The 72,089-nt window shown below is 35.8% G+C and overlaps 2 non-coding genes across 2 annotated transcripts; one reads left to right on the top strand and one right to left on the bottom strand.

Moving 5' to 3' along the window:
* Positions 1-21,065: 21,065 nt before the first annotated feature.
* On the top strand, positions 21,066-21,172 carry LOC141722735 (small nucleolar RNA R71). The gene has a single exon (XR_012575739.1). It is a non-coding gene; the product is annotated as a small nucleolar RNA R71 (small nucleolar RNA).
* An 11,357-nt stretch (positions 21,173-32,529) lies between these two features.
* On the bottom strand, positions 32,530-32,636 carry LOC141722599 (small nucleolar RNA R71). Its single transcript, XR_012575610.1, has one exon. It is a non-coding gene; the product is annotated as a small nucleolar RNA R71 (small nucleolar RNA).
* Between the last annotated feature and the right edge of the window lie 39,453 nt (positions 32,637-72,089).

Below are 72,089 nucleotides of genomic sequence, written 5' to 3' on the forward strand. Positions count from 1 at the left end.
AAAGTCTGAAGGCAAAGGAGGAAAGTATGACAGAGGAGACAACTCAAATATCAAATGCTACAATTGTGGTGAAAGAGGCCACATATCTCCTGACTGCAAGAAAGGAAAAAGTGATAAAGGCAAGGCACTTGTCACAAAGAAGAAAAGCTGGACATATACTTTAGATTCTGAAGATGAGGTGAACTATGCCTTGATGGCAAATGCTGATAGCAGTACTGCACTGCTGAATTGAAGGTACCTCAAACAACCTTTCCTTTTCATACTGATGATATTACTGAGTTGAGATTATACCTTAAAACCATGTTCATTTGTTTTAGAGATCAGACTTTAACATGTGAAAGATTAACATCTGAAAGTCTTGCTCTTAAAAACAGAAATGACTATTTAGAAAAGGAGTTAGTTTTTCTTCATCAAACTAAGAAAGAAAGAGATGAGGATTTGTATGTTAGAGATGAAGTGCTAAAATTGAATGAATATATAAAAACTAATTTAGAAAAGGAAAGAGAGATCATCAGAACTTGGACTAACTCTGGCAGAACAACTCAGAATATACTAAGTAGTGGAAACTGAAAAGAAGGCTTAGGTTATGGAGATGATAAAAGTGAGAAAGAAACTGTGCAAATTGAGCCAATTTGTGTTAAACAGACTGTTAAGCCAAAGGTAAATCCTGTTAATTTGTAGCAAAAACTGTTATATCTGATTCTGAAAAGATAAAAGATTCTAAGACAGAAGTAAAAGAAAAGTCTACTTCTGACAAATTAAAATAGGATAAATCAGCTGAAGTAAATATAGGCTTAATGACAAAGAAACAGCTTAAGCATAAGCTGAAAGAGATTAGAAATGTGAACAAGGTAAAGGAAGCTAGGAAAAATAGGAATGGAAAGGAAGGTGTGAATAAAAGCAATAATTATATGCCTGTTCCTAATGCTCCTAGAAAGAAATGTTACAACTGTGGAAACTCTAACCATCTTGCTTCTTTTTGCAGGAAAAATAAAGATATAAACTTTTTACCTCCTAAATCAGGAGTTAAGAGTCAGTCTGTTAGGTTCAAACCACAAAATCCTTGTTTTCATTGTGGTAATTTATGGCATTCCATTTATACTTGTAAGGAATATCATAGTTTGTAAACTATGATTATTATCAAATAAAATCTTCTTTGAAAAAAGTTAGTGTAATTCCTTCTAGTGTAAATTCTGATGCAAAGTCTGATATAAAGTCTGATAGACAGCATGTTAGCATAAACTCTGAAATTAAATCCACTGCAAATGCTAACAAACTTAAAAAGGCCAAAGGATCCAAGCAAGTCTGGGTCCTTAAAACTAACCAATAGTGGTCTTTGTGATTGCAGGGCAACAAGAAAAATATCCTAGTTCTGGACAGTGGATGTTCAGGACATATGACTGGAGATAGAGCCCTGCTATCAGACTTTGTGGAGAAAGCTGGCCCAGGAGTTTCTTATGGAGATGGCAACATGGGAAAGACTCTGGAATATGGCAATATCAATCTTGGGAATGTCATCATTGAAACATTAGCTCTTGTCTCAGGACTTAAACAAAATCTACTAAGTGTGAGCCAAATCTGTGATAGAGGTTATCATGTGGATTTCTTTGAAGAACACTGTGAAGTTGTAAGTAATTCTACAGGCAAAGTAGTTCTGAAAGGTTACAGGCATGGTAACATATATGAAGCCAGACTTTCAATAAACTCTGATGGCTCTACAATCTGTCTGTTAAGTAGAGCATCAATTGAAGAAAGCTGGAATTGGCACAAGAGACTCTCTCATTTAAATTTCAACAACATAAATGAGCTAGTAAAGAAAGATCTTGTGAGAGGACTTCCAAAATCAGTATTTGCTCCTGATGGCCTTTGTGATTTATGTCAAAATGCAAAACAAAGAAAATCTTCATTCAAGAGAAAAACTGAATCCTCAATTCTTGAGCCTTACCACTTACTGCATGTTGATCTATTTGGTCCAGTCAATGTCATGTCAATTGCAAAGAAGAAATATGCTATGGTTATAGTGGATGAGTTCACAAGATACACTTCTTTGGATGGTTAGCAAGAAATAGAAATCAATTTTCACATCAACTGCAGAAGCAGAATATATTGCTGCAGGAAGCTGTTGTGCATAAATTCTTTGGATGAAGAATCAGTTGCTGGACTATGGGTTAGAATTTTCTAAAATACCCATTAACTGTGATAATCAAAGTGCTTTTGCTATGACAGGTAATCTAGTTCAACACTCAATGACAAAGCACATCAGTATTAGGTACCATTTTATAAGGGAACATGTGATAGAAGGTACAATGAAATTGCATTTTGTTCCAACAGATCAACAACTAGTAGATATCTTCACAAAACCACTATGTGAAGCTACTTTTACAAGACTGGTAAATGAACTTGGAATGGTTTCAGGTTCTTTCTCAAAATCTGCTTAGTTTTTGTTCTCATGTATCAGACTTTATGATCAGTGTTTATAGATTGTCTTATCTCCATGTAATCTGTGCTTAAACTATAATATATTAAATACCGATTGTTATATGATGTAATTCTATATACTCTGATAGTGTTTTGAATGTTCTGTGGCTATTTATTCCAATGAGGATTACTGTGCTAGATGCTGACCTAGTAGTCTTTAACATACTAGAAATCCCATGTTTGAATTATTTGTTTATTTGGAAATTCATTAACACAAGTAAATTCTAATTTTGAGCTTAGTCAAATTTACTTTGTGTATCTTATTACTAAGTCACAAACTAGATTCTTGCTTCTTATCTGTCAAATTCTGATGTCAGTAAATCTTAAGGATGAACTACATGCTTGATAAGCCTCACTTATCTGAAGAAAAGAAAAGAAGAAAATCAAAATCAGGTACTCCTTTGATATCTAGAGTAAATATGTGAAAGGGAAGAACCAAGTGCATTGCTGGTATTAAGTAATATGCATTATAAAAGCAAATAAATTTTTCTTGGTGACTTTTCACATTCTCTGATTACTGGAGAAACACTCTGATAATAGCATAAATTCTGATAGCAGTTGTGACTCACTTACACTGAGAAGCCACTGTAAAAAAATGTCAAAAGATGTATAAAATGAGCACAAACAGTTGAGGTGGACTCTTGCATAAATTTATTCTATAGTAGACTTCAAAATTAAAGAATAATTTTAAGCACTTTCTTAGTTATGCCTTATTTCTAAGATATACTGAAGTTTATCAGACTTTAATCTTTATTTGATCATTTGCAAATGCACACACTCTCACTCCATATGAATGATGAAAATTAATGTGGTGATCAAGTTATTTTTGACAAACAGTTAAGTATTATTTGCATAAATTCTGAGGACAAGTTCTGATGAAAGTTCTGATGATTAAACTCTGAAGAACCTAGTCAGTATTTGTATGAAGAATCACAGAAATAGACATTCACTTTTTGAGTACATAAGCCATATTCCGATGACTGTTAGGTTATGATAATAGTCAAGTTCTGATGTAAATTCTGATGCTTACGTGGCATTATTTAATTACTTGACTTATTTCTGATATTTACATATAACGGTCATATTTATCAGAAAATAATTAGGTGAGATAAAACAGTAATAATCATTTGGTTGTGTGTTTGTTTTGGTAACTGCATGTGCACATTAATTACTGCACATTTAACGTGCCCACTAACAATTTTTTGACTGTCCACACAACTATCTCACTTATTTCTCACAGAAATGGCACCAAAGGACATCATTTTCAATGGAGCCAAGTTTATTCCCAACAACTACATGGCTATTTTTAGCAAGGACGAAGCTCCATCAGATCTTCACTTCGTTCAGGACTTTCTTGCTAACAGTGAGATTGGGTATACATTGACCTAACCAGAAGCACTCTCAGGAACTCAAGTACTGGAGTTTTGGAGGAGTGGTCTTTATGATGATGGTGGTGCAAATGGGTCCCCAAGCATCATATTTACAACAGGGGAAGACGAATACTTGGTTACATTGTCAACTGTTCGACAAGCTTTACATCTTCCAGAAAACTGTGTTTACAGTTCAATAATTGAGGAGCCAGCTCTTCAACAGATGAGAACCTTGGTTATGAAAAATCTTTGTCCAAGCTGGGACAATTGAAGAGGCCCCACATAAGGAGGGAGTGGAGTTTCTTTTTTGACTGCATCACCAAAGCCTTTGCAAACAAGTGCTCCAACTTTGATGCAATTCCAATCCTTAGTCGGCAAATTGGGTATGCTCTTATTACTCAATCTCATTTTAATTATGCTAGTGCTGTGCTAGGATTTATTGGGGATAGGATGTAAGAGGACAAAAATACTGTATATTTTGCTAGATTATGTCAACTTATTTACAGTTTTTGTAATTCTGATAAGCCCCAACTAGCTAGTGAGTTGATCCAACCCTTTAAACTTGCAAAAAGGGCTTTCACTGACTTATTATCTACTGATAATAAGAAGGCTGTACTAAGACCCCTCCAAATTCCTCAATCAGTCAAATAGGTCTTAGTAAACTCTAATCCAAACACCTATACTACCATATATCCTGATGTACAACCATCCCAACCTCCATCAGCACCTACAACCACTACACAAACAGCTCAAACTTCTCAACCACAACCACAACCACAACCAACCATCAGAACATATTTCAAACCAGCACAATCCTCTCACCCACAACTATCTGCTATAACATCAAGACCCAAACCTTCAAGAGCAAAATCAGTTCCTAAATCTCCACCAAGGAGAAGAAGGATCTTACTAAGGGATGAGTCTGATGAAGAAGAGGAGCAAATCCAGGTTCATGCATCAGAACCTATGACAATAGAAGCTGAAGGGTCAACCAATCAGAAAAAGCCTGAAGCTGATGGTTCAGATATTTTGAAGAGGAAAAGAACTATAAGTTCTGATGCTGCTCAGGCAACTCTTTCACTATCCTAGAGATCAAAGAAACAGAGAGCAGGCAGGCATTTGGCACAACCTCATTTTGAGGATACTTAAGAAGCCGAGGAAGGGGATCAGGAATCTCTTATCTCATCAGAACCTGTTGTAATTAAAGCTTTTCCATCCCCACCTCAAGCTAAAGACACTATTCCGAAAACAGTGATTACACCTCCGGTCTCTCCAGTTAAAGGAACAACAGTTGAAGATTCAAGATTGTCCTGAAATTGACCTTCATAGGCTGATAATTCCAACTGTGTTATATCTGGAAGCTCCTACAGTACAAGTGACAACTCCACCAGTTTCTCCATTACATGCTGATATTCCTACCACACCTATTCTGGATGTGGAGAAAGATGAAGTTGTACCGGAATCACCTTCAGTGACACACACTTTAGTATTTTCAGAAGATGATGAGTTTTCTGCAAGTTCTGGAGAGTCAACTCCAGTCAATACTCCAGCTCCCATTCTTGGAAAGGAGGCATTGATTCAAAAGTTTGTTGAAAAAGCAGCTCCTGTTCCTTGGGAAGAAACTCACAGAGGGGTTGAGTGGACCAAGAAGTTGAATGAATCTGATTTCATTCCAAGCTCAAAAGTTCTGACAGAGCATATTTCTAAAGCTGATGAATTGTTAACAAACTTTGATATCAAGACACAACTCAAAGTCACAGCTCTAAGTACTAAACATCTTCAAGGTCTGCACTCCACAACTCATGAAAAAGTTGACAAACTTCTGGAAAAAGCTGATAAGCTGGATATAAAGATCAAGCTAGAAAAAAAGAGGTTTATCAGACCTATACATGAGAAAGTTGAAGTTATTGAGAAGGTTCAAGAACAACAACATGCCCAAATTACTGAGGTCCTGAAGAATCAAGCCTCTCAACAAGCTCAACTGAATGAAACTCAATCTTCAGTAGAACTTCTTCTCTCTCTCCTACTACCAGATGATGCCAAAAAGGGGGAGAAGGTAGTTAAGTTCAAATTCTCACCTACTCAAATGCTGAAGAAGAAAGATGATAAAGGTGATGACCAGGGAAACCCTAACAAGGGCAAGGGTCAAGGTCAAGGGCAAAGCAGCAAAGTTTCTTCAAGGAAACTAAAAATCTAGATGTTAGCAAATCTTCTACACAGAAGAAGACAAGTTCTGAAGCTTCTCAAACTCAAAATCTGATAGCAAGTTCTGATTATCAAAATCTGATATCAAGTTATGATGTTCTGATTCAAGCTGAAAGTCAAGACTCTCAGAAGTTCTTGCAAACTCTGAAGCTAAAGGGAAAACAGACTACTGCTACTAAAAAGATCCTAAAATTCAGACACTTGATGAAGAAATTCCTAGAAGATTATTTCTCAAACATAATCCTGGAATGGATTTAGAGAATTTAAAGGAGGAGGAAGCTAGATTTACAGCTGAGAAAACAAATCTAAGGTCTAAAGCTTCTGATGCAAAGAAACCTCCAAGGCCTAAGGAAAAAGGCATTGTGATCAAGGAGAAGTCAATTTCTGAGGCTTCAAAGCCCAAGTCAAGATCACAAGTTGAAACTGATCCCAAAGATAAAGGGAAAGGAAAGATTGATGAACCAACAAAGCCGCAGGAGATGAAGATTCCTCAAATCCTGATAAAACCTGTATGCAAACTGGTTCAAATTTTTGATGATGCTGCTGCAGTAGATAAAACTGTTCAAACTTTGAAAAGAAGGAAGATAACTGAAGAATCTAAGACAACCTCTGACAAAGCTCAAGTTGTTCAGAATGAAGAACAACAAGCTACAAAAGAAATAACAAATCCTGATCAAGTCATCAAGACATCAACCTCTGACAATGCTCAAGTTGATTTGAATAAATTGACATTTATTGATAAGAGAAAACTCCTATAGAAGAATGTTAATCCATCAGATCCTAAGAAAAGCCAGCTGCTATCTGATTTCATGACTGTTGGATTGAAAGCCAGAGAAGCAAGAGACAGAGCTGGATTAGGTTCTGAAGAAGCTAAAATCAAGACATGAGTTGAAGTGCTTACAAGAGATCCATTTTTATTGACTGATAAACCTCTTGAAGAAGTTACACAGAAACACCTTGACAATGTTATATCTGTTCAAGTGGTATTGGATGCTCATGATAAGCATAATGTCAAAGAAAATCTGATTTTATTTCTTGAAGATGGAAGAACATATCAAATGTCAGAATCAGATGTGCTGAACAAATCTCTGAAAGAACTACAATTCTTTCATTATCTTTTAGAGATAAAGTCTAAGATTACCAGGAGATGGTCAAATTTCATAATGAAGACCATAAGGGATAAAGCAAGAATTTTTGGTTCAAGGGTTACAAAATTCATTCCTAATATAGTTGGAGATGATGAAAGTGAAATTCCAATGAAGAAGGATTCTGCTAAACTTGAAGTGATTCTGAAAGAAAAATGTATGTGCTACAATGAAGACTCTTCTCATCCAAGGGTGATCAGACTTGGTGATGGTTTAGAAAGAAATCACATCTCAGCACTTAGGACTGCAATCTACCAGATTGGAAGTCAAGATGAAGAGAAGAAGCAAGTCAAAGCTACAATAGCTCAAGTCTTGAGGAATAAAGAAGAAAAGCTAATATCAAACTTTGTCAAGAATCACTTTGGATTCAGATTGACTCAGTAAGATTGGTTAAAGCTACGAGGACTGTAAGTTGTAGTTAATTGTCTAATTAAACTCTCATTGCATTTGTACTTAAATGTTTTTGACATCATCAAATCTATTAACTTGTATATTTCTCATAATTTACAAGTTGGGGGAGATTGTTAGTTATATTTGAGATGTCATGTCTAATCTGATTTGTGTTTAGTTTTCATAACTTAATAACAGGACTTATCAGGACTTACTGGAAATCAGAACTTACTGAAGTCAGAATTTAATATCAGAACTTAAGGTGTCATAAGATATATATCAGGACTTAAGTGCGGGAAGACTTCAGATAATGAATGCGGCTGATTTACAGGAGAAGATCTGGACTAAAACAAAAGAAGATATGCATGAAGAGTTAGAGGACTAGAAGACTTGTAGAAGATATCTGATTGATATATTTTAGGAGACATAAATATATTCTATATCAATTAGAAGATATTTTGTAACTGTGTATTACATATACACAGCTTAGGGTTTACACTATATGTGTTATCATTATCAAGAACATTATTCATTATAACCTAGCAGCTCTTAGTGATATTGTTCGTCACTGAGAGAGAACAACAATTCTATTGTAATAGAGTTTCTTTAAATATACTTGATCTTTGTTACATACTTGTGTTGAAATCGATTTGATTATATAAACACTATATTCAACCCCCTTCTATAGTGTTATGTGACCTAACAACTAATATAAATACTTGCATGTTGAATTTACAGATTGTTTTGAGTTTTATTAGTTAATTGGTTGATTTTGGGAATCGACTTTCGGTTCGAGTAATTAAGGAATTGTTTTGTAATTAATCAAATATATTTAAATTGTGATTTACAGGTTTTAAGAATTAAAATTTATTACTTTCATTCGATTTTGAATACGGGTTTTTAGAATAAACCCGAGTCGAGTTATGAGATTTTGTGATATATGAATCGAACTATGTACTAACATTTATTTGCATATGATAAGTGTAATTGTCGTTTAAAGAATTTAAAGTATATTCGGTTTAAAAATGAATGAGGAATGGAGTTCCTGGATTTGAATTTGTGTTATAATTCATTATGTTAAGTTGTTATGTGATACATGTATAAGTCGAGTTGCATGCTATGTTTTATTATATGTTGAATTTGAAATCTTAAGTGATAATGAGTAATTGGCTGATCGATTGATAAAGATATAAATAGGAATGTTGAGATTATAATAATTGATTCGATTGTTATTGATTATTGTTGTTGAGAAAAGGGTTAGCGTATTTACGAATACGTCATACCCGATTTTCGAGAGAAATTATAGATATGTATAAGTAATGTTGACGATAAGCTTTAATGAGATTCGAATATAGATAAATCATGTCGAATTATGTGAATACGTGATTACTTTTTATGTGTAAAGTGAATGAATAGTTGAGGGTATAAAGTGTATAAAGGTGTTTACCTATTATGTGTTATGTGTGATATAAGTAAGTATAGTACGAAAAGAAGATATTACAACTAGGGTAGAAAGATAGACGCGAGAATTGTTAAGGTTTCTAATTAGAGTTCATTTTGTATTATAGATTCAGAAAGCGAAGGCGTTCAAAATAGGAAAGGAAAAGAGGTTTTAGGTGGTAGTAACTCAAACCACGTGAAAAAAGAAAGTTTTGTGAGGCAAGTAACTCTGCCCTGTTATTGTGATTTGATCATAGAGAATCGTTTATGATATGCATTGATAAAGTAAAGGATCTCCTTAATACAGTTATTGAATCTTGTCGATAAACTCTGATATTAGTTCGTTTGTTTCAAGTACACTTACCATGTTCTTATTTCTTGTTATCCTTATGATCATTTGACCCTATGTAACTTGATGAATCTTTCTTACCCGATACCTTATTAACCTAGATCCTTATAATAGTAAACTTGTGCCTTGTTACTGTATCATTCTTTGGAACTACCTTGATAATAGCTTTGATGATACATGTGCTTGATAATTGATCATTTCCATAACTTACGTTTCTTTCATTTCCAATTGCTTATTTCTCTTGAATTCTTGAATTGGATCTAAGAATAATTTTTGACTTGAAAGAGTCCAAATGATTTCAAAGGATGGCAATGTTAAAAAGAATCTGGTTTAAAACTTCTATGTTTTCCAATAAAAAAGGTTTTCAATGAATTCCTAAAGATTGGATAGAGACGTAAGAGGCTAGAGGGGCTAGTCCAGTCACATAAGAGGCTAACGGGGCTAGTCCTGCATTATAGGCTGAAATAATATCACAGGTACCACAATGACCGGATGGAGGTCAGTACGGGCTGATCACCCGTATTAATAACCTTTATTAATAAGCGAAACCCTTTTTAAATGGTACACAATTATTAATTTTAGTTTCACCAATTTTTGGTACCACCAACTTTTGGTTTCACTTATTCATGTATATCTTATAATTCTACTTCTGGATGTATTTTAATTCTATTAAAACTTTTGGTTGCACCTGTATGTATGTCTTATACTTCTACTTATTGTGACGGCCTCAACCCCTGGGTCAGGAGTTGACGTCAACAACAACAATAATAACAATCATAATTCAATCTAAATCATTAATAATACATAACTACAACCCCTTTACCAAGACCTTTTCCAGGTTTAAGTATGATTTAGGTTATAACTAACACGAACCAACTTACGACAATCGTCCTGACGCAACTAACTTAACACAGCAACTCAACAGACCACCCTTGGTCCAACATAACCAGCTCAGAGGAGTCTGACACGAAGGGAACTAGAACTCTGCCCTGACTACCGCGCAAGAATCTCCTAGGCATCTGCAATACATATAAAATATTCTGTAAGGGTGAGCAATTGCTTGCTCAGCAGTACCACTATATGAATAACAAGTAAAACAGTTTAAAGTAAAGTAGTTATAGGAACAAAATTCATAATTCGTTAGAAACATGTAAAACATGTATAAACTGGATATCAAAACTAGCATGCTCTGTAAAACAATAACATCAGTAGTGTTTTGTGTATAAATACCAGAGAATAATTCTAGCATGCCATTCTCATTTCCAAATCCGCTGTATAACTCACTTGCTCAGTTACGAGAATCACAAAACCAAATCAGATACTTACGGATATGTGAAGACAGCTGATCAAGCTATCAACACTGGACGGCTCTCACTATCATCCTATATACCTGTTCCGGAACCCAGAGACTAGCTAAGTCTCTGACCTGCTGGACTAATCGGTTTAATAGTGCACGCAACCGAATTAGACTCTTACGCCACCTCAATAGGCCTACTCTGGCCCCAATGTATCCCATATCTGACCGTTTTATCCCATTTTCAAAACACTTGTACCTATCTCATTTTCAAAATCATTTATTTAACCAGTACACATATAACATCCATTTCGTAAATCATTCCATTCGTGATAGGTACCTTTCGAAGTTACTTCTCCCCAAAATAATTTGAAAACAGTGATTTATAACTACGGAGATACGTAACTTAAAATGTTTCTGTTCCATTATGAAAGTAAAACATTTAGCTATTCATATGCACTGAACCATAAAAGAATGATCAGGGGTACTTGCCTTGTAGAGCGTTACAACTATCTCTGATTGACCTTGAACCGCTTCGGGACACTCGGCTTTATTGCTTTACTATTTGACTATCCTGGATCTGACTTCAACGCTCGGGTCCTTCGCTTGGGAACCTCGCTGCGCTTGTCGACTGATCACTAGGTTATCTTAGTTCGATATCAATTCTTGAGTCCTTCGACTAGAACCTACAGAGTCGAAATACCCTATATTAGGCGTCTAGGTATGCTTGGCATATCCTCGACACCAATTTTACCCAACGATATTCAAACCCGACTTGTAATTATATACATTATTACAATACAATAACACACCCAACAGTCAAGGTTCACGTTCTCGAGAAATCGATTTGGTGTTCGTTTCCAGAAAATACGTATACTTTTCATTTTACGAAATTAGGGTTATTGGGTTTTAACAAACATTCACCAAAACTTACAATCACGTTCCGCACAGAACATATGTATATACTTATTTATACTCGTTCGACTTTCCGACAATTACAGGGTATGCCCCGAATTTTTGAATTTAATTTCCAAAAATTCGGGCAGCACCTCCTCAGTTTATCGGGCTACCCGTCGAACAACTCGACGTTAAATCACAACCAATCAATTCAGTCCAAACCAATCTACATTTCACAATTTCTCAACCACCTATTTAAATCAACTTATTATTATTATTATTATTATTCGTATTTTATTTTTATTTATCTTAAAATATTAGGACTCAGAACTGCGTCATCACAGTCCACTGTCGACTCGTTAAAAGTCATCGTCAATAGCGAAAAAATTTATTGGTGCCCGATAAAATTCGGGTTTCCAAATAAATTCCACCGATAAATTGCAATCATTTCCCACACGAAATATGTGTTATTTCACAAATATTACTCAAATAAATTTCCTGCAGGGAATAAAAATAAAAATAAAACTAAAACTCAGCCAAACAGGCACACGCGCACATCACGCGTGTTAGGGCGAAAACACACGCTAATATTCACGCAAGTATACGCATTCGCAAGTAATATAGAATACTTTCTAGTTCGTTCCCACAGAGACTCAGACTAATTTATTGTCTAATTAAACTCACTCACCAATGTATGATTACTTCTCAATGTTAAGACACTAACGCTTAGAATTGCTGACTAAATATTAACTACAATTAACTACTTAATTAATCACTTAATTAACACTTCAAATTATCAATAATAAAACACTCATGAGATCACAACTTCATTACTACTTCCTTCAATAATCATTGTTATTTCCTTTGGCATGTGACAGTGATGATATTAATCGAATAATACGAAACTGATAAAAGCCAACTTTCATTGTACTAATACCATTCTACCAAACATCCACAATTAAGATAGAAGTTGAATAGTCATCAATTATGTTGAGTTCCTATATGTCTACAGAAATTGACAACACGACGATTTAAGCACAAGTTATTCCTTTTGATTACATAGGGCAAATAAAACTGTTAGAGTTACCCACTAATCATGCACAACGTACATGAACCTATGCTAGCATGGCAAGTTCTAAATCAAAAGATCCACCGTCACTTCACAAGAGATTAACACCCTATCTTATATGTTCGCGACGCACATAAGACGAATACGCACAACCAATACTAGATATCATACAATCATCACACACTAAAGTATTAAACAATTAACTAAAGAATTCCATAGTAAATCCGTTGCAACCCCATGATCACGATTAGCTCATAATAGCACTTATCGTCATCATGGGTTCATATGAAATCATGATAAACAAACACAAGAAAATAATAACTAAACTAATTATATTAAATCAGAGTACGTCACAAGAGTAAATAGGTTCAAAGTAAGAAAACTAGCATCCAACGTTACAACGAAACAAGAATCACAAGAAAATATGCTTCCTCTTCGTTGCTGTGTACTAAAACGGTCTTCTTCCTTATCTCCTTCGCTCCTTGCGTAATACCACGATCCTCTCTCTTGAAAACATCTCCAAATCTACTTATATAGTAGTCCCATAAATTCAGATTACATAGAAGTGGAAGCCAAACAGAAATAGAAGTCCTAAAATAAATTATCTTTTTTTCCGACCCTGCACGGCCACTCAGCATAGCTAAGCGGGCGCTCAGGACCCTTCTGGAAAATTCCTGAGTTTGCTCCATTTCTTCGCCGTAATCTGCCCATTTCTTCCCTCTCTCAATGATGAACACATGCCAAGGCTTATTCTTGATGATTACTCCTCCGAAATGCAACTAATACCCTGAAATGCATAAACACTAGAAAAATGCATCAAATACACAAAATACTTGATTTCAATGCACCAATTTAAGCCATTTTAAGATGTTCTAAGTGGTATAAAATGCCACTTATCACACCCCCAAACTTAAATCGATGCTTGTCCTCAAGCATCACAAACTCAAAAACAAATAAAAACTTGCATGAATGCAATCTATATGAAAATGCAGCGATCCCCCTTACTACGAATGAACCAACCAAATTGCAACATCTCAACAAATGCAATTAGTCGACTAAAGATCAATAAACTCATGCAAACGAACATACAGCCAGAAATGTGGTGTGTGCAGATGCTTAACAGATATGCTTCAGAACTAGATCAATTATTATGACTCGACTATCCTCAAGGCAATCACATGATTATACAAAGAATAAAAATTCTAGGCACAAAGTGACATACAACACTACAAGAATTCTGGAGCTTATTACGGAATCATGCTTTTTATTCACAACACAAATGCTTATTTGACCGTGCAATGAGTGAGGTCCACAAAAGACTTATACAATGGTATCCATGTAACGAGCGTTAGGTTAGCGGATCCCAGACTCTAAAAGTCTTAGGTCACTAGGCACAAAGTCCCCTAAGAACTTAATAACTCGAATACCAAAGAGCCCACTCATGATCAATTATGCATAAACACCACAAAAATTATTATATATATATATATATTTTTTAAATTTCTGAGCAAGTGCGTTTCACTCCATCTTGCTCAACCCTAGACTACTCGCACAACATGCGAGCCGGCTACTAGCAATTTGACGCCTAGCCACAACTAGCAACAAATTCCATTTTTTGCTCCAATTTTTTCTTTTTCATGCCTTTATCACTAAGAACCTATTATCGAATTCTAACCATAATAAATAGATTAACCTCGAAAATAATCAAATCATAACAACAATCTAGCCCTTACGCATTCTCTAAGACTTAGTGAAATTACAAGTGCTTCTAGCATGCATATCAACCTACACGACTTAATATCACTTTAATGCTATCACTACACTCGCATCAATATCACAATTCAGTCGATAAATCATCGCAAAAGGGATCATGGTAAATGCATGAGCTACATGACATGATAAACAAATAAAGCTATATAAAAAAACTATATGCCATAAATTATGCAACTATATAAACTAAACTATCATGAATATGCAGCTATATGACACACACACAGTATTCCTTAACTACCACCCCCAAACTTAAAATCTTCAATGTCCCCAGTGAAAGTAGTAGAAAGGAACACAGAGTATACCTACTCGGAGTCATCATCATCATCACCCTCAGTGGGTGAAGTATCAGGAGGCGGGTATGCAGAGTCCTTACCAAAAACTGGCCACTGGTTATCAGCTCCAAGGCCCCGAAAAGCAGTCCCTAACGCAAGGGTGAGCTCTTGAGCAAACCTGCTCTACGTCTCGTACATGGCATCCATCCACCGTGAAAGCCTCCTATACTGGGTATCAGCCATCCCAGCACCCTCCTGAGCTCTCAAAGAACCAGCCTCATCATGCCCAGGCCTAGCCATAGTAGCACCTCGTGCTGGACGCCCTCCTGGAAGACGATAACCCAGCCCATGCTCCTTGGGCTCACCACCGGTCCACTCCTGCATCCCATTCAGAGTCCCAGAATCAATCGGAGCTGCCGGCAACTGTAACTGCTCATGAGCCGGCCAGTTCACTCCTACTGCTCGGCACAGCTTCGTAACCGTGGATGCATAAGGGATGTTCATATGCTTAGCTCCCCTTAAAAACTTCAGAATTCCTTGGTAGATAAACTCACCAAGGTCCACATAGTACTCCTCATTAAGAATTCCCCACAACAACTATGCTCTCTCAACTATGACCTCGTGTGCATGCGAAGAAGGCAAAATATTAGCACAAATAAATGCATTCCATGCACGGGCATACCTGTTCATAGCGATCGCCAGGAAGTGACGATACTCATTAGTGCCGGTCTTGAAGGTCCAAACTGTGCCCGGCCTACAGAGAGTCGCACAAATCAAATCCCAAGTCAAAATCCTCAGCAGTCTTCTCATTCCAGTTCTCCTCCTCGGGCTTCCTCTCTCGCTGTCCAATCACACGGCGAATCGCCGCAGAGTGATAATCAACCATCAGCCCTCGGACCACAGAAAACCCATTCTTTTCGGCCTTCGCGTTCGCATAGAACTCGCGAACCACGCTCATCGGCACTGCTTCGGGCGACTCACATAAAGCTATCCACCCCTTCTCTGCAATCATTGGTAGCAACTCACCATCCCTCCCCGATGGTAAAAACCCTCTCTCCTTCAGAATCGGCTTCCCCAAAAGCCTAGTGTACTCCTCCTCCGCAGCTCTGTCAGTCAACCGAGGCCTTGCAGCAGTATCCCTTGATAAATCAGTAGTAGGCACTGTGCTGCTGCTATCGATAGTTCGTGCTCTCTTGGGTGCCATTGATTCTCCAATAAAAGTGTTTAAGAACTGAGTTTTGGTGCTTGGGAGAGAGTTTAAGTGTAGGAAGTTTGTGGGAGATATGTAAGATATGTGTATGTATATATAGGGTGTGGAATAGGTTAAATTAGATTAGGGTTGGGGATTAAGGGTTAAAATGATGGGGTAGTGGGAACAAATCGTGGGTTTATGGGCTAAAATTGTTTTTTTTTCTTTTTATGAACTTAAAAATTTTTCTGGCAGTCGACCCCTGAGCGGTCGCTCAGCAAAGCTGAGCGGGCGCTCAGGGGGTCACTGGAAAAAAAAATTTTCAGCCCCGTTTTTCTGATTTTTTTTGTGTTTTTGGATAGGTTATTAACTTCTAAGGGTTCCTGTAACAACAAATCATGGGTTGCCTCCCACGCAGCGCTTCTTTTTCGTCATTAGCTTGACGTTGCGTACCTTTCTCAAGTAGTCAACAAAATGGCACTAACCACTTCTCAGTTTGCCATGTCCCCATAGTAGTGCTTCAAACGCTGACCGTTAACCCTGAATGCTTGGTCCGGATCATTCTCAAAAATTTCCACCGCTCCATGTGGAAACACAGTTTTGACAATAAAAGGTCCAGACCACCTCAATTTCAACTTCCCAGGAAAAAGTCGGAGACGAGAGTTGAATAAGAGAACTTGTTACCCCGACACGAATAACTTAGGATGTAGCTTCCTATCGTGCCACCTCTTCACCTTTTCCTTATACATTTTGTTATTCTCGTACGCTTGAAGTCGAAATTCATCAAGTTCATTAAGCTGAAGCATTCTTTTCTTACCAGCTGCATCTAAATCCAGGTTCAACTTTTTCAATGCCCAGTAGGCCTTATGCTCAAGCTCCGCAGGTAGATGACATCCCTTACCGTACACCAACTGAAACGGGGACATACCAAGTGGAGTTGTGTATGCTGTTCTGTAAGCCCAAACAGCTTCATCGAGCTTTAAAGACCAATCCTTCCTTGACAGACAAACAACCTTTTCTAGAATGCACTTGATCTCTCTGTTAGACACTTCCGCTTGACCATTTGTTTGCGGATGATAGGCAGTAGCCACTCGATGATTCACATTATAACGCTGCATCATAGAAGTGAACTTACAGTTGCAGAAATGCGACCCTTCATCTCTTATGATTACCCGAGGTGTTGCAAACCTGGTGAAAATCTGCTTATGAAGAAAATTTAGCACTGCCTTTGCATCATTTATCGGTAAAGCTTTGACTTCTACCCATTTTGAGACATAATCGACTACCAGCAAGATGTACTGATTATTGCAAGACGAGACAAAAGGCCCCATAAAATCGATTCCCCAAACATCAAAAACCTCGACTTCAAGCATCACATTTAACGGCATCTCATCCTTTCTCGTCAAATTTCCCACTCTTTGGCAACGATCACACCTTAAAACAAACTGATGAGCATCCTTAAACAAAGTAGGCCAGAAAAAACCTGCTTGCAGAATACGAGCTGCCGTCTTCTCACCACCATAGTGTCCACCATAAACCGTGGAGTGGCAATCTCGTAATATCCCCTCCGTCTCACAGAACGGGATACATCTCTTGATGATCTGGTCAGCTCCCTGTCTAAACAAATATGGTTCATCCCACATATACCACTTCACCTCATGCAGAAACTTTTTCTTTTGAGCTGAGGTCAATTTAGGAGGCATTACATTGCTGACGAGATAGTTTACAATATCTGCAAACCATGGTTCTTCCTCCTGAACTGCAAACAACTGCTCATCCGGAAAAGATTCATTGATTAATGTCTTATCTTGTGAAGTAGAATCAGGATTCTCCAACCTAGAGAGATGGTCAGCTACTTGATTCTCAGTACCTTTTCTATCCTTGATCTCTAACTCAAATTCCTGAAGTAAAAGCACCCAACGAATGAGTCTCGGCTTCGAGTCCTTCTTGGAAACCAGATAGCGAATGGCCGCATGATCAGTGAATACTGTTACTTTAGTACCAAGTAGATAAGATCGAAATTTCTCGAAACCAAAGACTATAGCCAAGAGCTCCTTCTCAGTAGTGGTGTAGTTCATTTGGGCCCCATTTAAGGTCTTACTCGCATAGTAGACCACATGGAAGAGATTTTTCTTGCGCTGTCCCAGAACTGCACCTACCGCATAATCACTCGCATCACACATCATCTCAAATGGTTCTTTCCAATCTGGTGCTGTAATAACTGGTGCAGTGATCAAACTCTTCTTGAGAGTCTCGAATGCCGCCAAACATTCATCATCAAATTTGAAAGGCACATCTTTCTCAAGCAAATTGCACAATGACTTAGATATCTTTGAAAAGTCCTTGATGAATCGCCGATAAAAACCCGCATGACCAAGAAAGCTACGGATTCCTTTCACAGAATTAGGTGGTGGAAGATTTTCAATGACTCCCACCTTGGCCTTGTCCACCTCCAGACCCTTGTTAGAGACCTTATGCCCAAGAATAATGCCTTCACGCACCATAAAATGACATTTCTCCCAATTGAGCACCAAATTAGTTTCCACGCACCTTTTTAGTACGGTGCGAAGATTATTCAAACATTCATCATATGAATGTCCAAAGACGGAGAAGTCATCCATGAACACTTCAACATTATTTCCAATCATGTCAGAGAATATAGCCATCATACATCTCTGAAAAGTGGCCGGTGCGCCACATAATCCAAACGAAACTCTGTGAAAAGCAAACGTGCCAAATGGACAAGTGAAGGTAGTCTTTTCCTGATCCTCTGGTGCAATACAAATCTGATTATACCCTGAATAGCCATCTAGAAGACAAAAATACTCATGACCAGCCAACCTGTCAAGCATCTGATCAATAAACGGAAGAGGGAAGTGATCTTTCCTAGTGGCATTGTTCAATTTTCGATAATCCATGCATACTCTCCATCCTGTAACTGTTCGAGTGGGGATGAGCTCATTCTTTTCATTTGCTACCACAGTGATACCTCCTTTCTTAGGTACACATTGTACGGGGCTCACCCACGAACTGTCAGAAATAGGATAAATGATGCTTGCATCCAGCCATTTCAGAAATTTCTTTCTTCACCACCTCCTTCATGATAGGATTCAGTCTGTGCTGCTGTTCAACAGTCGGCTTACTACCTTCCTCTAGCAGAATTTTATGCATACAATATGAAGGACTTATCCCCTTGATGTCTGCTATGGTCCATCCAATAGCCGATTTGAATTCTCTCAAAATCCTTAAGAGCTTGTCTTCCTCACTACCTGAAAGGTCAGATGAAATAATAACAGGTAAAGTAGATGCATCACCTAAAAAAGCATACCTCAAGTGTTCAGGTAATGGCTTGAGCTCCAAGGTAGGTGCTTCCTCTATTGATGGTTTGAGCTTTCCTTCAGAATTCTTGAGGTCAGAAGTACCAAGAGATTCAAACGGCATGTCCAGCTTTCGCTTCCAGGGAGAAGCGTTCAGATATTGTAATTGCTCGTTGCCATCTTCATCATCGCTGTCAAAATCCCCCACTAAGGCCTTTTCCAATGCATCAGACATTAGCATGCGATCGAGTTCCGAAGTAACCGCAGAATCAATCACATCCACTTTTAAGCATTCCTCATCTTCTGTAGGGAATTTCATTGCCTTGAAGACGTTGAAGGTCACATCCTGATCTTGTACCCGCATAGTAAGTTCACCTTTTTGCACATCTATCAAGGTACGGCCAGTAGCCAAGAAAGGTCTTCCCAAGATTATGGGAATCTTCTTATCTTCCTCAAAATCCAGAATAACAAAATCTGCAGGAAAGAAGAGCTTATCCACCTTGACTAGCACATCCTCCACTATGCCCCTTGGGTAAGTAATGGAACGATCAGCCAATTGTAGAGACATGTATGTGGGTTTTGGATCAGGCAAATCCAACTTTTTAAAGATCGACAACGGCATCAAATTAATGCTTGCTCCCAAATCACAAAGGCACTTGTCAAAAGTCAACTTGCCAATGGTGCAAGGAATGGTGAAGCTACCTGGATCTTTCAGTTTTGGCGGTAACTTTTGCTGCAGAACAGCGCTGCATTCTTCCGTGAGAGCAACGGTCTCAAGGTCATCCAGTTTCACCTTCCTTGAAAGAATACTCTTCATAAACTTCGCATAACTAGGCATTTGCTCCAGAGCCTCAGCGAAAGGTATATTGATGTGAAGTTTCTTGAACACCTCCAGAAACTTACCGAACTGTCTATCCAGCTTTTATTGCTGCAATCTCTTAGGAAAAGGTGGTGGAGGATAGAGTTGTTTCTCCCCTGTATTACCCTCAGGCAGAGTGTGTTCAACAGTAGTCTTCCTTGGTTCCGCCGCTTTCTCCTTTTGCTTAGCTTCTTCATCTCTAATTTCAGCTTCTCCTTCTTTTGCCTTTTCAGCATCAGCAACTTTTCCAGACCTTAAGGTAATAGCCTTGACTTGCTCTTTAGCTTCCCTCCTGCCTGGTACTTCCGTGTCACTGGGAAGAGTGCCAGGTTGACGATTGAGCACTGCATTGGCTAATTGACCGATTTGATTTTCCAAGGTCTTGATAGAAACTGCCTGACTCTTGCATAACAGCTTAAGTTCCTCAAAGTCAGCACTAGTAGGTGCAGCTGCACTTCCCTGTTGAGGATATGATTGCCTTTGAGCATACTACTGTGGTTGCTGGAATCCAGGTGGGTTAAACTGTTTACTCACTCCTTGCTGATGTGGTGGCTGAATAGCATTCTGATTATTCCCCCAGCTGAAATTTGGATGATTTCTGTTATTAGGATGATAGGTCGCTGGCACTGGCTGCTGTTGTCGCTGATAATTATTCACATACTGAACAGATTCATTGACAAGAGAACACTGATCCGTAGCATGAGAACCTGCACAAAGCTCACAAACCATAGCTATTTGATTAACTCCATATGTAGCCAAAGAATCAACCTTTATTGACAGCGCTTGAAGCTGTGCTGCAATAGCGGTGGCTGCATCAATTTCCTGAATACCTGCTACCTTACCAGGCATCATCCTCTGAGTTGGGTTTTGATGCTCATTTGCAGCCACAGTCTCGATAAGATTATAAGCCTCAGTATAGCTTTTAGACCATAAAGCGCCTCCAGCTGCTGCATCGAGCATGGGCCGAGATTGGGCCCCCAAACCATTATAGAAACCCGTGATCACCATCCAATCAGGCATTCCATGATGTGGACACTTTCTCAACATTTCCTTGTAGCGTTCCCAAGCTTCGCACATAGATTCTGTAGGTTACTGCACAAACTGAGTAAGAGCACTCCTCATAGCAGCAGTCTTTGCCATTGGATAAAACTTCACCAGAAACTTTTGCGCAAGATCTTGCCACGTAGTGATGGACCCAGCTGGTTCAGAATGTAACCAGTCCTTAGCTTTGTCCCTTAGTGAGAATGGGAAAAGCCTCAGCTTGATAGCCTCATCAGTCACGCCATTATACTTAAAAGTGCTGCAGATCTCAAAAAAATTCCTTATGTGCATGTTGGGGTCTTCAGTCGCCGCTCCTCCAAAAGAAACAGAATTCTGCACCATCTGAATAGTGCCCGGCTTGATTTCAAAGGTGTTAGCTTGAATGGCCGGATGAAGAATGCTTGACTGAATGTCATCAATTTTTGGCCGAGAAAAGTCCATGAGAGCTGGATCAGCTTGAACAATACGATCACCCATGTTTACTGGTTCTTTCCGCTCAGTTCCTGAATCCGAATCTTCAAAATCTAACTTCTCCGGAATATCAAGAACTTCGTCTGTCTCCTCAGCTGTATCTAAAGTCCTCTTGCGAGTACGAGAACGAGTTCGCATAAACGCTCGCTAAAGTATCTGAAACACAACCGGAAACAATAAGTAACTACTACGTCCTAATCACTGAGTCCTAACGACCAATGATGGTAAGTACATAAACTAAACAAATACGCCGAGTCCCCGGCAGCGGCGCCAAAAACTTGTTAGGGCGAAAACACACGCTAATATTCATGCAAGTATACGCGTTCGCAAGTAATATAGAATACTTTCTAGTTCGTTCCCACAGAGACTTAGACTAATTTATTGTCTAATTAAACTCACTCACCAATGTATGATTATTTCTCAATGTTAAGACACTAACACTTAGAATTGTTGACTAAATATTAACTACAATTAACTACTTAATTAATCACTTAATTAACACTTCAAATTATCAATAATAAAACACTCATGAGATCACAACTTCATTACTACTTCCTTCAATAATCATTGTTATTTCCTTTAGCATGTGACAATGATGATATTAATCGAATAACACGAAACTGATAAAAGCCAACTTTCATTGTACTAATACCATTCTACCAAACATCCACAATTAAGATAGAAGTTGAATAGTCATCAATTATGTTGAGTTCCTATATGTCTACAGAAATTGACAACACAACGATTTAAGCACAAGTTATTCCTTTTGATTACATAGGGCAAATAAAACTGTTAGAGTTACCCACTAATCATGCACAACGTACATGAACCTATGCTAGCATGGCAAGTTCTAAATCTTAAGATCCACCGTCACTTCACAAGAGATTAACACCCTATCATATATGTTCGCGACGCACATAAGACGAATACGCACAACCAATACTAGATATCATACAATCATCACACACTAAAGTATTAAACAATTAACTAAAGAATTCCATAGTAAATCCGTTGCAACCCCATGATCACGATTATCTCATAATAGCACTTATCGTCATCATGGGTTCATATGAAATCATGATAAACAAACACAAGAAAATAATAACTAAACTAATTATATTAAATCAGAGTACGTCACAAGAGTAAATAGGTTCAAAGTAAGAAAACTAGCATCCAACGTTACAACGAAACAAGAATCACAAGAAAATATGCTTCATCTTCGTTGCTGTGTACTAAAACGGTCTTCTTCCTTATCTCCTTCGCTCCTTGCGTAATACCACGATCCTCTCTCTTGAAAACATCTCCAAATCTACTTATATAGTAGTCCCATAAACTCAGATTACATAGAAGTGGAAGCCAAACAGAAATAGAATTCCTAAAATAAATTATCTTTTTTTCCGACCCTGCGCGGCCGCTCAGCATAGCTGAGCGGGCGCTCAGCTTCCTGCGCGGCCGCTCAGCATTGCTGAGCGGGCGCTCAGGACCCTTCTGGAAAATTCCTGAGTTTGCTCCATTTCTTCGTCGTAATCTGCCCATTTCTTCCCTCTCTCAATGATGAACACATGCCAAGGCTTATTCTCGATGATTACTCCTCCGAAATGCAACTAATACCCTGAAATGCATAAACACTAGAAAAACGCATCAAATACACAAAATACTTGATTTCAATGCACCAATTTAAGCCATTTTAAGATGTTCTAAGTGGTATAAAATGCCACTTATCAACGCGCTAATCGGAAAAACAGAACATGATCATGAAACAGAAGGCAGCAAACAACCAGCCACCAACAGGAACAGACACAACACAATTACAGGGGTATATACACGCACAATACATCCCCACAGCGCACACACACACTGGTTAAGTCACACACATATTTATACACACTTAACACACACTACACACATATACAGTACACATACATATATGTATATATACAATTAGAGGTTTATATCACTGAAGCCAAGCAAGAATCCGGAAAAAATGGCCGGAAAACAAGCCTTACCGCAGCAACGAGGGAGAAGAAAGGGAAACAAGAACCAAAACCAGAGAAGCAGAGATTCGTGAGAGGGAGAGATTTCGTGAGAGAAAGTTACTGAGAGATCGGAAGAAACTGATCAGAGAGATTCCAGATGAAACGGCAAAGGAAATGAGTAAAAAAAACTGGCAGGAAATGAGGGAAAAAGAAGGATAAGAGATAAGGAGATAAGAACAATAATATTTATCCGATCATTATCCTGATCCGACTCCGCAATTTAACGATTTAATAAACAATGCATGGTTAGACATAACCCAAAAATTGCGAGAATAGCTAAGAATTCTCGAGATAATTGAAAACTAATAAAATATAAATTTTCAAACAAATTTTTAAATTGTTTTTAAAACGTGCTTTGAACCCGAAATTCAATTTTAGCGAACCGAGTCGCACCTAAATTGAATTCAGAAAATTACGGAAACAGTCTTAAAATGTTATAAATATCCTGAAGTTAATAAAAACGTAAATCTCGAAATTTTAAAACAATTTCTGAAACGCCATTTATAGCCGCTTTTATCGATTAAACGAATCAACACGCGGGCGAAATTAATCCCGAAAATTCCTGAAATAGTTTTAAAATTCCCGGAGTATTCCCAACTTAAATAAATATGAGTTCCATAATTTTTAAAGAATTCAGGAATTAAATACAGATTTTATGAATAAATGTAATCAGAAAATCATACAAGGCTTAATAATTGATAAAATACTGATTTCTCAATTTTATAAAGTCCTAAAAATAATTATTGAAATTATAAAGTCATAAAAACAATTTTAGAGATAATCAATATATTTATACAAATAAACTTGTATTAAATTCACTTTTAAAAGTGAAAACAATTCAATACAAGTCCGTAATTAATTACACGAACGACCCTATGCCTCATAAATCACACATAAATAATAATCCAACAACACATAGTGGTCAAAACCAATACACATATTTTATTTAATAATTCCATAATTATGTATTTAAATAATACAGAAATACACGAGTCGTTATATCCTTCCCCCCTTAAAAAGATTCTGTCCTCAGAATCTGATCTAATTAAACAAGTGAGGATATTTGTCAAGCATATCTGACTCTAATTCTAAAGTAAACTCTTCGACTCAAGGATTTATTCAAAGCATACTCAATATGGATATAAACTCATTACTAAGGACTCGCTCTTAACGATATAGGATTTGGATCGATTACTCCGCGCATAACAAATTTGGATGAGAGCCCATTGGCTCCTAATCAACGACTTGGTTCGAATCAGATATGTATCACCTTAATATTAATACGCAGAACACATTATATACATATACTGCAACTGCAGCGGCAACATCAACTAATGGGCAACTTTACTTATATTTATTTATACCTCTAACAGTTCAATACATTTAGGACTCTACTTGTCCCTCCTACTTAAACTTAACCAATCTCTTTCAAGGTAAAACTTTCGCCTATACCCCGATCCTCATTCTATATATTCATATTCTCTCGAGGCAAATCCGTTTTATCTCTTTGTCTATCCCGAGCCGTTTTAACTCTTTTCTGAGTCAACACCACCACACTCTGGATGTACTGAATTAGTTCAGGACTTAACACTATCTCTATTCTCATTTTATCTCAATAGAGTGAGGACCCACGCTTATGTCCATACACCCTTCGTAAAGTAACATTTTCTTACTAACATGATAAATATTAACATAGAAAACTCAATTCACAGTAGGTGATTACTTCAATTTCCTTTGTCAACCCAACATATATACTCTCCACATTTCTTATATTGTCCGAATCATCTTCTCACTTTGACCCTTCATCTTAAGATGATAAGTAGTACTCATTTTCAACCTAGTTCCAACATTCAAACACCTTTTACTCATTCTCATCCGTCTAGGCTAGAAAGTAATTTCATATATTCACTTTATATCACCTTTCGACATTCGAATTCCAATTTTCACTCTTTTCAAAATCCTCAGGAATCTTAATCACGTTCAATTCTTGATTCATAACTTCTTCTTAACACTTCTTGATTCTTCACATTCCTTCTGATTGAAAAGTGATCTCATACACTTACTCTTCATTACTTCCAGGTACTTGAATCTTCAATTCCTAACTTCGTCCATTCTCCCGCTAACTCTTCAACAATCTTAATAATATTCAATTTTATTTTCTACTCAAGACATTTATCCCTGAATGGACCCTTCTTGGTGGGTAGTCACTTAAACAACCATGGCTCATAATCAATTTTGATCAAATTCTCATACTTTTGAAGCTTAGTATTCAATTGCTACTTCTCAACCTTTTGCAGACATTTATTTAAGTGTTCAACTTAGCCTTCCTTAACCCTTAGATGGGCGAGGATGTTATCAATAAATACCTTCATACCATCCAAATACTCCTTATACACCATGTCCTTAATTCCTTATAGTTAGCTGATACTCTTATTACTCCACATATTATCACCAGAACTTGTAACATTCATAACCCACTCTCATCACAATCTTTGATATGTCCTCAGGCTGGATCTTATGTCATTCTTTGAGAAATAACACACTCTTTGAATTAAATCACATAGGTAATTAATTCTTAATATGGGTTGCTTATTCTTATTCGTCATTTTGTTAAACTCCCAATAATCGATACACAACCTCATAATTCCATCCCTCTTCTCCAACAACATCACTGGTGCACCCCAATGGGCTATATCTGGTATGCTCACATTCCTTATTTCAATAACTTCTACAATTATCGAACTAATTATTTCGTTCCACTGGCCTCCAAGACCCCAGGGAATTAATTCATTACTCAAATTCCCCCACAGCTTAAATATTTTCTCCTTCGTATCCTTGCACCTGGGGAATCTACCTCATATTCTTAACTTATTACTCCTTTTCTCATATGATTGGAGGAACTTCTTATATTGCTTCTTCTGGTAATCAATCATTTCCCTGGTTCTTTATCATAGTTTTGGGCAGCTGAACTTTTAATCATATTACAAGTCTTAGTCTTGGCTATACTGGATGTCAAACCTTTCGATGCACTACCTCCCATGCTATTTCGAGAAGCACTTCTACAGTTCTTGGCAACATGCCTCACCTTGCCACAATGGTAATAGATGACTCCTGGGTTTTCCACCTTACATTCTGACGCGTAGTGTCCTTTCTGTCCACACCTGAAACATTTAGCATTTACCTTACACCTTCCATCATGCCTCTTACCACATTGCTTATACTCCAATATAGGCGACTTAACCGACTTGGCTTGATTAGAGCTGGCTGAGGTATTACTAATCATGTTTAAAGAAATTCTTTTCCCTCTAAATTCTTTATTCTTACTTCTTCCAACCTTTTTCTGAGACTTTTGGCTGGATCCTTCTTGACCTAATACTTCTTTCATATCATCAATCTTTCGCTTCTTACCTTATGTTTCTCTAGCGGCTAACTTCTGACCAAATTCAATTACTAAGGCGGCCTGAACTACGGAAGGATATGTCTTGAATTGCAATGCCACCACTCCACTACGAATTTCAGGCTTCAATCCTTGTTGAAACCTCCTTGCCTTCTGAGCTTCAGAGCACACATAATCTAGTATAATCTAGTCAACTCTGCGAACTTAGCCTCATACTCAGCTACACATCTGTCACCTTGCTTCAGTTCTAGAAACTCAATCTCCATTCGATTCCTCACACAGTCAGGAAAATACTTTTCCAAAAATAACTCAGTGAACCTAGCCCATGGAACAGGGCCTTCTCCTTCTAACGCTCGGGTTGACTCCCACCAATAATTCGCTTCATTTTCAAGAAATAACTTGCATATTCATTCTTAAAATTATCACTTACTCGGACAAGGTTGAAAGCTTTCTCTCTCTCTTCTAACCATGCTCCCGCAATCACTAGATTAGGTTCACCTTCAAACTCAGGGGTTTAACATTCTGGAAAGATTTACAATTAACATTTTGGTCCACTCTTTGCTGCTGCTGAACCTTTTGGGTTAACTGCTACTATTGTCCTTACTGCTGGCATAATAAATCCATAATTTCATTTATAATTGGACCCACAACAACACTACTACTATTTTCTTTAGACTGGGTAGCTTTCTTGGGTGGCATCTTCCTGTATCAGAAAAATACTGCCCAATCCAAATACCCATGTCCTTAATATCAGGGTCCATTTATAATAGAAATCTAGATTAACAGCACTAGCAACTATAGCAACGATGACAGTAGCAGAATCAACAACAGTACAGGAAAACTGAGTTATAAAGAAACTAATCACCATAGCATTGCTCCTCAACACAACATCAACTAACTAACTTCTCATCACTACTCAGTTACCATATCACGCTAATTTGATATACTACGAGACTTGGCTGGCTATATCAGCCACCAATTACATAGAACAAACTGATAAATTAAGTCAACTTAAGGAACACTGGACTCTTCTAGGCACCCTAGTCCAAATTTCAATCAACCTTTCTCCAGGGATGATTTCTTATCACCCTCAAGGGATTCACCAATTACTGAATTACCTTTCCCGAGACTATAACTACATCCTTAGATCCTGAACTCTCACGGTTACCATTACTCTTAAATAACATCCTGATATAGGACTCTCGTTCTTCTCAACAATCACTCTTACTTGCTTTCAATAACGAGGACCATCTAATCGCAGAAATTCATTACCATAGAAAATCTAATAAAATTTCCGGCTCAAGGGAATCGAATAAGAAGAAACAGTGAGGGAGATGTAGGTATGACTGAGAGCAACCATACAATTACATAAGGTGGCCAGTCTTAGTACCATACGGTCACAACACATAACTCGGTGGCGTCCCACCAGACCCTTTTGTTACATAGACAAATGGTCAATTCATATGCATTGTTTGCCCCAATCAACCGAAAAGTCACCAAGGAAAGAAACAATACTCAGGTAAGAAATTCACAAATAGAAAAGAAAGAATCTGATTTGTAAGGAGATCAACAGAGCCCTAAGTAGCTTACCTCGGGTTCACAACTTTCTCATAAGAAAGATAAACAACTTATGAAATAGGAAATAATTACTCTGGAGATAAAATACATTTAAAGGAAGAAATAAAAGAGTTCAAAGATGTCACCTCCCGTTCTGATCCACATTCACTACCAAACTTAGTCGTCATAACAACCCCTAACTATTATCACGCTATCCGAACTCACCAAGGTCACATAATCAGTCCCATAACATTCCTTGACACAGAAAATGCGATATTTAGAAATAACGGGGGCGTCTCTTTAGCTGACACATCACGGGTATGCTCAGAAGCTGACTTTTCTCAATCAGACTCGAATTCTCGAAAGAAAAAACTAGGAATATCTATCAGACATTACTTATAATACATATACGAATGAGACGTACTCTAAACTAGAGCAGTTCCAGGCAATCCTCAATAAACGTCAGGGTTACACCCCCGAAACCCTTGACTAAACTCCTAAACTCGCTCCTCTGATTGAGTTGCTGACTCACATATATATAAACCATCTTGTACTCTTTTAACTCTACTCTTAACCTAAATCAGGGACTCAAACCTGCAGCTCTGATACCAACTGTGACGGCCTCAACCCCAAGGTCAGGAGTTGACGTCATCAACAACAATAATAACAATCATAATTCAATCTAAATCATTAATAATACATATCTACGACCCCTTTACCAAGACCTTTTCCAGGTTTAAGAATGATTTAGGTTACAACTAACACGAACCAACTTACGACAATCGTCCTGACGCAGCTAATTTAACACAACAACTCAACAGACCTTCCTTGGTCCAACACAACCAGCTCAGAGGAGTCTGACACGAAGGGAACTGGAACTCTGCCCTGACTATCGCGCAAGAATCTCCTAGGCATCTTCAATACATATAAAATATTCTGCAAGGGTGAGCAATTGCTTGCTCAGCAGCACCACTATATGAATAACAAGTAAAACAGTTTAAAGTAAAGCAGTTATAGGAACAGAATTTAAAATTCGTTAGAAATATGTAAAATAGGTATAAACTGGATATCAAAACTAGCATGCTCTGTAAAACAATAACATCAGTAGTGTGCTGTGTATAAATACCAGAGAATAATTCTAGCATGCCATTCTCATTTCCAAATCCGCTGTATAACTCACTTGCTCAGTTACGAGAATCACAAAACCAAATCAGATACTTACGGATATGTTAAGACAATTGATCAGGCTATCAACACTGGACGGCTCTCACTGCCATCCTATATACCTGTTCCGGAACTCAGAGACCAGCTAGGTCTCTAACCTGCTGTACTAATCGGTTTAATACTGCGCGCAACCGAATTAGCCTCTTACGCCACCTCAATAGGCCTACTCTGGCCCCAATGTATCCCATATCTGACCGTTTTATCCGGTTTTCAAAACACTTGTACCTATCTCATTTTCAAAATCATTTATCTAACCAGCACACATATAAAATCCATTTCGTAAATCATTCCATTCGAGATAGTACCTTTCGAAGTTACTTCTCCCCAAAATAATTTGAAAATAGTTATTTATAACTACGGGGATACGCAACATAAAACGTTTCTGTTCGATTACAAAAGTAAAACATTTAGATATTCATACGCACTGAACCATAAAAGAATAGTCAGGGGTACTTGCCTTGCAGAGCGTTACAACTGTCTCTGATTGACCTTGAACCACTTCGGGATACTCGGCTTTATTACTTTACTATTTGACTATCCTGGATCTGACTTCAATGCTCGTGTCCTTCGCTTAAGAACCTCGCTACGCTGGTCGACTGATCACTAGGTTATCTTAGTTCGATATCAATTCTTGAGTCCTTCGACTAGAACCTACAGAGTCGAAATACCCTACGTTAGTGATAAGTGGCATTTTATACCACTTAGAACGTCTTAAAATGGCTTAAATTGGTGTCTTGAAATCAAGTATTTTGTGTATTTGATGCGTTTTTCTAGTGTTTATGCATTTCAGGGTATTAGTTGCATTTTGGGGGAGGAATCATCAAGAATAAGCCTTGGCATGTGTTCACCATTGCGAGAGGAAAGAAACGGGCAGATTACGGCGAAGAAACGGAGCAAAATCAGATTTTTCCAGTAAAGGTCTGAGCGCCCGCTCAGCATTGCTGAGCGGCCGCGCAGGGTCGGGGAAAAAATATATTATTTCAGGACTTCTACTTCTGTTTGGTTTCCACTTCTATGTAATCTGAGTTTTATGGGACTATTATATAAGTAGATTTGAAACGTTTTCACAAGTGTGGATTGAAGAAGATTGTGTTTTTACGCAAGGAGCGAAGGGGATAAGGAAGAAGACCGATTTAGCACACCGTAACGAAGAGGAAGCATATTTTCTTGTGATTCTTGTTTCGTTGTAACGTTGGATGCTAGTTTTCTTACTTTGAACTTATTTACTCTTGTGACATACTCTATTTTAATATAATTAGTTTAGTTATTATTTTCTTGTGTTTGTTTATCATGATTTCATATGAACCCATGATGACGATAAGTGCTATTATGGGCTAATCGTGATCATAGGGTTGCAACGGATTTATTATGGAATTCTTTAGTTAATTGTTTAATACTTTAGTGTGTGATGATTGTATGATATCTAGTATTGGTTGTGCGTATTCGTCTTATGTGCGTCGCGAACATATAAGATAGGGTGTTAATCTCTTGCGAAGCGACGGTGGATCTTGAGATTTAGAACTTGCCATGCTAGCATAGGTTCATGTATGTTGTGCATGATTAGTGGGTAACTCTAACAGTTTTATTTGCCCTATGTAATCAAAAGGAATAACTTGTGCTTAAATTATTATGTTGTCAATTTCTGTAGACATATAGGAACTCAACATAATTGATGACTATACAACTTCTATCTTAATTGTGGATGCTTGGTAGAATGGTATTAGTACAATGAAAGTTGGCTTTTATCAGTTTCGTGTTATTCGATTAATATCATCACTGTCACATGCTAAAGGTAATAACAATAGCTATTGAAGGAAGTAATAATGAAGTTGTGATTTCATGAGTGTTTTATTATTGATAATTTGAAGTGTTAAGTAAGTGATTAATTAAGTAGTTAATTATAGTTAATATTTAATCAACAATCTTAAGTGTTAGTGTCTTAACATTGAGAAGTAATCATACATTGGTGAGTGAGTTTAATTAGACAATAATTTAGTCCGAGTCTCTGTGGGAACGAACTAGAAAGTATTATATATTACTTGCGAACGCGTATACTTGCGTGAATATTAGTGCGTGATTTCGCCCTAACAAGTTTTTGGCGCCGCTGCCGGGGACTCGGCGTATTTGTTTAGTTTATGTACTTACCATCATTGGTCATTAGGACTCAGTGATTAGGACGTAGTAGTTACTTATTGTTTCCGGTTGTGTTTTAGGTACTTTAGCAAGCGTTTATGCAAACTCGTTCTCGTGCTCGCAAGAGGACTTTAGATACAGCTGAGAAGACAGACGAAGTTCTTGATATTACGGAGAAGTTAGATTTTGAGGATTCGGATTCAGGAACTGAGCGGAAAGAACCAGTAAACATGGGAGATCGTATTGTTCAAGCTGATCCAGCTCTTATGGATTTTTCTCGGCCTAAAATTAATGACATTCAGTCAAGCATCCTTCATCCGGCTATTCAAGCTAACACCTTTGAAATCAAGCCGGGCACTATTCAGATGGTGTAGAATTCTGTTTCTTTTGGAGGAGCGGCAACTGAAGACCCCAATATGCACATAAGGAATTTTGTCGAGATCTGCAACACTTTTAAGTATAATGGCGTGACTGATGAGGCTATCAAGTTGAGGCTTTTCCCATTCTCACTGAGGGACAAGGCTAAAGACTGGTTACATTCTGAACCAGCTGGGTCCATCACTACGTGGCAAGATCTTGCGCAAAAGTTTCTGGTGAAGTTTTATCCGATGGCAAAGACTGCTGCTATGAGGAGTGCTCTTACTCAGATTGCGCAGCAACCTACTGAATCTATGTGCGAGGCTTGGGAACGCTACAAGGAAATGTTGAGAAAATGTCCACATCATGGAATGCCGGATTGGATGGTGATCACTGGTTTCTATAATGGTTTGGGGGCCCAATCTCGGCCCATGCTCGATGCAGCAGCTGGAGGCGCCTTATGGGCTAAAAGCTATACTGAGGCGTATAATCTTATAGAGACGATGGCTGCAAATGAGCATCAAAACCCAACTCAGAAGATGACGTCAGGCAAGGTAGCAGGTATTCTGGAAGTTGATGCAGCCACCGCTATTGCAGCCCAGCTCCAAGCGCTATCAATGAAGGTTGATTCTTTGGCTACATATGGAGTTAATCAAATAGCTATGGTTTGTGAGCTTTGTGCAGGTTCTCATGCTACAGATCAGTGTTCTCTGGTCAACGAATCTGTTCAGTATGTGAATAATTATCAGCGACAGCAGCAGCCTGTGCCAGCGACCTATCATCCTAACAACAGAAATCATCCAAATTTCAGCTGGGGGAATAATCAGAATGCTATTCAGCCACCATATCAGCAAGGAGTGAGTAAACAGTTTAACCCACCTGGATTCCAGCAACCACAGCAGTATGCTACAAGGCAATCATATCCTCAACAGGGAAGTACGGCTGCACCTACTAGTGCTGATTTTGAGGAACTTAAGCTGTTATGCAAGAGTCAGGCGGTTTCTATCAAGACCTTGGAAAATCAAATCGGTCAATTAGCCAATACAGTGCTCAATCATCAACCTGGCACTCTTCCCAGTGACACGAAAGTACCAGGCAGGAAGGAAGTTAAAGAGCAAGTCAAGGCTATTACCTTAAGGTCTGGAAAAGTTGCTGATGCTGAAAAGGCAAAAGAAGGAGAAGCTGAAATTAGTGATGAAGAATCTAAGCAAAAGGAGAAAGCGGCGGAACCAAGGAAGACTACTGTTGAACACACTCTGCCTGAGGCTAATACAGGGGAGAAACAGCTCTATCCTCCACCACCTTTTCCTAAAAGATTGCAGCAACAAAAGCTGGATAGACAGTTCGGGAAGTTTCTGGAGGTGTTCAAGAAACTTCACATCAATATACCTTTCGCTGAGGCTCTGGAGCAAATGCCTAGTTATGCAAAGTTTATGAAGACTATTCTTTCAAGGAAGGTGAAACTGGACGACCTTGAAACCGTTACTCTCACGGAAGAATGCAGCACTGTTCTGCAGCAAAAGTTACCACCAAAACTGAAAGATCCAGGAAGCTTCACCATTCCTTGCACCATTGGCAATCTGACTTTTGACAAGTGCCTTTGTGATTTGGGAGCAAGCATTAATCTGATGCCGTTGTCGATCTTTAAAAAGTTGGACCTGCCTGATCCAAAACCCACATACATGTCTCTACAATTGGCTGATCGTTCCATTACTTACCCAAGGGGCATAGTGGAGGATGTGCTCGTCAAGGTGGATAAGCTCTTCTTTCCTGCAGATTTTGTTATTCTGGATTTTGAGGAAGATAAGAAGATTCCCATAATCTTGGGAAGACCTTTCTTGGCTACTGGCCGTACCTTGATAGATGTGCAAAAAGGTGAACTTACTATGCGGGTACAAGAGCAGGATGTGACCTTCAACGTATTCAAGGCAATGAAATTCCCTACAGAAGATGAGGAGTGCTTAAAAGTAGATGTGATTGATTCTGCGATTACTTCGGAACTCGATCGCATGTTAATGTCTGATGCATTGGAAAAGGCCTTAGTGGGGGATTTTGACAGTGATGATGAAGATGGCAACGAGCAATTACAATATCTGAACGCTTCTCCCTGGAAGCGAAAGCTGGACATGTCGTTTGAATCTCTTGGTACTTCTGACCTTAAGAATGCTGAAGGAAAGCTCAAACCATCAATAGAGGAAGCACCTACCTTGGAGCTCAAGCCATTACCTGAACACTTGAGGTATGCTTTTTTAGGTGATTCATCTACGTTACCTGTTATTATTTCATCTGACCTTTCAGGTAGTTAGGAAGACAAGCTCTTAAGGATTTTGAGAGAATTCAAATCGGCTATTGGATGGACCATAGCAGACATCAAGGGGATAAGTCCTTCATATTGTATGCATAAAATTCTGCTAGAGGAAGGTAGTAAGCCAACTGTGGAACAGCAGCGAAGACTTAATCCCATCATGAAGGAGGTGGTGAAGAAAGAAATTCTGAAATGGCTGGATGCAGACATCATTTATCCTATTTCTGACAGCTCGTGGGTGAGCCCCGTACAATGTGTACCTAAGAAAGGAGGTATCACTGTGGTTGCAAATGAAAAGAATGAGCTCATCCCCACTCGAACAGTTACAGGATGGAGAGTATGCATGGATTATAGAAAATTGAACAAAGCCACAAGGAAGGATCACTTCCCTCTTCCATTTATTGATCAGATGCTTGACAGGTTGGCGGGTCATGAGTCTTTTTGTCTTCTGGATGATTATTCAGGGTATAATCAGATTTGTATTGCACCAGAGGATCAGGAAAAGACTACCTTCACTTGTCCATTGGGCACATTTGCTTTTCGCAGAGTTTCGTTTGGGTTATGTGGCGCCCCGGCCACTTTTCAGAGATGTATGATGGCTATATTCTCTGACATGATTGGAAATAATGTCGAAGTGTTCATGGACGACTTCTCCGTCTTTGGACATTCATATGATGAATGTTTGAATAATCTGCGCGCCATACTCAAAAGATGCGTGGAAACTAATTTGGTGCTCAATTGGGAGAAATGTCATTTTATGGTGCGTGAAGGCATTATTCTTGGGCATAAGGTCTCTAACAAGGGTCTGGAGGTGGACAAGGCCAAGGTGGGAGTCATTGAAAATCTTCCCCCACCTAACTCTGTGAAAGGAATCCGTAGTTTTCTTGGTCATGCGGGTTTTTATCGGCGATTCATCAAGGACTTTTCAAAGATATCTAAGCCGTTGTGCAATTTGCTTGAGAAAGATGTGCTTTTCAAATTTGATGATGAATGTTTGGCAGCATTCGAGACTCTCAAGAAGAGTTTGATCACTGCACCAGTTATTACAGCACCAGATTGGACAGAACCGTTTGAGATGATGTGTGATGCGAGTGATTATGCGGTAGGTGCAGTTCTGGGACAGCGCAAGAAAAATCTCTTCCATGTGGTCTACTATGCGAGTAAGACTTTAAATGGGGCCCAATTGAACTACACCACTACTGAGAAGGAGCTTTTGGCTATAGTCTTTGGTTTCGAGAAATTTCGATCTTATCTACTTGGTTCGAAAGTAACAGTATTCACTGATCATGCGGCTATTCGCTATCTGGTTTCCAAGTAAGATTCGAAGCCGAGACTCATTCGTTGGGTGCTTTTACTTCAGGAATTTGAGTTAGAGATCAAGGATAGAAAAGGTACTGAGAATCAAGTAGCTGACCATCTCTCTAGGTTGGAGAATCCCGATTCTACTTCACAAGATAGGACGTTAATCAATGAATCTTTTCCGGATGAGCAGTTGTTTGCAATTCAGGAGGAAGAACCATGGTTTGCAGATATTATAAACTATCTCGTCAGCAATGTAATGCCTCCTAATTTGACATCCACTCAAAAGAAGAAGTTTCTGCATGAGGTGAAGTGGTATATGTGGGATGAACCATATTTGTTTAGACAGGGAGCTGACCAGATCATCAGGAGATGTATCCTGTTCTGTGAGACGGAGGGGATATTACGAGACTGCCATTCCACGGTTTATGGTGGACACTATGGTGGTGAGAAGACGACAGCTCGTATTCTGCAAGCAGGTTTTTTTTGGCCTACTTTGTTCAAGGATGCTCATCAGTTTGTTTTAAGGTGTGATCGTTGCCAAAGAGTGGGAAATTTGACAAGGAAGGATGAGATGCCATTAAATGTGATGCTTGAAGTCGAGGTCTTTGATGTTTGGGGAATCGATTTCATGGGGCCTTTTATCTTGTCTTGCAATAATCAGTACATCTTGCTGGCAGTCGATTATGTCTCAAAATGGGTCGAAGTTAAAGCTTTACCGACAAATGATGCAAAGGCAGTGCTAAATTTTCTTCATAAGCTAATTTTCACAAGGTTTGAAACACCTCGGGTAATCATAAGTGATGAAGGATCGTATTTCTGCAACCGTAAGTTCACTTCTATAATGCAGCATTATAATGTGAATCATCGAGTAGCTACTGCCTATCATCTGTAAACAAATGGTCAAGCGGAAGTGTCTAACAGAGAGATAAAGCGCATTCTAGAGAAGGTTGTTTGTCCGTCAAGGAAGGATTGGTCTTTAAAGCTCGTTGAAGCTGTTTGGGCTTACAGAACAGCATACAAAACTCCACTTGGTATGTCCCCGTTTCAGTTGGTGTACGGTAAGGGATGTCATCTACCTGCGGAGCTTGAGCATAAGGCTTACTGGGCATTGAAAAAGTTGAACCTGGATTTAGATGCAGCTGGTAAGAAAAGAATGCTTCAGCTTAATGAACTTGATGAATTTCGACTTCAAGCGTACGAGAATAACAAAATGTATAAGGAAAAGCTGAAGAGGTGGAACGATAGGAAGCTACATCCTAAGTTATTTATGCCGGGGCAACAAGTTCTCTTATTCAACTCTCGGCTCCGACTTTTTCCAGGGAAGTTGAAATCGAGGTGGTCTGGGCCTTTTATCGTCAAAACTGTGTTTCCACATGGAGCGGTGGAAATTTTTGAGAATGATCCGGACCAAGCATTCAAGGTTAACGGTCAGCGTTTGAAGCACTACTATGGGGACATGGCAAACCGAGAAGTGGTTAGTGCAATTTTGTTGACTACTTGAGAAGGGTACGAAATGTCAAGCTAATGACGAAAAAGAAGTGCTGCGTGGGAGGCAACCCATGAATTGTTGTTATAGGAACCCTTAGAAGTTAATAACCTATCCAAAATCACAAAAAAAAATCAGAAAACAGGGGCTGAAAAATTTTTTCCAGTGACCCCCTGAGCGCCCGCTCAGCTTTGCTGAGCGACCGCGCAGCAAGCTGAGCGCCCGCTCAGCTTCGCTGAGCGACCGCTTAGGGGTCGAGTACCAGAATTTTTTTTACAGTTCAGAAAAAAAAAAAAAACAAAAACACAAAAACCCATCACAGCCCATAAACCCACGAATTCTTTTCCCATTACCCCATAATTTTATCCCTCAACCCCACTCCTAATCTAATTTAACCAACTCCACACCCTATATACATACACATATCCTACATATCTCCCACAAACTTCCTACACTTAATTTCTCTCCCAAGCACCAAAACTCAGTTCTTACAAATTTTTATTCATGAATCAAATGGCACCCAAGAGAGCACACACTATTGACAGCAGCAGCACAGTTCCTACTGTTGATTCATCGAGGGGTACTGCTGCAAGGCCTCGGTTAACTGACAGAGCCGCGGAGGAGGAGTACACTAGGCTGTTGGGGAAGCCGATTCTGAAGGAGAGAGGGTTTTTACCATCAGGGAGGGATGGTGAGTTGCTGCCCATGATTGCAGAGAAGGGGTGGATAGCTTTTTGTGAGTTACCCGAGGCGGTACCGATGAGCGTTGTTCGCGAGTTCTACGCAAACGCGAAGGCCGAAAAGAATGGGTTTTCTGTGGTCCGAGGGCTGACAGTTGATTATCACCCTGCGGCGATTCGCCGTGTGATTGGCCAGCGAGAGAGGAAACCCGAGGAGGAGAACTGGAATGAAAAGACTGCTGAGGATTTTGACTTGGATTTGATTTATGCGACTCTCTGTCGACCGGGCACAGTTTGGACCTTCAGGACCGGCACTAATGAGTATCATCCCTTTCCGGCGATCGCCATGAACAGGTATGCCCGTGCATGGAATGCATTTATTTGTGTTAATATTTTGCCTTCTTCGCATGCACACGAGGTCACAGTTGAGAGAGCACAATTGTTGTGGGGAATTCTGAATGAGGAGTACTATGTGGACCTTGGTGAGTTTATCTACCAAGGAATTCTGAAGTTTTTGAGGGGAGCGAAGCATATGAACATCCCTTATGCATCCACGGTTATAAAGCTATGCCAAGCAGTGGGAGTGAACTGGCCGGCTCATGAGCAGTTGCAGTTGTCGGCAGCTCCGATTGATTCTGGGACGCTGAATGGGATGCAGGAGTGGACCGGTGGTGAGCCTGAGGAGCATGGGCTGGGTTATCGTCTTCCAGGAGGGCGTCCAGCATGAGGTGCTACTATGGATAGGCCAGGGCATGATGAGGCTGGTTCTTCGAGAGCTCAGGAGGGTGCTGGGATGGTTGATGCCCAGTATAGGAGGCTTACACGGCGGATGGATGCTATGTACGAGACACAGAGCAGATTTGCTCAGGAGCTCACCCTTGCGTTAGGGACTGCTTTTTGGGGCCTTGGAGCTGATATCCAGTGGCCAGTTTTTGGTGAGGACTCTGCATACCCGCCGCCTGATACTCCACCCACTGAGGGTGATGATGATGATGACTCCGAGTAGGTATACCCTGTGTTCCTTTCTACTACCTTCACTGAAGACAGTGAAGATTTTAAGTTTGGGGGTGGTAGTTAAGGAATATTGTGTGTGTGTCATATAGCTGCATATTCATGATAGCTTAGTTCATATAGTTGCATAATTTATGCCATATAGTTTTTTTTGTTATGTATGTCATGTAGCTCATGCATTTACCATGATCCCTTTTGCAATGATTTATCGACTGAATTGTGATATTGATGCGAGTGTAGTGATAGCATTAAAGTGATATTAAGTCGTGTAGGTTGATATGCATGCTAGAAACACTTGTAATTCCACTAAATCTTAGAGAATGCGTAAGGGCTAGATTGTTGTTATGATTTGGTTATTTTCGAGGTCAATCTATTTATTATGCTTAGAATTTGATAATAGGTTCTTAGTGATAAAGGCATGAAAAAGAAAAAAAATTTGGAGGAAAAAAAAATTTGGAATTCGTTGCTAGTTGTGGCTAGGCGTCAAATGGCTAGTAGCCGGCTCGCATATGGTGCGAGTAGTCTAAGGTTGAGCAAGATGGAGCAAAACGCACTTGCTCAGAAGTTAGAAAAAAATATATATATATAATATTTACTTTATGCATAATTGATCAAGTGTGGGCTCTTTGGTATTCGAGTTATTAAGTTCTTTGGGGACTTTATGCCTAGTGACCTAAGGATTTTAGAGTCTGGGATCCGCTAACCTAACGCTCGTTACATGGATACCATTGTATAAGTCTTTTGTGGACCTCACTCATTGCACGGTCAATTAAGCATTTGTGTTGTGAATAAAAAGCACGATTCCGTAATAAGCTCCAGAATTCTTGTAGTGTTGAATATCACTTTGTGCCTAGAATTTTTATTCTCTGTATAATCATGTGATTGCCTTGAGGATAGTCAAGTCATAATAATTGGTCTAGTTCCGAAGCATATCTGTTAAGCATTTGCACACACCACGTTTCTGGCTGTATGTCCGTTTGCATGAGTTTATTGATCTTTAGTTGTCTAACTGCATTTGTTAAGATGTTGCAATTTGGTTGGTTAATTGTAGAAAGGGGGATCGCTGCATTTTCATATAGATTACATTCATGCATGTTTTTATTTGTTTTTGAGTCTGTGACGCTTGAGGACAAGCATCGATTTAAGTTTGGGGGTGTGATAAGTGGCATTTTATACCACTTAGAACGTCTTAAAATGGCTTAAATTGGTGTCTTGAAATCAAGTATTTTGTGTATTTGATGCGTTTTTCTAGTGTTTCTGCATTTCAGGGTATTAGTTGCATTTCGGGGGAGGAATCATCAAGAATAAGCCTTGGCATGTGTTCACCATTGCGAGAGGAAAGAAACGGGCAGATTACGGCGAAGAAACGGAGCAAAATCAGATTTTTTCCAGTAGAGGTCTGAGCGCCCGCTCAGCATTGCTGAGCAGCCGCGCAGCATTGCTGAGCAGCCGCGCAGCAAGCTGAGCGCCCGCTCAGCTATGCTGAGCGGCCGCGCAGGGTCGGGGAAAAAAATATATTATTTCAGGACTTCTACTTCTGTTTGGTTTCCACTTCTATGTAATCTGAGTTTTATGGGACTATTATATAAGTAGATTTGAGACGTTTTCACAAGTGTGGATTGAAGAAGATTGTGTTTTTACGCAAGGAGCGAAGGAGATAAGGAAGAAGACCGATTTAGCACACCGCAACGAAGAGGAAGCATATTTTCTTGTGATTCTTGTTTCGTTGTAACGTTGGATGCTAGTTTTCTTACTTTGAACTTATTTACTCTTGTGACGTACTCTATTTTAATATAATTAGTTTAGTTATTATTTTCTTGTGTTTGTTTATCATGATTTCATATGAACCCATGATGACGATAAGTGCTATTATGGGCTAATCGTGATCATGGGGTTGCAACGGATTTATTACGGAATTCTTTAGTTAATTGTTTAATACTTTAGTGTGTGATGATTGTATGATATCTAGTATTGGTTGTTCGTATTCGTCTTATGTGCGTCGCGAACATATAAGATAGGGTGTTAATCTCTTGCGAAGCGACGGTGGATCTTGAGATTTAGAACTTGCCATGCTAGCATAGGTTCATGTATGTTGTGCATGATTAGTGGGTAACTCTAACAGTTTTATTTGCCCTATGTAATCAAAAGGAATAACTTGTGCTTAAATTGTTGTGTTGTCAATTTCTGTAGACATATAGGAACTCAACATAATTGATGACTATTCAACTTTTATCTTAATTGTGGATGCTTGGTAGAATGGTATTAGTACAATGAAAGTTGGCTTTTATCAGTTTCGTGTTATTCGATTAATATCATCACTGTCACATGCTAAAGGTAATAACAATGGCTATTGAAGGAAGTAATAATGAAGTTGTGATCTCATGAGTGTTTTATTATTGATAATTTGAAGTGTTAAGTAAGTGATTAATTAAGTAGTTAATTATAGTTAATATTTAATCAACAATCTTAAGTGTTAGTGTCTTAACATTGAGAAGTAATCATATATTGGTGAGTGAGTTTAATTAGACAATAATTTAGTCTGAGTCTATGTGGGAACGAACTAGAAAGTATTCTATGTTACTTGCGAACGCGTATACTTGCGTGAATATTAGTGCGTGATTTCGCCCTAACAGTTAGGCCTCTAGGTATGCTTGACATATCCTCGACACCAATTTTACCCAACGATATTCAAACCCGACTTGTAATTGTATACATTATTACAATACAATAACACACCCAATAGTCAAGGTTCACGTTCTCGAGAAATTGGTTTGGTGTTCGTTTCCAGAAAATACGTATACTTGTCATTTTACGAAATTAGGGTTATTGGGTTTTAACAAAACATTCACCACAACTTACAATCACGTTCCGCACAGAACATATGTATATACTTATTTATACTCGTTCGATGTTCCGACAATTACAGGGTATGTCCCGAACTTCCGAATTTAATTTCCAAAAATTCGGGCTGCACCTCCTATGTTTATCGGCCTACCCGTCGAACAACTCGACGTCAAATCACAACCAATCAATTCAGTCCAAACCAATCTACATTTCACAATTTCTCAACCACCGATTTAAATCAACTAATTATTATTATTATTATTCATATTTTATTTTTATTTATCTTAAAATATTAGGACTCAGAACCGCGTCATCACGGTCCACTGTCGACTCGTTAAAAGTCATCGTCAACAGCGGCAAAATTTATTGGTTCCCGATAAAATTCGGGTTTCCAAATAAATTCCACCGATAAATTACAATCATTTCCCGCACGAAATATGTGTTATTTCACAAATATTACTCAAGTAAATTTCCTGTAGGGAATACAAATAAAATTAAAAATAAAACTCGGCCAAACAGGCACACGCGCACAACACGCGCTAATCGGAAAAACAGGACATGATCGTGAAACAGAAGGCAGCAAACAACCAGCCACCAACAGGAATATACACAACATAATTACAGGGGCACATACACGCACAATACATCCCCACAGCGCACACACACACTGGTTAAGACACACACATTTACACACACTACACACATATACAGTACACACATATATGTATATATACAATTAGAGGTTAATATCACTGAAGCTAAGCAAGAATCCGGAAAAAACGGCCGGAAAACAAGCTTTACCGCAGCAACGAGGGAGAAGAAAGGGAAACAAGAACCAAAACCAGAGAAGCAGAGATTCGTTAGAGGGAGAGATTTCGTGAGAGAAAGTTGCTGAGAGATCGGAGGAAACTGATCAGAGAGATTCCAGATGAAACGACATAGGAAATGAGTAAAAAAAACTGCCAGGAGATGAGGGAAAAAGGAGGATAAGAGATAAGGAGATAAGAACAATAATATTTATCCGATTATTATCCTGATCCGACTCCGCAATTTAACGATTTAATAAACAATGCATGGTTAGACATAACCCAAAAATTGCGAGAATAGCTAAGAATTCTCGAGATAATTGAAAACTAATAAAATATAAATTTTCAAACAAATTTTTAAATTATTTTTAAAACGTGCTTTGAACCCGAAATTCAATTTTAGCGAACCGAGTCGCACCTAAATTGAATTCAGAAAATTACGGAAACAGTCTTAAAATGTTATAAATATCCCGAAGTTAATAAAAACGTAAATCTCGAAATTTTAAAACAATTTCTGAAATGCCATTTATACCCGCTTTTATTGATTAAACGAATCAACACGCGGATGAAATTAATCCCGAAAATTCCTGAAATAATTTTAAAATTCCCGGAGTATTCCCAACTTAGATAAATATGAGTTCCATAATTTTTGAAGAATTCGGGAATTAAATACAGATTTTACGAATAAATGCAATTAGAAAATCATACAGGGCTAAATAATTGATAAAATACTGGTTTCTCAATTTTACAAAGTCCTAAAAATAATTATTGAAATTATAAATTCATAAAAACAATTTTAGAGATAATCCACATATTTACACAAATAAACTTGTATTAAATCCACTTTTAAAAGTGAAAACAATTCAATACAAGTCCGTAATTAATTACACGAACGACCCTATGCCTCATAAATCACACATAAATAATAATCCAACAACACATAGTGGTCAAAACCAATACACATATTTTGTTTAATAATTCCATAATTATGTATTTAAATAATACAGAAATACACGAGTCGTTATACTTATTATATTAAGTTTGGTTTTATTTATATTACTTCTACATGTTTTATGACAATGTTAAATTTGATTTGATTTTTGTTATCTTATACTTCTACATGTCTCGTGAATCTATTAAATTTGATTTTATTTTTATTTCACACTTTTGACTTTAACCTTTTTATTCCTAATTCCCTTATGTATTGCAAATTCAATATATTATACGTTCTATATAACAAACATAAATATATATATGTTTAGCCTTTTTGAATCATATACCTTATTTAATATAATTATTAGAATTCTATTTTAATTATACTTCTTGATTTCTAAGTAACACCCAGACCATTTTAATTCCATATATAAATATACATACCGGAAGACTCCTGTTTGAAAATATATTATTTTGAGCCATTTTGGTTTAGTATAAATAGTAAAATTCTATTATAATTATACTTTTTGATTTCTAAGTATCACCCAGATATTCTTCTTTAATTTCTCTATGACTTCTAATATTATATGTATTATTTTACTCATTTTTAATTACAATTCTTATATTGATTTTGACTCAGTAATCCTATTTCTTATATGACTCAATAGTATATTTTAATGAAATAATAAGAATTTTGAAATTGTATTTTAATTATAATATTTGTATTTATTATAATTAAATAACCTTTATTAATAAGTGAAACACTATTTTATGTGGTACTTTGGTTTCACCTATTTTTGGTTTCATCAACTTTCCCCTTTTTGAATTTCATTATAACTCTAAATGTATAATTTTTATTCTTTTGTTAGATATTGAATGCAACACGGAGGGGAGGGGGTGAATGTGTTTTTTTTAATTTTTAGACTTTTAAAAACTTATTTGGATTTTAGGTGAACAAGGCAGTTTAGATTTTGCAGAGATATTGTGTTCACATAAATAATCGACAAGCACAATATTTTCAAATTAACTTAATTTGTATCAATTAAGTTGGTCTTGCTACAAATTCTGTGTTCTTAAGAAAATAAGAAATCAACTTCTTTTGTAATATCCCATATTTTCAAATATTATTATTATTATTATTTGGAATTGTTTAAGTGATTTTATGTGAATTTTAGTGAATTATATGTTAACTGGAATTCATATTTGGGTGTTTATATGTGATATTATGTGAGTATTTGAATTTTTATATGTTCAGAAAAAAATATAGATAATTGTGATATTTTTCTGGTAATTTTTGGACTGTTATATGTTTTTATAATGATTTATGGATTTATTAATTATTTTCTGAGTAATTACAAAATTATTTTATAAATCCAGGAATCGTCCAACTTCAACCGTTTTTACGTTTTTACAACCCGAAACTTTTCCAAAAACTCCTTTCAAACCTAATCTGGTAATTCCGGACATTTTCCGTGTTTTGACTATTTCGATCCGGATTACGGTTTGACCCGTGCGCGGCCCGTCGCAAGATTTACGGTACGATAACCATTTCGATGAATCAACAAAACCGTATTCTCGAGAGACGGGATATTTTTACATTATTTTCGTATATGGTGTTTTATAAAAAGCTCGGTTTTGATAATTATCCAAATTTGATATTAAATTGTATCGTTTTTATAGTTACTTAGCGGCTAAGTAATCTATTTTTGGATCGTTCTGTAGTTACTTAGCGGTTAAGCAACTAATTTAACGATCCAAAATGATCCAGAAGGAACCAATATTCCGTAAATATAAATAGCCTATTTCTTATTTCATTTATTTCGTTTATTCATTTGCAACCAGTAAAAAATACAGTAAATACAGAGAAAAACCCTAGAAACAAATACATTCCGGAAAATCAAACGCGCAAACGAAGGCGTTATCGAACTCTGATTCGGGCGTGCAGCATATCAAAACGAAGCTCTCGAAATCTCCTTTCTGAATCAATCATCAGTTTTTACCCAGAAATCAAGGTATTTTTCTGATTTAATTATTTTCATTCAAATTAATTATAGATTAATTTATGAATTTTTGTTTTTGATGTTGTTGAGATGATTTGATGATTCCATCATGTAGATAATAATTTTCTGGTCAATTTGGTATATTATACGTCAAAAACTGAGTTCAATAACATATAGAAAAGGGGGTTTGATTCTCGAAAATAAAATTAGGGTTCTTGATATGAATGTTCTAAATTGAAAATTGGGTTTTTCTGGGTTAAGGGTTATTGCTTGAAATTGCTACAAAGAATTATAGATTGTCGAAAGAAGAATCGAATGGTACCACTGGTTTTAACAGACGATCACTGGAAGTCTTTGATCGGAAAATTCGACCCAACCGGCGGCGGGATTTTTCCCGTTCGTTTTCCCGTCATTGGCTGAACAGTTTCCTGATTTGATAATATGTTTGAGTTCCTGGCAAACTAGGCTACAAATTTGCACGTTCTTGTTGAGTTCTGGATTTGTAGGAGATTTTCCGGCGAGCTCGGGGTCGCCGGCAATGGCGACGCCGGCGAACGTCGGGGAAGGTGGCAAAATTGCTACTTTACCCCTGTAGTTTTGTAAACGTTACAAATTAGTCCTTCCTGTTTTCAAATTTATAAAAATCGGATTTCTGTTTATAATAACTTTAAAACTGATATTCTGTTTATTTTTTTATTCTTAGAAAATTGTTTTTATTATTTTAAATTACAAAAATCAATATTTTAAAATTCTGAAAATTATTTTCCATTCTAAAATAAATCCAAATTATTTATTTAATTAATTTTATTTGATAATTAATTATTTAATTAGTCAATTAATTTAAATATTAATTGATTAATTAATTTAATTAGTTTTTAATTAATTTTAATTGATTATTTAATTAGATTTAATTATTTATTCTTGATTTAAAAATTTCTAAAAATAGTTTTGAGCTTTATAATATTATTTTAAATTATTTTCCAGGCTCGATAATTATTATAAAAATATTTTCGTGTATTCAAGCCCTATTATTTAATTATTAAATGATTCGGAGACCGTTTTAATTCCGAAAAATGTTCAAAAATTCGTATTAAATCAACCGTTCGTCCGTTTAATACGAAACGATCGCGTACAGATTCAGAAAAATATTCCTCTTTCAATAAAAATACTTTCAAGGCCCAAATCCTTTTGTTTCAAAAGGTCGCTTATTTTACAAATCATTCTGAGTCAATTATTGATCGATAAATCATATTTTTGATCCGATTTCAGTTTTGAACACACCGAGTCGAATGTTTTGACGAACCGAGTCTTATGTGATATGAATTATGTGATACGTGAGTTATGTGTTTATATGTTATACTATGTGTATATGTGGGTTAAGAGTCCTGTGTTTGGCTGTTATCTTATGTGCGGGCTATCGTATGGGTAGACGATAAGGTGTTGACGCGCAGTTCGTCGAGTGATTATCGTTTAGGCGATTAAAGTTATATATTCTAACTATAGATGCGGATCATTTGAGTGATCAGGACAAGACGTTGGATAAAGAATGAGATGGAATGGTATTAGATATCTGACTTCTAGCAATAGCAGGAGCAATATATCAGTAAAGTGTTGAAAAGAAGGACGGTGATGTTTTGAGAAAGAATGTCAGAATTGATGCGTCTTTGCGAGTGTGGCTAACTAGTAAAACCCAAAGGCAAGTACCCCTGACTTTACTTATCGTTCAAGTGACGTTTATTTCGAATCATATTATGCAAGTATCCCTATCATCACTTATTGTTCAAGTGATATTTATTTTGAATCTTATCATGCAAGTATTGCTTTCCCTATTCAGTTCGTAATAGATAATTGTTTTACATATCGCTGAATTAAATGATTCTGTTTATGCAAGTATTCTTCTGCTATTCTATGTTCAGAATAGCTAAGTGATTTTACTTATCAAATTACTGGATTTATACATGTTTTGGATTTTGAGAAAGATGATTTTGTTGCGAGTATTCTTGTCCAAGTGAATGGGGGAATAAAATTATTTAGGATGTCGAATAATTTGGCTCCTTTTTCAATAAAAAGGTTTTTAAGATTGGAATGGTTACTGGTTACTGGTTACAGCGTAGGTGATCGAGATATCGGTCCAGCTGTAATATCTTTCAAGGCTAGTTATGCCTTTTATGGCACCCTATAGGTACCGTATGGCTTCGGGATACAGGTAGTACCTATATTTACGGTATGGCTGCGGGATACCGGTGTTGTTTCGCGACTGATCATCGGGAACAACATGAAATGATATTGGTTCCAATCTAAAATATGGTTTTCTAAATTGTTTTCTTAATCATAGAATAAATGATTTATCAACTGATTCTGTTTTGGATTAAAAGTGAATTGCAGTTTTGATTCAGATTCTGATTTATGCTGATACTTACATTGTTATTAAATATCAAAGGCGGTATTAGTATAGATGATTGATGTTGACTTCAGAATGAGTTTTGTGAGCATCAAAGTTCGTATTGATATCTAATTTGATATGACAGCAAAATAAGTATTAATTTGAAGAGTTCGGTTTTGAGTAAAGTTTATGATTCAATCCATAATCATTGCTTCTTGTTGTTGTGGTTTACGATATTTCCGTAAACCCTGTTTTACGAGTTTTATTCTCGTCAAGATTCAAAGTATTTCTGAAGCATTTCACTCAAAAATATCAAAATGGTTTTGAATACAATTAAGGAATCAATTCTGGGGTTCCTCAACTAAAATTTTATGATTAAGCAATTATGATTTTTAAATGTTCTGTGCTGATGTAGATGTCGGTTTTATATCAAAACGACCCTATATATGTTTTAATTAACTTGCTGAGTATTTCTTCCGCTCATACTTGCCTGTTTTCAAATTTAACCTCTAGTGAGGATTAGCTTGCACTGTTTAGCTGTGTAATTCGAGGAAGCAAAGAAGAAGCTTTTGGAAGGTAGTTGGTCCAGGGTTTTTGAATTAATGTAAGTTCTTTTGAGTAAAGTTGTTTATATTATAATATATTATAGTTGTATATTTTATTTGGGCCTAGTATACTTCATTTCGAAGTTATACTAGTGGGTTTAGTTTTGAATTGGAATTTATTGAAAAGAGTTTTAAAAGAAAGTGAAAAATTTATTTGTGGAATTTGGATATCTTGTTTCTAGAACTGTAACCTTAAAAGATCTTGGATTAGTTGGGGTCATAGATGATAAATATCTTCCGCTGGCATTTAATTATTAATTTAACAGGTTAATTTGGATTGAGGTTTCATTGTGACGACCAAATCCCTTGACCCCAGATTTGGGGGCGTTACAGGTTGGTATCAGAGTTGAGGTTATAGTAAACTAGAAACGAGAGTGAGTAGGAGTGTGTATAGCTATGTGAGGACGATTGAGCTCATATCGAGTTCCTGTTGGACTATTGGATATAGTACCACCAACGAGTAAGTTAAGATAGGTGCATTCGTTTGAGATGGTTGTGTTGAGATGGATGGAACTTCGGGAAGCTGCAAACATCTATTGTGGAATCTTTGGAGGCTACAATGATTTGACGATGATGAAGATTATCGATATCCTTGGAACATGAAGAAGCGTCTAGAATCAGATGGTGAGTCAACTGGAGAGTTCAAATTGGAGATAAATATTAAGAATTTGGCAATACCTTCTCTTTCTATAATTTCTTTTGACCTCTCTCAAAAGATGTATTTGTTAGAGGATATACTCTCTAACACTCATTTAATCATTTTGTTCCAGAATCTTGTTTTCTGGATTTCATTTTTCTCCAAAAATATCAGCTTTGAAATCTTTTCAGTTTTAATCATTTGATTTTGGATTCCTTTGATATTCTTTTATTCTGACTAAGATGAGCAACCCTAACTATAGGGGACACAAGGTATTGTTGTGCATATGTTGTGTACTTGATGATTTCATAAACAAAACATCTAAGTAGATTTTACTTAGTGAAATTATGTAGCACTCGACGGATAAGAATTATAGTCCCGAAGGATAACTCATTATAGTCCCGACGGATGATTAACTTATTATCCATCGAGTGAGTAGCTTATGTAATAATAAGTTTGTAGCACAGTTATGTATGCACCTTTGTATAGAATCTGTAGTAGCATATAAGTCATGTTGACTTTAACTAGATATGCAGAATAGGTTGATTAATTGTACATAAATGCTGTCTTGTAATTCTGCATAAGTGAAATAGAGTCAAGTGCCAAAATAGCTACCGACGGATGAGTAATAAAGCCATCGACGGATGATCAAATGACTATTAACGGATGTTTAATATAGCAGTTGATGGATGATCAATTAAACCATCAACGGATGTTCTGAAAGTCAACGGATGATCATATGAAGAATTCAAACAGCAGTTGAACAGTGAAAGCTGACACACAGCCGTCGAGATATATACAAACACACTGTGGAAGCCTATTAACTGGGTAATAGAGGACGAAAAACAGTAAAGCTTAAGACTGATAGTTTTTATATTTGTTCAGTCTTTTTGACTTTGTAATCTTGGTATTATATAAACCAAGAGAGTAGCAAATAGAAAAATAACTGAGATAGCTGAGAAACACAAAAACAGAGAAATCTTTGTAAGCAGAATCTTTAGCATTTCCTGTATTCTTAGTAGTTCCATTTGTAAGCAGCTGTGAGCATTCCTGCACACAGAGTCCTCTCGATATATTATATATATCTCTGGTGGAATTGTTTAAATCCACCAGAAAGTTTTTAAAGACTCTTGTTTTTAGTTACTTATGTTTTGATTCAATTAAGTTTACATTCCGCATTGTGCTAATCAAAACGAATATATCTATAATCGAGTTGAACATTTTTATTTCGAGAAAAAGGTTCAAGAATTCCATTCAACCCCCCTTCTGTAATTCTTGATATATTGTTAAGGGACTAACAGGTATACCTGTCTGTTTGATAGGAGTTGAATGGGATGCCATCACTTGTGTGTGTTGTGATTAGAAGAAGATTAACAACCTTTAGTAGTGTCTTAATTTGGACACGCAATACCAAGTTCGTTTGATCATATTGATCTCTAAGTTATAATTTTATTTCAACAATATCTTTCTCAAATTCAGATTTTGGTTCCGTTATGGTATCAAATTCTTTTCTTTTTGAAAATCCATGATTTTATCATCCCAAACATTCGAAGGTATGCCAATCAAGTTAAGCTGAGTTATCCTGGTCGAGTCAAAGTAAGGCTATGTGATGGGACTACCAACAGCATCATTGGATTGTAATTGGATGAAAATATCAATGGCGTATACCGAAGTCAGTCTGTTTCTTTATTTCTCTCTTTAATTCCCTCTCTTTTTCTTTCTCTCTATCTTTCTCTCAATTCTTCTTTCTTGCAATCAGTAAAAGTGATTTTATTGAGAATTTGATCAAAGGTTGTGGATGGAACAGTGGTGCGGAGTGAAGCTCCCGTGATCATTATGTTATACAAGGAATCAAAGTTTTATTTGAGATTTTGAGAAAAGTTGCATATGCAAGATTGGGAAGTTGGTTAAAAAACCCTTAGTGCTCTCTTCTGCTGATTCCGAGGACGGAATCCTTATAAGGGGGTAGATTGTAATATCCCATATTTTCAAATATTATTGTTATTATTTGGAATTGTTTATGTGATTTTATGTGAATTTTAGTAAATTATATGATAACTGGAATTCATATTTGGGTGTTTATATGTGATATTATCTGAGTATTTGAATTTTTATATGTCTAGTAAAAAATATAGATAATTGTGATATTTTTCTGGTAATATTTGGACTGTTATATGAATTTATAATGATTTATGGATTTATTAATTATTTTCTGAGTAATTACAAAATTATTTTATAAAGCCGGTAATCGTCCAACTTCAACCGTTTTTACGTTTTTACAATCTGAAACTTTTCCGAAAACTCCTTCCTAACCTAATCTGGTAATTCCGGACATTTTCCGTGTTTTGACTTTCTCGATCCGGATTACGGTTTGACCCGTGCGCGGCCTGGCGCAAGATTTTCGGTACGATAACCATTTCGATGAATCAACAAAACCCGTATTCTCGAGAGACGGGATATTTTTACATTATTTTCGTATATGGTGTTTTATAAAAAGCTCGGTTTTGATAATTATCCAAATCTGATATTAAATTGTATCGTTTTTATAGTTACTTAGCGGCTAAGTAATCTATTTTTGGATCGTTTTGTAGTTACTTAACGGCTAAACAACTAATTTAACGATCCAAAATTATCCATAACGAATCAATATTCCGTAAATATAAATAGCCTATTTCTTATTTCGTTTATTTCATTTATTCATTTGCAACCAGTAAAAAATACAGTAAATACAGAGAAAAACCCTAGAAACCGATACGACCCTGAAAATCAAACGCGCAAACAAAGGCGTTATCGAACTCCGATTCGGGCGTGCAACATATCAAAACGAAGCTCTCGAAATATTCTTTCTGAATCAATCATAATTTTTTACCCAGAAATCAAGGTATTTTTCTGATTTAATTATTTTAATTCAAATTAATTATAGATTAAATTATGAATTTTTGTTCTTGATGTTGTTGAGATGATTTGATGATTCCATCATGTAGATAATAATTTTCTGGTCAATTTGGTATATCATACGTCAAAAACTGAGTTCAATAATATATAGAAAAGGGGGTTTGATTCTTAAAAATAAAATTAGGGTTCTTGATATGAATGTTCTAAATTAAAAATTGGGTTTTTCTGGGTTAAGGGTTATTACTTGAAATTGATTGCACAGAATTATAGATCGTCGAAAGACGAATCGAATGGTACCACTGGTTTTAACAGACGATCACTGGAAAGCTTTGATCGGAAAATTCAACCCAACCGGCGCGGGATTTTTCCCGTTCGTTTTCCCGTCGATTGGCTGAACGGTTTCCCGATTTGATAATATGTTTGAGTTCCTGGTAAACTAGGCTACAAATCTGCACGTTCTTGTTGAGTTCTGGGTTTGTAGGAGATTTTCCGGCGAGCTCAGGGTCGCCGGCAATGGCGAAGCCGGCGAACGTCGGGGAAGGTGTCAAAATTGCTACTTTACCCCTTTAGTTTTGTAAACGTTACAAATTAGTCCTTCCTGTTTTCAAATTTATAAAATTCGGATTTCTGTTTATAAAACTTTAAAACTGGTATTCTGTTTATTTTTTTATTCTTAGAAAATTGTTTTAATTATTTTCAATTCTAAAATAAATCCAAATTATTTAATTAATTAATTTTAGTTGATAATTAATTATTTAATTAGTCAATTAATTTAAAAATTAATTGATTAATTAATTTAATTAGTTATTAATTAATTTAATTAGTTATTAATTAATTTTAATTGATTATTTAATTTAATTTAATTATTTATTCTTGATTTAAAAATTCCGAAAAATTGTTTCGAGCTTTAAAAAATTATTTTAAATTATTTTCCAGGCTCGATAATTATTATAAAATTATTTTCGGGTTTGCGGGCCCTATTATTTAATTGTTAAATGATTCGGAGACCGTTTTAATTCTGAAAAATATTCAAAAAATCGTATTAAATCAACCGTTCGTCCGTTTAATACGAAATGAACACGTACAGACTCAGAAAAAAAATTCCGCTCTCAATAAAAATAATTTCGAGACCCAAATCCTTTTGTTGCAAAATGTCGCTTATTTTAAGAATTATTATGAGTCAATTATTGATCGATAAATCATATTTTTGATACGATTTCAGTTTTGAACACACCAAGTCGAATGTTTTGACGAACCGAGTCTTATGTGATATTAATTATGTGATACGTGAGTTATGTGTTTATATGTTGTAACGACCGTAAAAGTTTAATATAATGATTATTTGTTTCTGTGCTATTTATGTGAAAGTAGAGAATAAATATATATAATTATATATTTATTCCAGTCTGATGTATTTCAGAGGAATTGTGATAAAGTGAATTTTGGATTTATTGATGCTATAATAGCATTATAAAATTTAAAGATGGAAATTTAAATGTGAAAGTGAAATGTGAAAGTGAAAATTGAAAAGTGGAAAAGTGGGAATTATGGAAATATGAGAAGTTAGTTAGAAAAATAAAATATGTGATATTTATATGCTAAAGTGTGGTTTAAGTGATTATTAGTATGTTTGAAATTTATTTATGTGATTATTAGAGTGCTTGGAAATTTATTTATGAAATTTTAAGTGAATATTGAAAAATAAAGTGTGAATAAATGTTTATTTAAATTTCTGAAAAATAGTTGGAAAACAATAAAATTTTTATTATTGTTCTACAATCATTATTTTGGTATTAAAAACTTTATTATTTTGGGCTATTTCCTATTTTTAATTCGAATTAAGAACTGTTTTTGCACTTTTCGTAGTCAAACTTGTAAAATTCATACAAAAATAACCGTGCATCAGAAAAATATTTTAAAAATATGCACGAGAAGCTAATTTCGTGCTCTACATTTTAAAAATATAAAATTTATAACTTTCAGAACTTTCAGAACAGTTTGTATTTTATTAAAGAAACATTTTTGCATTCATTTATCAAATGAAAACTATTAAAACAAAAACTTTTATACGTGAAATTACCAAAATACCCTTGTTTTATTAAATAAAACATCAGCCTCCCTCTTTCTTTCCTCATTTTACCCGAGATATCATCCTTCCCCATCTTTTCCTCTCGGTTTTCTTTTCCCCGGCCAAAAACCACACACACAAGCACACAACTTTTTCTTCTTCCTTTGTTGCTAGGTAAGGATCTAATCTTTTCTCTTCTTTTACATTAAACTTGTACTTTGCATGCTGGTATCCGTGTGTATGTATTGGTGTGTGTATATTTGAGTTTGGTGTTGTTGAGGGAGAAACTAGAGTTTCATGTGATTTCATTTGAGTTTATTGAGTAATAGAGTGTTAGTGTTAGCTAATTCGAATTGCATGTCATAGATTATAGTTGCATGTTGGAAATTGGTGTCTTATGTGTATTGTATACATGCCGGTGTATGTATATGTGAAGAATGTGTATGTATATGGTGTTTCTTGGTGAAAATAGTTGTTAATTTAGTGGTTTAAAGTACTAAAGTTTTGTATCATGGAAGTATATATATATGCGGCTTGTGTATATGTATATATGAGAGAATGGATTTCTTGACTTATGTGATGTAGTTGATGGTGATAAGAGTGTTTAAGTGAATCTAATTGTTTAAAAAGTGTTGTATGTAATTAATCACCTTTGCATGTAGTGTTCTTTTATGAATTTAAGTTCTAAACATAATTATGACAATAAATTAGTAATGCATGCTAAGTTATCTTGATGTATATTAGTTTTGATATATGCATGTCATTGTTTTGTTGTTGCTAAGAGAAACATGTGTTTAAATGGCTTTTCTGTGTGAAATTGATTGTTAATATAGTTATAAAGATATAAGGTTTGATTTCAAAGTATTAGGTTCTATTTTCTTGCTAAATTCGTATAAAATTCATTACAGGTCGGAATGTTATGATTTCAGAGTCTTTAGAAAGATAATTCAATTCTCTACAACTTTGATTCTTTAAGTTTTTCGAAATTCTGCATATAAGGAGGTGATTTCTGCAGTTTTTGTAACCTGCCAGAAACTTTTCAAAACTGAGAGGCAGACTCTGAAAATTTATAGTAAATTAAATATTTATCAAAAAATTTTGAAGAATGCCATTCTGAAAAGAACTTTTCAAACTGTGTTCACAACTCAGAGTCATATTCTGGGATTTAGGAGTCTTAAATGTCAAATTACTTCTACGATCAGGGCCTGACTCTATTCAGGCAGCCCATATTTATCCAATTTCCGAATTCATTATTTATCTATTTTTAATGAGCCTTACCCTTTTGGAAAGATCTCAGAAGTATCTACAACTTTCATGTTTTATGATTTTTCATTTGACTTTAATATAACAATGTAAATTGGCATTCTTTCGAGATGGTCGGGTTATACTTTAAACTCTTAATAGTCTATGTATAAGACATTTTGATGAGTAATCTTGTATCTAACTTTAATATGGTAAATACGATAGAATATGTGTGTTTGTGTGATGGCGTGTGCTAGTATGTGCCTTATTGAAATTGGTTTATGTCCTTGGTTGTTAAATGTGTTTGGCTATTTGGTCTGTTTTGATTGTAAACTAGTATCCATAATAATGTACTAGTTGTGTAAGGTGTTTATAAGTCTATGTACTTAGTTTTTATAGAATGGTTTATTATTTACTTGTTTATTCTTAAAATAGTATAAAGAGCAAGTAAGTTGAATGGTATGTTTGTGATGAAGTTTGTATAGTAGTATTATACTACCATAATATAGTATTGTGATTGTATACGAGGCTAATTGCTTGTGTTTGGCTGTCGACAATGGTCGACTGGTATGTTGGAAATACAGAGGATATGCTGCCGAAATTTCATTAAAATCTTTTAAAGATCTAACGTAGTTTGGCTAGCTATCCAATGTAGTTTCACTTGTCGAGTAACTAGACTATCTTCGAAAAGCGATTACGTTTTCAAGATACTTAAATACTATTATAGTTTCACTAGGTTAGTTGCTAGTCGAATTAAGTTATCAAATGACGATCAGTTATTCGAAACAACTTAGTTTAACTTACAATTAAGTCGTCAAACTATAATATGGATTTCAAATTCTTTTAAACTTAAAGTTTATTTTCTAAACATGATCAAATAATTTGCAAGAGAGTTTTAAATTTAAAATTTTGTTTCAAATAAGGAATTATTTCCTAAATTTGAAATTGAAGATCGGATAGTGACTATATGTGCAATATATGTTATGTGCTACATGACCTGTTTATGATATGTGTGCTATATATATATATATGAAATAATAGTACATATATAAGTAAAATGTAGGTATCGCGAAAGGGGTAGTTAAGGTAGACGTTTAAAGTGAACGTCCAACTATATTTAGAATGATTCTGAAATAGAGTTCTTACTCGTGTAGAGTTAAAGAGTGAGTACGCAAGCGTAGGAAAGGAAAAAGTTAAAGCTAAGATCCAGTGAAGAATGTGGTTAGGCAGGACTGTGATAGTGTGATACTTTTGAGAGGCAAGTAAAGAAACCTTAACTGCTCTCTCTCTCTTACTTATATTCCTGCCTGTTGATTTAAATTTTGAATACCATATCTCAGCCATTGATAAATAAGCCTGTTTCCTTTATATTTTTAAATGCTCACAATTTTATTCATTATGAGAACCTTTTGGTTCATTGTTGATAATACCTATGTTTGAACCCATTGCGTTCTTTTTGATACCTGATACTTGACATGATATCCCTCAGTTTCAAAAATGAACTTAAATATGATTTCAGACTTTCCAATAAGGTCTTATTTCATAAAAAGGTTGGTAAAGCTTAAAATTAAAAGATATTTTCATAAATGATATAGGAATTCCATCAAAAATGTTTTCTACGGATTCCTATAGATTGGAGGCGTAAGTGGCCGAGTGACTCCAGTCCAGCATTTTTGGTTGTGCTGCGCTAGCAATGGCAATAAGTCTAGATGACTAGTTTTGGAACTAGTCTTAGGGGACCCTATATACATGGAAGCTCAGAAGGACGATTAGGTCCTGATGGGAGGCATTACGTGGCTGATCACCCGTATTGTCTATGACGTTGTGGGAAAACTCCAATCAAAAGATATGTTTTGAAATAAAGATTTCCTTAGAAAATGTTTGCTTGAAAAGGTTTTTGAAAAGATGTTAGAAAGAATTTTATGAAGAGTTTTGAAAGAAAACTTGAATTTTAAACTGACGATAAGGAATTTTTTTTCTATAATTCCTTTTCTTATTCCTTATATTGGATTTCCATTTGAATATCATAGTTGGCCTTGATACCTATTGATCCCTGATAGCTTAACTATTTTAATGTTATTGTTACTTGCTGAGCTTTCGTAGCTCACGTTGCTTTGTTATCTAAATTTTACAGTTAAGCTCGAGTATGGTTAGATTTAGAAGGTCAGCTAGGAAGAATGCTAACTTTGGACCTTCGCGCACAGTTAGATTCTCTATGACACCGCAGGTAGCTAGAAAGGGGGTAGATCAGTGGAAGCTTCTATATGAAGTTATCTTTTGTGTTTAGAAAAGAATGTAATAGCATCATGTTGTGTAGTTAGATGTAACTTGTTTCATACCTTAACCTGTATTAGATCCTGTAGCAGTGCAAGGGGCCATGGCATTATGTTTATGATTCTGTTTTATATTATTATAATTTATAGCATGGTGACTCCACAATCTAGGCCCCTGATTGTATGGGTGTCACAGTTTGGTATCAAAGCTACAGGTTTTGGTCACTGAAACAAGTTGGGATTAGGTGGGTTGTAGGAATGTTAAGTTAGGAATTAAGTTTTAAACTATATAGAGTTTGGGTTGGGATTGTAGGATATAGTCTCGACTTTAAGATCTCTACGATACAATGGCGTTAGAATTTAAGATAACCTTTTTTGTTTCACCTTGCATACCTATATTATCACAGATGCCGGATAGCAGCATCAGTGATGATGAATCGGATAGGACTTCTCCTACAGACCATTCAGCCTTAGCGTCTAGTCATGAGTACGAGTTTGAGATTGATTTTGAGGAAGAAATTGTGTGGCAGCCGGTCAGATCGACTACCGGGACTCTTGTCTTACCAGCTATGGAACCTATTTCGGCCCCTATGACAATTCTAGTTCCACAAATTTCCTACTATATTTATGCGGAGCTATCACGCGACCGAGAAATGGTGTTTGGACAAGGTTCAGAATTAAGATCCTTAGTTGATCAGATGTCTAATGAGACTAGGCAACGGGTAGACGTTTCTGAAAGTGATTGGGTATCTAGGATTGAAAGTCTAGAAGAGATGGCATGCGGTCGTCTTCGGGAAGGATCATCTGTTTATACTTTTTAGGAAAGGACTGGGAGACTAATGAAGTTGGAAAGATGGATGGGGACTGTTTTAAGAATTGCTCGACAAAGGAGATATTAACCTATTGGGAAAAGAAGTTGTTGGCGTGGTACTCAGCTCAGTTAGTAGAACTTGTTTAGATACTATTTTACGTCAGTATCAGATGGTTCTAAGTTAATCTTTTCAGATGTGTAGGTCACCATTGATTTCGATAATTTCCTTGTTATTTTCTAGCAGCTTGTGACAGTTGGGGTTGTTTTTCCCATTATTTTACCCCTTTGACTAATCGTCGAACTGTTGTTTTCTCTCCTGTTATTTTTGAACTCAAGTGTTGGAACCATAACTTTTATCTTTACAGATGTACGCCCTTTTTTTATATTCGTTGAACACCTTACTATTTCCTCCATATACAACTTTTATATACCCACCTTAACATTCCAAAATTGTTTTATTACCAATAAGCCATACCTTGTTATTTCCTTGAGGAAAGCGAGCAACTTATAGGGTAATAAGGCTGCATGAGTTAAATCTTTTTATTGTACTAAAAAGATAGAATTAAATCCTTTTACAAGGATATAAATTACATGGTTTCTTAAGCATGTAGCATATTGCTTAGTAAGTTGCTTGTTTACTCGTCAAGAGGATATCACTCTCAAGCTAATTTCTCAAACCTATAACACTGGAAGTTTGGAGTTAAACTGACCCTACCATAACCCAAATTTTATAACCAGTCTGACAATAACTGCTGCTTTGACACAAAAATAACAACAGCGTCAAGCCGTAAGTGGTAAGTTTTATATCCTCATAAGATGCCAAATTCCCATAGGCTCAGGAAATTGTGGAACTGACCAAAGCCAGAGTTTAGCTTAAGTAAATAGATAAAACTTTTGGCATGGTTAAAGTTGGTGAAGACCAAAAGACAGAGTTTTCAAGTTAGTTTCTAGTGGAAATCAGTTAGAGAAATGGAAAGAGAAAGTACAATGACATAGTATAGATTTACGGAGCCGTTTCTAGTAAAGGATACACAAGACTGTATGAAGGAGCACTTGGGGGTAAAACTTTGAAGTTGAAAATAATAAGATATAAGCAAAGCGGTTATAAGCCCAAGATTACTGATTTAACATAAATGGTGTCAGAAATAGGCTTTTAAGGATGTATAAAGAGACAAGAACTTCAAGCATCGGATTAAGCAACAGGTTAGAAGCTGGATGGCTGTATTTGAACTTCGAACTTATGTGAGCAGTGGTTTATAAGGCTGTGATTATAAAAGGAGAAAGTAAGTGATCTAGGGAAGAAAATAAATATAGATAAAGTTGAAGAAAATAAAATGGATTACTTTACTGAGAAATGCACGAGTATAAGTGTAAGAGTGGATCCGGATTTTAATTGTAACAAGTGTGGTATGGTGGGCTATTCTATAAGGTATTTTAAGGAACTACTCCAAACAACTAAAATTTCAAGGTGTCATAAGACCATCACGAGCATCGGAATTTTTAGGTAAGGACCTTCATTATATCTAAGAAAGATATAGTTCAAAATGTGGAAGTGGTAATAGTAACGCTGTAATTTAAGATCAACCGTTATAACCAAATTTGGTTAAAAGAGTAGTCGATCAGGACAGAGTTCACGTTGGTCAGGTATGTTAACATTTTGACATTAAGATAACAGATTGTTCTTTCATCGTAAATATGATATCTTCCAAATTAATAAAAATTTGATAGAACCCTAGGAATGGATTTGTTATAGGATTACGATGCACAAATAAGTACAAGAAGAAACAGATTAACATGAAGTCTATGAATGACGAGGAAGTTATGCTTTAAGGACAAAAGCACGTCAAGAAATTCAGACCCTTATTTTAAGTTAAAAGGATTATGAAGACGAGGATGTGAAGCCTATGTGTGTCACACATGTAGTGAATATCCGTCAAGAAATACTCAAGATTGAAGAAATCCTCATGATTAAAGAGGTCAAGGTGTGTTTACAGATAAGCAACTTTGCTTATCTCATAATAGAGAAGTGAATTTTTAGTGTGATACCTAGAATTAAATCAGTGGCAAAAGACTACACAGAGTGGTACTAGTTCAAATGAGAAGACTGGCAATTCGACTGCCATAAATTTTGGATAAAGGAGTTATAAGGCTTAGTATATCGATTATGGAAAGCTCAATTAGACAATCAAGCATAAGTAACTGAAATGATGATTGAGTTGAACTGTTGGGAAGAGCAACATACTTCTCTATGGTTGATTTAAGAATGGAGTTACTATCAAGTACAAATTAAGTTTGAAAATCTGCTAGAGACAGTAATTTATACATGGTTTTAATAATGTGTTATTTATTCAAATATGAAGGGTGAGTACACCAAACACTGGAAGGACGACTTGATGATCCTAAGAAGAGAAAAGAATAGCTGTATGTGAAGTTTTTAAATTTTGAGTTATTAAAGAAATAGGTAGCCGTGAGGGAATCAACATAAATTCCACAAGTGTTGAAATTTAAATGAAGTGGGAAATGATAGAGATATCTACGGAAATAAGGAACTTTAGTAATGGCCAACTCTTATAAGGAAATTGTTTAAGAAAGATAATGACATCAGTGATAATGACAATAAGGAGGAGGGAAAAGTTTGATTAGAAAGATAAGCATGAGAGAAATTTTTTTTAGTTAAGGAAATGGTTAGTGTCCTAACCATGTTGGTTCTACTTGGTGATCGAGACAATCTTGCGATTTATAATGGTATTTCTTATAATGGGTTAGAATGCATTTTGGTACAATATGGTCAGGTTATTGAGTATAGTTACCGAATAGCGAAAGTCTTGCAAGTAAAATCATTTAGCAAATGATTTGAAACTAACAGAAACTTGAGTGCCCCAAGATTTGGAGACATTTATTCGTATAGATACAAGTAAGAAACCCCGTATGGATTAAAGGAGCCAGAAGTTTTGTCTTTATTTAGAAAGGACTTAATATAAGACAAGAACGATGGTAGAAATCGATCAAGTTAGTACACTTCTAATTGGTTAATGAAACGTTTCTACAAGACAACTAGATGAGGATAATAGTCATGTGGTATGGGGTTTCAGAGTGTATTGCGAAAGGTATAAGCAAAGAATTACTCAAAGACTTTGGAATAAGTTCCAAGTTTGTGTAGACACTAAAATCTAGATGAGAACAATTCTTCATCAATGAGTGCATCTTCAAAAGAAAGGATGATTCAAAAAGGGGATGATATACTAAGAGTGGACGTCTTATACAGTAAATAAAACTAAGGATGAACATCCGTCGTTAGTGGATTTATGCCGTAGCAAATGTAATGCGAATATTGGTATATCACCTTATGGGCTCTATATGTAAGAAGACCATTAATGTCATCAAACGAACCTAGATAGATTTTGATCTATGAGTGTATTACGAGGAAAGAGCGATTCGGAAGCTCCGAGTGTGAATAACATGGAAAGAGGTTATTGCTACAAATATTCATGTTGGTGAGTTTCCGTGATTGATGGAAAAGAAAAAATGAATCTGGTATGAAAAGCTACATTGATGTGGATGTGTAATCCACTCTCGAGATACGAAAGAATGGGTTACAGTTTTTATACGAGTACGTGTATGAGAAACCTATGAAAATGACCAATGATAAATTTCTCTTCTACCACTCTAAAGTGTAATTTTTATTGTTTTCTAAAAGTATCCAGAATATGTTCTATACTTCCAACTCCCTTCGAACATCTTTTGTTTCCTTGAAAATTTGGTCATCTGATTGAGACAAATAATACACGTACTGTGGCTGTTTATCTTCGTGACAAATAGTTTGGTGGGATGCCACCTAAATGTGTGTTGTGAACTGTATGGTACTAAGACTGGCCATCTTAAGTACTAATATGGTTGTTCTTAATCATGTCATTATCATTTTCATTCTTTTCTTCTTGATCATTGAACCTTAGTTCCAATCAACTATTATGAAACAATGTGTTTCATCGACAAACTTTTGAATCAAGAATTGGCGCAAGTGAGAATTTTGCATTTTATATTCCTTACCTTCAATCTAAAAATGTTGGAGTATAGACGAACCATCAGACGAGATTCTGTGCATCAGGATTTACGCAAAGTTTTGAAGGACAAGATAAGTCATGTTTGAGATGATATTATCTCTACACATACCCCATGTTCACATTATATTGTGTAATGGTTCTTAAACTTTAGGATTCCAATTGCAGACCATGAAATAGAATATGGATACTTAAGGATTTAGCTTGTCTTATGAGGAACATCCGATAAAGATGGTAGATCGGAGAGAAAAGCGCTTAGGAATAAATCTGTGTCCCTAATCAAAGTTTTGTGGAGAAATCCTCTTGTGGAAGAGTTCACATGGGAACTTGAGAGTGAAATGCTCGAGAAGTATCCCTAATTATTTACTTAGGCGTGATTCTGGGGACAGAATCCTTTAAGAGGGGAAGAATGTAATGACCGTAAAATTTTAATATAATGATTATTTGTTTCTGTGCTATTTATGTGAAAGTAGAGAATAAATATATATAATTATATATTTATTCCAGTCTGATGTATTTCAGAGGAATTGTGATAAAGTGAATTTTGGATTTATTGATGCTATAATGGCATTATAAAATTTAAAGATGGAAATTTAAATGTGAAAGTGAAATGTGAAAGTGAAAATTGAAAAGTGGAAAAGTGGGAATTATGGAAATATGAGAAGTTAGTTAGAAAAATAAAATATGTGATATTTATATGCTAAAGTGTGGTTTAAGTGATTATTAGTATGTTTGAAATTTATTTATGTGATTATTAGAGTGCTTGGAAATTTATTTATGAAATTTTAAGTGAATATTGAAAAATAAAGTGTGAATAAATGTTTATTTAAATTTCTGAAAAATAGTTGGAAAATAATAAATTTTTTATTATTGTTCTAACAATCATTATTTTGGTATTAAAACCTTTATTATTTTGGGCTATTTCCTATTTTTAATTCGAATTAAGAACTATTTTTGCACTTTTCGTAGTCAAACTTGTAAAATTCATACAAAAATAACCGTGCATCAGAAAAATATTTTAAAAATATGCACGCGAAGCTAATTTCGTGCTCTACATTTTAAAAATATAAAATTTATAACTTTCAGAACTTTCAGAAGTTTGTATTTTATTAAAGAAACGTTTTTGCATTCATTTATCAAATGAAAACTATTAAAACAAAAACTTTTATACATGAAATTACCAAAATACCCTTGTTTTATTAAATAAAACATCAGCCTCCCTCTTTCTTTTCTCATTTTACCCGAGATATCATCCTTCCCCATCTCTTCCTCTCGGTTTTCTTTTTCCCGGCCAAAAACCACACACACAAGCACATAACTTTTTCTTTTTCCTTTGTTGCTATGTAAGGATTAATCTTTTCTCTTCTTTTACATTAAACTTGTACTTTACATGCTAGTATCCGTGTGTATGTATAGGTGTGTGTATATTTAAGTTTGGTGTTGTTGAGGAAGAAACTAGAGTTTGATGTGATTTCACTTGAGTTTATTGAGTAATAGAGTGTTAGTGTTAGCTAATTCGAATTGCATATCATGGATTATAGTTGCATGTTGGAAATTGGTGTCTTATGTGTGTTGTATACATGCGGGTGTATGTATATGTGAAGAATGTGTATGTATATGGTGTTTCTTGGTGAAAATAGTTGTTTATTTAGTGGTTTACAGTACTAAAGTTTTGTATCATGGAAGTATATATATATGCGGCTTGTGTATATGTATATATGAGAGAATGGATTTCTTGACTAATGTGATGTAGTTGACGGTGATAAGAGTGTTTAAGTGAATCTAATTGTTTAAAAAGTGTTGTATGTAATTAATCTCCTTTGCATGTAGTGTTCTTTTATGAATTTAAGTTCTAAACATAATTATGGCAATAAATTAGTAATGCATGCTAAGATATCTTGATGTATATTAGTTTTGATATATCACTACACCATAAATGGCCTACAGCAACACCAAGAAAATGTTACAACAGGCCCAAAAAAGTGTTACCACAGCCAGAAAAAGGCCTAAGGTAACATAAAAATTAAGTTGCTTTTTTTCAAGTTACCTTTGGCCCCTCAGGTAACAATGCTTTTGCCCTGGTGTAACATTCACTTTTGTGTTATAATAGCTGTCAAAGGTAACATTAATCTATATCTATAGTATCACAATATGTATGTTACCTTTGGACTCAGAATTTAAAAAAAAATGGGGCCCACCAATGGGGCCCACATGTACCTAGACTACTGCAACATTATAACAAGCTATTGTAACACCTTTACAAGCTATTGTACTATTTTTAACAGAAAAAAAATAATTGTATAATTTTAAATAATACAGAATTCTAATACATTCAAAACTTCAAAATCTAATAACTACAACCATCATAAGTCTACCATCTAAGAAAATCACAACAAAATGAACTAATTAAACCAACTAATTTACATCCAAAACTTGACCCTACCCTTCAGAAGCCCACTCCCTACTAGTAGGGAACATGGAACAATTGACTCACAAATCTTAGGTAATTTTCACTCCAACGACATATGTTTGGATATCAACTCATTTGGCTTGGCTGATGAAGTGATAATAAACTTTCTTGGCACCTGCTTGGATGTGTTTCCTAGCACCAGGGCCATCCACCAACACTCATCCCCTGTAATTCACATAATCCAATTAGTAAAAATATTAGATTTCAAGTTACTCTATGTATTTGTATTTGACATTATTGTCTTCAATTAGAAGTTGGTTAAATTAATAACAAATTTGACCATATATAGTTCGAAAGTCATTTAAAAAAATGACATGGTATAAGTTCTCTACATTCATTCTCGACTGTTCAAGCAGGGCCATTAACAATTGCTCCTAAAATGAAAAAGTAGTTGTTAGACCATTCTGATCAGATAGAAGTCATACCTTATAGTGTATAAAATTGAGTTTTCGGTTACTCACCAAAAGGTTATGCTCTTAGTACTGATCGTGCTGCACACATTACATGCGAATGCCTTTGGGAGTTGCTCCTGCCAGAATTCCTTATCTCGACTTTAAACTTCAAAAGACCAAACTGCAAATGGATGTTCGAGTTGTGGTCAGTGTTCCTCGAGAGTTGGAAAAGACTTGAACAAGTTATTCAATCATGAAAAATATTTGTTACTAGCATATGCAGGCACAGACTCATATCTATCCGCAATGAGCAAAAATTGCAGATGGATACAGTTCTTAAATGTTTACTGCTAGAAAACTCTAGCGTCAAATCCAATTTTCCTCTAAAAAGAGAGTAACTGAAGGTGCAATGTTGTTATTATTAGCAGTAAAGATATCATACGTGATACACCTTTTCCAGATAAATCATGGTTTTTATGTCACTAATACCTATCATTTGATGCTCTCTTATTTTAGTGTTCAGAATATTTTGACTTACTCTATTTATTTTTCAAATAGATGCTGGAGTGGTATGACAAAAGAGAGAATTGAATAGCCTTTGAATAAATTTGAATTTTAGGTTTATTAAATGTCAATGTTGTATTCCCCGAGAGTAAACACACCAACGAAATCCAGAAGAGGAAGAAAAGTAATAAAAAGGAAACAAGAGTTGAAAGGACAAGACAGAACCTACAGAATGTATACTATTATAAAAAATGAAAATTTGAAATTTACAGATCATAAATAATCAGAAGTTTAATATATAATTTATCAACTTTGGCATCATTCCAGGAACATCTCCATGTTTCTCGAAGATCCATTTTCAGTAAGGCAACATGAAAAATAACTTGACAAATAAATGAGTCTTTCAACTCGGTCAATCAAATTATTATACCAGGTGAATAAGTTTCTTGCTTTCCCACTTTAATTAACATATTTTATGTTTAATTTTAATTTACAGTAACTTAAAATATAAAAAATGATAAAGTTTTAGATATTGTAATTAAATTTATGTTGTCAACGAATATAAGTAAACTCTTGTAAAAGAATTAGAGTACTAAATCATATACGCAGGATGGACTAATTATATACCTTGTCCCCGACAACAAGGATTACTAGCTGACCATCTTCTGCAGGCTTCTTATTGCTTGAAACTGGAGCTTCAAGGAAGTGACCACCCTTTAATATTATTGTCTTAACATTTTATAACAGATGTGCTACCCACAAGAGACTAATATTTAATTATTTATTTTAAAAATAGATCCCCTAAAGTAAATCATGATATAAACCAAATAACTAAAAGGAAACAACATTGGAGTTATGCAACAAGCTAAACCTCACTAATATTCGATGAGGTATCAGCATCAACTGTTGACATGTCAATATAGGCTTGCTCCATAACACCGTCTTTATCAAACACAGCCTACATTAACCACAATATTAATATCACCATATAACTAAGCAGCAACAGTTACAACATATCATTATCGATAAGTCATTTATAAGTGACAGCTAAACAGGGTTAATAATAATCATAAGTAAAAAAGCAACGCCCATCTAATAATAATTCAATCATGTTAGCATATTAGGCGTTTACATAATCTGAAGAGGCTAAAGTGATTGCATTATATAGGGTGCCCTGCCTTCTGCTAGTCATTTCCATTTCTTCCAATATCTCTTGCTTTCAAAATTACACTTACTTTTCCAGAAAATGGATATTTTTAAAATTTAATGATATTCTTTAAGGTATTAAAAATTTGAGATATTAGTGGATTATATTCATCCAACATATCTAATTTTCAGTACAAATGATAGCATAAACAAACCTGGAAACTCGAGCAGGTTGTGAAATGACAGGACTAGGATCTCTTCCGTTAGGACCAATATTTCCTGTACAGAATGGACAGTGCCGATCCCCAGTAGGAATGCCCTCCATTCCCAAACAAACTGCAAGGCCACGTATAAAATGTAAAAAGAATCTAAAATCAGACCTAAAAATTGACATTTACCCAAAGAAGAAGAATTCATGTTGATTGTAACTCAATACTGATACAATAATGACATACATGTAAAATGCATTGTGAAAGATGAACATCCAAGTTTTAGAAATTAAGTTAAGAGAGCGAAGCAAGAGAACACAAAACATAAGGGAAAAAATGTGTGAGTATGGAAGATGCAAAATCAACTACACGACTAATATGAATATTTCAAGAGTTACTTTGCCGTCAGTTCCAGGATACAGACATTGTTGCCATCAGTAAGATCCAAGAGAAAGTGCGGTTCGATAAAGTAACCTTAAAGCCGTGTCGGAGATGATACATGTATAACATATACGAAACATAAGTTCACGGAGAGATAAGAGAGAGAGAGAGAGAGAGGTAATACATACATTAGAAGTTTGCATATATACATACACACGAATCATAAAACATATACACACGAATAGAAGAGAAGTAGTACCCTAAAGTAGAAGCGCAAACTGAGGCCAAGCTGATTCGACCCAAAAGCTAATTCGACCCCAAATTAGCACTGAAACACAGAGAAAAAACCAAATTAGTACCGGAGCAAACAGAGTTTAAATAAAAAGAACCAAAAACAAAAACCCCCAACTCAAACATAAAACCCTAGGTTTGTTTGAAGTTGAAATCAGCTCAAGGAGTCCCAATTTTCATCGATTTGTGAAAATTTATTTCTTAATTGAATTAAATCGACTTTAGTTTACCGTTCAATAGAAAGGGAGCTGAGAGAGAGAACTGGAGAGAGCTTTGAGTGAGGTGGAGAGAAATGTTCATAGAAGGGAGAGACTTTAATTTTGCAGAGAGAGTGGTTTGACTCGTCTCAAATTTTAACACGCCCTGTCCAACAAAAATTGTCCGCTTGTCCAAAAGTTTAGCCCGCATGAACCATTAGGAAAATTTGCTAATTTTACTTTTTTTTTATTATTTTTTTTATAAAATTTTAATTGTAAATAGTATCAGTTATTTACAATAATTTATAAATTTAAGCAATAAATTTTATTTTATCAAAATTAACTAATTTTAAAATCAAATATAATGATTTTTTAATTATTTTTATTTTAAAATTTATTTATAATATATTTATAACTGATAATAACTTTAATATTTAAAATAAATATAGAATTCTTGGCAAAACAAAATATAGGATTATTCTATTATATTGAATGAAATTATATTTTAATATTATTGCTTTATTATATTATCAAAAATGATTAATTTTGAAGTCAAACAATTATATATTTAATTATTTGTAAATTGATAATATTTTGTCCATTAATACCCTATTGTAACACAAGTTTTCATATGTTACTGTATGTAACACTTTGTAGCTGTAGTAACATGTTGCAAAAGCTATGGTAACATTAAAATTCCAGTGTTGCGATAGATTGAGATGAGCATATCTAATGTAACATAACTTTGTAACACGCACAATCAAAACATTGCGATAGGCCATTTATGGCGTAGTGTATGCATGTCATTATTTTGTTGTTGCTGAGAGAAACATGTGTTTAAATGGCTTTTCTGTGTGAAATTGATTGTTAATATAGTTATAAAGATATAAGGTTTGATTTCAAAGTATTAGGTTCTGTTTTCTTGCTAAATTCGTATCAAATTCATTACAGGTCGGAATGTTATGATTTTAGAGTCTCTAGAAAGATAATTCAATTTTCTACAACTTTGATTCTTTAAGTTTTTCGAAATTCTGCTTATAAGGAGGTGATTTCTGCAGTTTTTGTAACCTGCCAGATTATTTTCAAAACTGAGAGGCAGACTTTGAAAATTTATAGTAAATTAAATATTTATCAAAAATTTTTGAAGAATACCATTCTGAAAAGAACTTTTCAAACTGTGTTCATAACTCAGAGTCATATTCTGGGATTTAGGAGTCTTAAATGTCAAATTACTTCTACGATCAGGGCCTGACTCTGTTCAGGCAGCCCACATTTATCCAATTTCCGAATTCGTTATTTATCTGTTTTTAATGAGCCTTACCCTTTTGGAAACTCAGAAGTATCTACAACTTTCATGTTTTATGATTTTTCATTTGACTTTAATATAACAGAGTAAATTGGCATTCTTTCGAGATGGTTGGGTTATACTTTAAACTCTTAATAGTCTATGTATAAGACATTTTGATGAGTAATCTTGTATCTAGCTTTAATATGGTAAATACGATAGAATATGCGTGTTTGTGTGATAGCGTGTGCTAGTATGTGCCTTATTGAAATTGGTTTATGTCCTTGGTTGTTAATTGTGTTTGGCTATTTGGTCTGTTTTGATTGTAAACTAGTATCCATAATAATGTACTAGTTGTGTAAAGTGTTTATAAGTCAACGTACTTAGTTTTTATAGAATGGTTTATTATTTACTTGTTTATTCTTAAAATAGTATAAAGAGCAAGTAAGTTGAATGGTATGTTTGTGATGAAGTTTGTATAGTAGTATTATACTACCATAATATAGTATTGTGATTGTATATGAGGCTGATTGCTTGTGTTTGGGTGTCGACAATGGTCGACTGGTATGTTGGAAATACAGAGGATATGCTGCCGAAATTTCGTTAAAATCTTTTAAAGATCTAACGTAGTTTGGCTAGCTATCCAATGTAGTTTCACTTGTCGAGTAACTAGACTATCTTTGAAAAGCGATTACATTTTCAAGATGCTTAAATACTATTATAGTTTCACTAGGTTAGTTGCTAGTCGAATTAAGTTATCAAATGACGATCAGTTATTCGAATCAACTTAGTTTAACTTACAATTAATTCGTCAAACTATAATATGGATTTCAAATTCTTTTAAACTTAAAGTTTGTTTTCTACACATGATCAAATAATTTGCAAGAGAGTTTTAAATTTAAATTTTATTTCAAATAAGGAATTATTTCCTAAGTTTGAAATTGAAGATCGGATAGTGACTATATGTGCATTATGTGTTATGTGCTACGTGACCTGTTTATGATATGTGTGCTATATATATATTTATGAAATAATATTACATATATAAGTAAAATGTAGGTATCGCGAAAGGGGTAGTTAAGGTAGACGTTTAAAGTGAACGTCGAACTGTATTTAGAATGATTCTGAAATAGAGTTCTTACTCGTGTAGAGTTAAAGAGTGAGTACGCAAGCGTAGGAAAGGAAAAAGTTAAAGCTATGATCCAGTGAAGATTGTGGTTAGGCAGGACTGTGATAGTGTGATAATTTTGAGAGGCAAGTAACGAAACCTCAACTGCTCTCTCTCTCTCTTACTTATATTCTTGCCTGTTGATTGAAATTTTGAATACCATATCTCAGCCATTGATAAATAAGCCTGTTTCCTTTATATTTTTAAATGCTCACAATTTCATTCATTATGAGAACCTTTTGGTTCATTGTTGATAATACCTATGTTTGAACCCATTGCGTTCTTTTTGATACCTGATACTTGACATGATATCCCTCAGTTTCAAAAACGAACTTAAATATGATTTCAGACTTTCAAATAAGGTCTTATTTCATAAAAAGGTTGGTAAAGCTTAAAATTGAAAGATATTTTCATAAATGATATAGGAATTCCATCAAAAATGTTTTCTACGGATTCCTATAGATTGGAGGCGTAAGTGGCCGAGTGACGCCAGTCCAGCATTTTTGGTTGTGTTGCGCTAGCAATGGCAATAAGTCTAGATGAGTAGTTTTGGAACTAGTCTTAGGGGACCCTATATACATGGAAGCTCAGAAGGATGATTAGGTCCTGAAGGGAGGCATTACGTGGCTGATCACCCGTATTGTCTATGACGTTGTGGGAGAAATCCAATCAAAAGATATGTTTTGAAATAAAGATTTCCTTAGAAAATGTTTGCTTGAAAAGGTTTTTGAAAAGATGTTAGAAAGAATTTTATGAAGAGTTTTGAAAGAAAAATTGAATTTTGAACTGACGATAAGGAATTTTTTTTCTATAATTCCTTTCCTTATTCCTTATATTGGATTTCCATTTGAATATCATAGTTGGCCTTGATACCTATTGATCCCTGATAGCTTAACTATTTTAATGTTATTGTTACTTGCTGAGCTTTTGTAGCTCACGTTGGTTTGTTATCTAAATTTTACAGTTAAGCTCGAGTATGGTTAGATTTAGAAGGTCAGCTAGGAAGAATGCTAACTTTGGACCTTCGTGCACAGTTAGATTCGCTATGACACCGAAGGTAGCTAGAAAGGGGGTAGATCAGTGGCAGCTTCTATATGAAGTTATCTTTTGTGTTTAGAAAATATTGTAATATCATCATATTGTGTAGTTAGATGTAACTTGTTTCATACCTTAACCTGTATTAGATCCTATAGTAGTGCAAGGGGCCATGGCATTATGTTTATGATTCTATTTTATATTATTGTAATTTATAGCATGGTGACTCCACAATCTAGGCCCCTGATTGTGAGGGTGTCACATATGTTATATTATGTGTATATGTGGGTTAAGAGTCTTGTGTTTGGATGTTATCTTATGTGCGGGCTATCGTATGGGTAGACGATAAGGTATTGACGCGCAGTTCGTCGAGTGATTATCGTTTAGGCGATTAAAGTTATATTTTCTA

The sequence above is a fragment of the Apium graveolens genome, chromosome 4, assembly GCF_009905375.1.
Source record: "Apium graveolens cultivar Ventura chromosome 4, ASM990537v1, whole genome shotgun sequence".
Classification (NCBI taxonomy): Eukaryota; Viridiplantae; Streptophyta; class Magnoliopsida; order Apiales; family Apiaceae; genus Apium; species Apium graveolens.